This window comes from Pinus tabuliformis, chromosome J (assembly GCF_031772625.1).
Source record: "Pinus tabuliformis cultivar Carrire ecotype Pingquan chromosome J, CPIR1, whole genome shotgun sequence".
Classification (NCBI taxonomy): Eukaryota; Viridiplantae; Streptophyta; class Pinopsida; order Pinales; family Pinaceae; genus Pinus; species Pinus tabuliformis.
In genome coordinates this window covers 407,778,890-407,850,978 of record NC_142295.1, presented here as the reverse complement: position 1 = coordinate 407,850,978, position 72,089 = coordinate 407,778,890, and the positions used below count along the sequence as shown (strand labels likewise).

The 72,089-nt window shown below is 38.7% G+C and overlaps 2 protein-coding genes and 1 pseudogene across 2 annotated transcripts; all 3 read right to left on the bottom strand.

The window, feature by feature from the left end:
• Positions 1–22,238: 22,238 nt before the first annotated feature.
• LOC149227551 (RNA-binding protein 1-like) lies at positions 22,239–22,616 on the bottom strand. Its single transcript, XM_089380535.1, has one exon. It carries the CDS (start codon positions 22,614–22,616, stop codon positions 22,239–22,241), a length of 378 nt encoding a protein of 125 aa, XP_089236661.1.
• A 536-nt stretch (positions 22,617–23,152) lies between these two features.
• On the bottom strand, positions 23,153–47,134 carry LOC149227550 (arginyl-tRNA--protein transferase 1 pseudogene; annotated as a pseudogene).
• Positions 47,135–54,226: 7,092 nt separating this feature from the next.
• Positions 54,227–55,303, bottom strand: LOC149227549 (protein PHOSPHATE-INDUCED 1-like). Its single transcript, XM_089380534.1, has one exon. The coding sequence runs from the start codon at positions 55,301–55,303 to the stop codon at positions 54,227–54,229; it is 1,077 nt and encodes a 358-aa protein (XP_089236660.1).
• Between the last annotated feature and the right edge of the window lie 16,786 nt (positions 55,304–72,089).

The following is a 72,089-nucleotide window of genomic DNA, read 5'->3' as shown; positions in this document are numbered from 1 at the left end:
GAATTAATTGTTAATTCTGAGTCTGCCTCTATGATTGTGTTATGTAAATTGTAGTCCATCAGGATTTCTAAGCCTTGCTCAATGGCCATGAGTTCTACCATATTGTTGGTCGCCCTCCCCAAATTACTGTGAAAGATGACTTTTATATCGCCCTCTTCATCTCTTATGACTCCTCCGTAACAAGCATCCCCAAGGTTTCCTTTTGAAGCTCCATTAATGTTGAATTTAAAAAATCCATGGGGAGGGGGTTGCCAGAAAGCCTTTCCTTCTGATATGTGCCTTGCTTTCTTTTTTGTGCCCTGAGGGACATGTGACTGGAGTCCCAGCAGTTCGAGAATGTGAGCATCCCCTTGACTAGGGGGTTTCTCAGGAGGTTGCTTCAGAAGGGAATTAACTATTTCTTTGAGCTGTTTTAGGATCTGAGCCATGATGCTTTATGTTGAACTAGATTTGCTTTGAAGATCCTATTGTTGTGTTCTTTCCAAACATCCTATATCAAAAATCCTAGAATCAGAGTCCAGGCTAAATTAATTGTCTCATTATCTGAGAAGTATTTCCTCCAATTCTTTAAAGTTTTAGTAATGTCATTTTCATTCCTGAATGTTTGGTTGAAGATAGAGGCCACCCATTTCCATAATGTGGAGGTGAAAGAGCATAGGTTGAGAAGGTGATCCATGGTTTTTTCTTGCAGACCACATAACTGGCATCTTGATGGACTAGCAAAACCTCTTTTTTTTTTAGATTTCCCAAGTCAGAATCTTTTTATGTTGTACTAGCCACATGAACAGTTTGATCTTCATCCAGTGTTGGTTGTTCCAAAGGTTTTTCCAAGTCTTGTTAGGGCTTGGATGATTAAGTCCAGTGACTATTCTTTTGGCTTCCTTGAGGTTGAATATGCCCTCATTGTTTCTCCCCCATCTTAGTAGATCATTCAAGGTTGAAGTCGAAATTTGCCTCTTTTCTAGAATCGCTTCAAGAACTTTAGCTTGGGCTTTTAAAGGGGTCTCCCCACTGTAATCTAGTACCTTCCAAATTCTCCATTTACCTGCGTCTCTTGACTGATCCCAAAAGTCACTTACCCTTTTTAGTCCTTTGTTAACGGTGTCATTTTTGATGATGGCTAGACCTTCTCTACAGAGGTTATGTTCTTGCTGCCAGTTGTCCTCCTAGAACCAGGCTAGATTCCCATTTCTGATCTCCCAAAAACTATGCTTCTAAACTAAGGCTCTGTTCTCCCAAGCATTGTTCCAAATATGGGAACCCTTGATGTGTCCTGTCATTCGAATGTGGTCTTTTTCCTGCCAATCCATTGAATATTTTTGTTTCCAAAGCTTAGCCCAAGGGTTTCTCGTTTCCTTTAGCCATCTCCACCAAAGTTTTGCCCCTAAAAATTTTCTTAGAGTGTCCGGGTCATGGAGACCCAAACCACTGTGGGTTTTAGGTTTGCAGATCTTGTCCCACGCTACCAGGGCCCATTTATTTTTCTATTCCCCTTTACCCCAAAGAAATTTTTTTTGAATATTCTTGATTTGCTGTAAAATTCCTTTTAGGATAGGAAGGGCTGAAAACATGAAAATTGGAATGGTTAGTAGTATAGCCTTTGTAAGAATTAGCCATCCTGCTAAATTCAAAGATCTGCTAGTCCAGTTGTTGACTTTTTCCTTCAGTTTATTTGTAACTAACTCCCAAACTTCCTTACTCAGAGGATTATTAGTGAGAGGCATTCCCAGATATTTGGAGGGAAGATGGTCTCTTTGAAAGCCAAGAATTCTGGAGAGATTTCTTTGAATAGAAATATTCGTATTGAAAAAGAAAACTTTTGATTTTGTGAGGCTTACCTCCGTGCCAGCAGCCGTTGTGAAATCCTGCAGGGTTTGTTTGAAGGCTTTGGCTTCCTTGACTAAGGGTGTGCCCTGCAGCATAGTGTCGTCCACAAATTGTTGATGAGTCAATGTGTCCCCATTCTGAGTAAGTTTTAGTCCCTTGATTCTTCCTTCCTCCTTGGCTGAATTGATCTTTTTTCCCAATCCTTCCATCATGAGAATGAAGAGGAAAGGGGAGAGGGGATCTCCTTGCCTAAGGCCCCTTGATGGCCCGAATGTTCTAGATGGAGAGCCATTGAGAAGGATTGAGCAACTAGTTGTGGTAACCAGGGCCATGACCCACTTTATCCAATTGTGATCAAAGCTATAAGCTCTTAGAACTTTGTTATGCTCTTAACCTGCAAAAAGATACCCCAAATACAGAATATGCGAAGAAAGATACCCAGAACATAGAATAGTGATAGACAACAGCAAATATTTTATTATTCAGAAAGCAATGTTCACTGGCCTCTTCGAGGGGGCAACATCCAATAGAGAAGAGCTCGATTAAAAAATAAGACACTATGATCCTCGCAGGAAGTCTCTATCCTTTATATATGACTCATACTTGCAATACCATGGATCAATACCATGGTTTTTATTAATACCATCTATTTAATACTATGACCCATTTGCAACTAACTGTGGTCCCGTCATTAATTGCGAGTTAACCACTTACAATTATTAATATGGGCTTTATTGACTCTTGACTATGACTCGATCCCATTACATAAATAAGGGTGTTAGGGTGGGACCCTAACATGCCCTCCCCCTTAAGACTAGCCTTGTCCTCAAGGCTGAAGCTGCGGAAACTGCTGAAGAATAGTGGTTGGTTCCCAAGTTGCATCTTCTGGAGAGGTGTCTTTCCACTTGACGAGGACTTCCCTAATGATGCAGCCCCGCAGGTGCCTGTCTCGTGTGTCTAGGACCTGTTCAGGTTGGAGCAAGATTGACCCTTCTTCTTCCAATTCAGGTAGACTGGTTTGAATTCTACAATTGTTCCCAATCACTTTCTTGAGGCATGAGACATGGAAAACTGGATGGATTCTTGCAGTAGGTGGAAAAGCCAACTTGTAAGCCACTTCTCCAATGCGCTGAAGTACTTGATATGGTCCGTAGAATTTTGGAGATAGTTTCTGACAACCCTTGTCTTTGAGTGATGTTTGCTTATATGGTTGCAGCCTCAAAAAGACCTGATCCCCTTCTTGAAATTGGCGCTCTGTGCGATGCTGGTCTACCTATTGCTTCATGCGGTTTTGAGCTTGATGAAGATTCTCTCTAAGATGTGCGAGCATGGTTGCGCGGTGTTGTAGGAGTTGATCCACTGCTTGTACCTTTGAGCACCCCTTGATATAAGAAGTAGGGGAAGGAGGGAGTTGACCATATAATGCTTCATAAGGGAGTCATTTTGGTGGTGGCATGATAGTTGGTGTTATACCACCATTCAGCCAGAGGTAACCACTGTACCCAAAGATGTTGCTTTTCTGAAGTGAAACACCTAAGGTAGGTTTCTAGACATTTGTTGACGGCTTCAGTTTGACCATCCATTTGTGGATGATAGGAAGTACTGAGTTTTAGTTGAGTGCCTTGTAGCCTGAAGAGTTCCTGCCAAAAATTATTGGTGAAGATCGGGTCGCGATCGAACACAATAGAAGTGGGCATGCCATGCAATTTGAAGATCTGATCCATGAAATATTGAGCGACCAAAGTCGGTGTAAATGGGTGGGGTAGGGCGCAAAAATGAGCATACTTCGAAAGTCTGTCCACAACCACCATGATGACTGACTTGTTTCCTGACTTTGGAAGACTTGTAATGAAATCCATAGAAACCTCCGTCCATATTGATGCCGGGATGGGCAACGGTTGTAATATGCCTAGTGCGTTGACGGTCTCCCCTTTGTGGCGTTGACAGACATCGCATTCTGCTACGAAAGTAAGGATGTCCTTTTTCATGCCTGTCCAAAAAAATGATCTTCTGGTGTGAGCATACGTCTTCTGAAAGCCTGAATTTCCTGCAATGGGGGATGAGTGCAATTCTGCCAAAATGCGACTTTTGAGGGTGGATTTTGGTGATATTACGACTCTGCCCCTGTAGCGAAGAATCACATCCTGCCACGAGTAGCCCTTGGTGGAATTTGGATCCGCCTGCAATTGAGAAATGAGTTGGGAGAGCTCGGGATGTGAAAACCATTCCCTGTGAGCCTCTTCAATCCATTATGGAATGGGAAGGGAAATTGCTAGCAGGGTACTTTCCTCCTCAAATTGGCGAGATATTGCATCTGCTACACTATTATCTTGCTCGTTCTTGTAAATGATCTCATAATCATATCCCAGCATTTTGGCGAGCCATTTATTTTGTTGTGGGGAGGATAGGCTTTGCTCCAGAAAATATTTAAGACTGTGATGGTCTGTGTGGATTTGGAAACGTCGCCCCAATAAGTAAGGTCGCCAGGTCTCTACTGCATGTAAGATGGCCATCATTTCCTTCTCGTAGGTACATTGGCCCAGATTCTTCCCACTTAGTTGTTGGCTTGTGAAGGCCAAAGGTCGTCCTTCCTGCATTAAGACCACCCCAATACCCGTACTTGAAGCATCACATTCAATGACAAAAGATTTGGTGAAATCAGGTAGTGCTAAGACTGGAGTGGAACACATTGCATTTTTTAGAGCTGTAAAGGCCTGTTGTGCGTCCTCATTCCAGAAGAATGAATTTTTCTTCAGGAGTTGAGTGAGGGGCTTTGCTATGCGACCATAATTGTGGACAAATTTGCGATAATAGCCTGTGAGACCCAAAAATCCACTCAGGTTCTTCAAGGTCCTAGGTTGAGGCCAATCCTGCATTGCCTGGATGTTTTTGGGATCCACCTTGACACCTTCACGCCCCACAATGTGGCCCAAATACTCAACTTCTTCCATGCCAAATGAACACTTGGACATCTTAACAAATAATTTATGCTTGCGGAGCAGTTGCAAGAGTAGATCTACATTCTGAATATGTGCGGCCCAAGTGCAACTATAGATGAGGATGTCATCGAAGAAGACAAGGACAAATTTCCTAAGATATGGTTTGAGAAGGTGGTTCATAAGGCTCTGAAAAGTAGATGGGGCATTACAAAGACCGAATGGCATGACCAGGAACTCATAATGGCCTTCATGAGTTCGGAAAGCAGTCTTTGGAATGTCAACTTCCTTCATGCGAATTTGGTGGTAGCCTGAGCGCAGATCCAACTTAGTGAAGAATTGAGCCCCATTGAGTTCATCCAGCAAATCATCAACCACCGGGATGGGAAATTTATCTTTGACTGTCAACTTATTGAGGGCCCTGAATTCTGGACACATCCGCCACTCCCCATCTTTCTTGAGCACCATGCCCACCGGTGATGAATAAGGACTAATGCTGGGCCGAATGACACCTGCTTCCAAAAGGTCCTTGATTATTTTTTCTATTTCATTCTTTTGGGTGAATGGATATCTGTATGGGAACACATTTGGGGGTTGGGCCCCTGGAACCAAGGTGATGATATGATGATGTTCCCCTCTCGAGGATGGAAGCTCATGAGGCTTGTCAAAGACCGGCAGATGGTTATTTAAAATATGTTGCATCTCAGGATGAATCGGCAGAGACTTGGTTGCGACTGCCTGGATGGCATTAAATTGAGCTATAACTCCATGATGGCCCCTTTTTAGCAATTTTTCCATCCTATGCGAGCTGATGATAAACGAAGCTCCTGCCTGGAGTCCACGGAGGGTATGTGTGGAGTTGTTATGCTTAAAACTCATATATAACTCCTGGAAATCCATTGTAATAGGCCCAAGAGTGCGGAGCCATTCAGCGCCAAGGACAATGTCGCACCCTCCCATGTGTATGGCAAACATGTGGGTCTTCAACTGATAATCCCCCATTTGAAGTTTGACATTTTCACAGTGGCCTTCACATTTCATTATGCCCCCATCCGCAATTTGGACTTGGAAGTTAGAAACTGCTCGTACAAAACAATGCACTGCTTCCACAACTTTTTGATGGATGAAATTATGTGTACTTCCACTATCAATCAAGACTACTACTGGGCGATGTTTAATAAAACCTCTGATTTTGAGAGTTTAAGGTGAAGAAATCCCTGCCAAAGCATGTAGCGAAATAACTGGTTCGTCAGGGACATTGTCCTTTTGGTTGTCCTCTTCTACCACCTCATGTTCCTCAAGTGGTGGATCTTCCTCCGATGAGCTGTAGTCAATGGCATCAATTTGAAAAAATTTGGGCTCCTTGCATTTATGACCTGGGGAGTATTTTTCATCACAGTAGTAACATAATCCTTGCTTTCTTCTTTCGGCCATTTCTGCAGGTGACACCTTTTGGACCTTAAGTGTTTGAGTCATGTTGTGAGCCTGTGGGGGGCGACCCTTAGTGGAGAAATTTGGGCGACTGTATTGGGCTGCTAACGCACGTTCCATGTTACGAGCTACCTTGCAAGCCTCTGTCCATGTGGGAGGGTGGTGCAGTAGGACTTTGGCTTTTATGGCTTCTTTAAGACCGCTTATAAAACATTCCATGTAGAACACATCTGAGAGACCCCTAGTGCGGAAGGCTAAGGCTTCAAAGGCTGTAATATATTCATCCACTGTGCCAGTCTGTCGGAGCTTAGTAAGACGACCCAAAAAAGAAGATTCCTGGTCAAAGCGGTCTGTAAGAGATTTTTTGAAGTTGTTCCAAGCCACAAAAGGTCCATTGCAACGTTGATGCCATTCCCACCATTGCAACCTTTCATTGTCCAAGTACATGCTCCCCACCATAAGCTGAGTCTCATTATCTAAGATGTTATTCAGATTGAAATACTGCTCCATTTGTGCTATCCATGCTGTCGGGTGAGAACCGTCAAATTTATGCATATCCAACTTGGGAGGTCGCTGACGGGATTGTTGGTGGGTGCCCCAGACGTGAGGAGAGTGGCTAGACTCACCCTCACTATGTCCATTGCCATTATACGCCTCCTCATGGGCTTCCTCCTTGCCCTTCGAGATTAGGCTAGATAGTTTGTCAAGTTGACTTTGGACGGATTGCAAGGTTAGTTCAAGTTTGTCAATCCTCTCATTGGCCATAGCTTGAGCTCTAGTTTCTACCATGCACCGATCATATGTTCTTGAGATTTAGGACCGCCCAAAAAAAAAAATTCAGGAAGAATTGAATGGTACCATCGTGCTCAGCTCGTCGTCCTGATTCTGATGGGCTAGATCACCAATAAGCGCCCCGGGAGATCTCCTCCTAACGAAGTTTTACTCCTTCATTATGAATACTGCAGTCGCCAAATCCTCAAAATGTCAATGCTGCCAAAAGTCCTGCAAAAATTATGCCCCGGTATAGGAAGCCCACACAACTACTCAGATCTAGTGGATCTAAGAGATCTGAATGGCGGATCGGATAGCTCTGGGTGGCGGAACAGAGTGCTGTTGCAGATCTGATGGATCTAATAGATTGGAATGGCTAGTCTGCTAACTCGAAATTGCGGGACTGATGTCTGCTGCTGTTGCACCCCTTTGCACGAGAAGATCTAACAGAGATGATGCGTGATCCCAAGATAGAAAACGGAACTATGGTCTCGAGGAGTGTCAGGTGCTATAGATCGCAATATACATAAGGGTCTGACAGTAGTACTCGGCCCAATGTTTCAGGGCTCTAACTAAGGAGGATCAACCGTACCCTTAGCCATACCACCCGACTACCCTATCGTACGGGCGAGTAATCTCTCCGAGTGCTGTTCTCGGTGTACTGTAGCAGCAAGACGGCTGACAGTTTATCTATGGCGAGGTTGCAGAAGAGCTAAGGGGCTTCCGATATACCTAGAAGGTACTTGGAAGACAGTCCGTACGCGGTTCTTTCTAATGCGCTACTACTCGAATGGGTACCCACAGGGGTTACAAGGGAGTCCAACAAGCGTGACCACCTCTTGTATTTCCTGCGTGCATGCCTCCCCAAATCTGCAGGTTTATACGCTCAACGACATATCCCGTGGTTTAAAGACACCGGAACACGTCTCTAGCCAAAAAAAAAAATTGCTAAGAAATGGAGATCCCACCGGCCCTGGAAAGTGCTTTGATACCACTTGTTATGCTCTTAACCTACAAAAAGATACCCCAAATACAGAATATGCGAAGAAAGATACCCAGAACATAGAATAGTGAGAGACAACAGCAAATATTTTATTATTCAAAAAGCAATGTTCACTGGCCTCTTCGAGAGGGCAACCTCCAATAGAGCAGAGCTCGATTCGAAAATAAGACACGATGCTCCTCGCAGGGAGTCTCTATCCTTTATATATGACTCATACTTGCAATACCATGGACCAATACCATGGGTTTTATTAATACCATCTATCTAATACTACGACCCATTTGCAACTAACTATGGTCCCGTCATTAATTACGGGTTAACCACTTACAATTATTAATATGGGCTTTATTGACTCTTGACTATGACTCGATCCCATTACATAAATAAGGGGGTTAGGGTGGGACCCTAACAAACTTCCCTGATGTAGGACCAACTTAGCTTATCCTAAGCTTTCGCTATGTCCAGCTAAATTATCATGCCTTCTTGCTTATTGGTCTTGAGCGAATGAACCATTTCGTGAGCTTGGATCATATTATTGAGAATTTGTCTACCTTACACATATCCAGTCTTCTCCTCTGACATGAGAATTGGAAGTAGAGGTTTGAGTCTGCTAGCAATAACTTTGGAAATGATTATGTACACCACATTGCATAAAGCTATGGGTCTGAATCTGTCTGGTGTCATGGCTTTTTCCTGTTTAGGGATTAATGCTATGAAGGATTCATTAAGCACTCTTAGAACTGTTCTTGATTTTCTCGAGTCCTCCACCACCTCAAGAATGTCATGTTTGAATATTTCTCAACATGTTTTGAAGAAGTCTACATTGAAACCATCCCGGCTTGGGGCCTTCTTGTTGTGCATGTCTTTAATTACTTCATTGACCTCTTCTTCCGTTACTGGCATGTTGAGATTATAATTATCTTCCCTGGTTACAAGTTTTGGAATATGTTGAGTGAAGCTCTTAGTGAATTGAGATCTTTCTGCAATGGTCTCCTCTGTTATGTTCTGGAAATGTTGTACCAGAACAGATTCCATTTCCTTGTGAGTATTTAACTCTTTCCCTTGAGGATCTATGAGTTTTTTGATCCGATTATGTGCCCTGTGTTTCATGGTAGACTTGTGAAAGAACTTGGTATTTCTCTCCCCTTCTTTAATCCATTGTACTCTTGATTTCTGTCTCTAGAAGATTTCCTCCTGGTGACATATATTGTCCCATTCTTGTTGAAGAGAGTCCGCTTGCATTTTCCTTTCCTCTGTGAAACCTTCTTTGATAAGAATTTGATTAGTTTCCTGTAATTTTTTTTCCACTTCTCTTTTGGCTTCAAAAATATCACCAAACTCATTTTTGTTCCATTCTTTGAACCTTAGCTTGATGTGTTTGAGTCTCTTTTGTAGGAGGAACATTTTTGTGCCTTGGGTGGCTATGTCTTCTGCCCACCATTCTCCAATATTAGTAATGAAGTCAGGGTGAGTGAGCCAGGCATTTTCGAACCTAAAAGGTCTGTTTCTTAGGGTTCCAATAAAAGAAGCTTCCAACTGGATAGGCTAGTGGTCTGAGCCTCCAAAAGGAAGGATAAAAGTTGTCATAGTGTGACCGGAGAGAAGGAGATCCTCCGAGATTATGAATCTGTCTAATTTCGAGGCAACTTGGGAAGTTCCTCCTCTCTTGTTATTCCATGTGAAGGTACCATTTATTGTGTCCATATTCACCAGTATCATGTTGTTTAAGAAGTTCTTGAAGGAAATTAGGTCTCGTCCAAGCGTTTTGATCCCTCCTTTTTTCTTTGTGAGAGATCTGATCATGTTGAAGTCCCCTCCCAGAATCCAAGGGATTGTTGAGTGTCTCTCTCTCAGCTCCTCCAAAGAGGTGAGGAGCCTAAGTTTGTCTTCTAGAAGTTGAGGACCATAGACATTTGTGATCAAGTAACAATCCTTGTCCCCCAAAGGTTGAATAACCATTGAAAGGTGGCTTCTATATGCCTCAGCATCCAGGATCTCAAATTTCTGAGGATTCCATAGAGTGAGAATTCCCCCCACTGTGTTATCTGCTTTGACTTCTAAGTACTCATATTTGTTAAGCCATTTTCTATATATTTCTCTGATCTTGTCTACTGAGCATTTTATTTCCTGTATAAACACCATGTCTGGTTTTTCTTCTTCTATTATGTTACTGAAATTTCTTTGTTTTCTTTTACTTCCTAGTCCTCTAATGTTCTAGGTTGTAAGCTTCATAATGATGTGTTTGTGAAAGAGTAACTAGTGAGATCTTTCATCTTACCTTAATTAGTCATGAGTTTCCCACACTCTGACAGAAGATCATTCTGTCTCCTTCTTCCTCTTTTCTTGCCTGGGTTTTTGGTGGAGTGTCCGGATGTAATCTCCATTGTTTTAACCCCTTTATTCTCCTGGTCGTCGTAGTTCCTTTTGACTCCTGCAGCCTTTGTTTGAGACCTTCGTATGAATAGTTGTTGTACTCTGTCAAACCCCTCTTGACGTAGATAGTCAATCCCTTTGTTAGTTCCCTACTCTAGAAACTTTTCTAGTTCAAGGTTCTCCCTCTCAAGAATCTCCTGTAGGTCTTGGTCCTCTGTACCTCCTTCACTTGGGGTCATCTCCTGGTCCCTGCCAAGTCCCATATTGCTTGGTGGGTCCTCCTTTAGTTCATTGTGTACCTATATGATTTCCATGCTATCCTCTTTTTCTTTCTCTGTATGAATGTCCTCCAGTTACTTATTCATTCCATTTTTTCTCCCGTCTTCTTCTAAAATCTCGAAACTATTGTGACTTGGTAGCTTGTTCTCGCTAGTTTTCTTTTGGTGCTTTTTTCCCCCTCCTTTCCCTCTGCCTCCCACTTTGGTGAAACCTTCAGGGTCTCTTCCTGTGTTGTTTTTTAGGTTGTCCTCCCTTTTGTTGAGTGGGCAGTCTCTGAATAGGTGCCCATGTTCATGAAATTTATGGCATCTGAATGGGATGTGTTCATAGTCGACTGCCTGTACCCATTCCTCATCATATACTTCTAGGATGACTTCATCTGGGAGTGCTCTCGATAAGTCCATTTCTACACATATGCGGGCGAAGGAGGTATATTTACCTCACAGAGTCGCCTCTGATATCTTTATAGAATGCCCTAATTTATTACCTATAGCTTTTAAGGATTCTGGCAGCTAATAATCTAAAGGTAAGGAGTATAGTCTAATCCATACCGAGACCAATGTGAATGTTTCTCGCTCCAGAACAAAGTTCAGCATCCAAGGTCACATGTAAAGGCCATCAGCAGCATAGAAGTAGGATCCTCCTTTGAAAATTTTGTCCTTATCCTCTAGGTTAGTGAAAACCACTGTAAAAAAACCCTTGGACCCAAGATGTATATTTATTTCTCCCTTTGGTTTCCAGTTGTTTCTTATCCATGTGTACAGTGCTTTCTCCGTGGGCCATATACCCATAAACTTGCATATGACCGCATAAGTTGCCATGTGATCTATGTGCACCTGTAGTGCAGGATCATTTAAGACCACTCGAGGTTTGATATTAGACTTGGGCTTGCAGGGTCCCGTTGTAGATCTACTCTCCATTCTCTGACTACTATCTCCAGATTTCATTTCCCTTCTAGCCTCCTTGTGGGTCCCTTCCTTTTCATGGGATTTGCTGCTTTCCGGCTTTTGGGTACCAGTTGTCTTTGTCTCTACCTCCGTTGGTTTATGGAGATTGTTCAGACTCGTCTCTCTGCCTCTATTTGAAACCACGTTACTGTAGGAGGGAGTGGAGCTCCCTCCTCCATGTCCCTCCATAGTTACCAGCTCGCTTCTGTCGCCCCCTGTTCAAAACCCTTGTCGCTCAGTACTCCCTATGATGGTACAAAGAATATTTTATTAAAGGGATTAAATTTAATTTTTGAGGACAAAAAACAATTTTATTAAATTCCAAGGTTGATCCCTAAAGCGTTTGGGGTTTTTTCCTCCAAATTTTGAAATTTAACTTTAAGTTTTTCCCTCCAAGAACATACATGTTGGCACCCTCAAACAACATCCTAAAAAATCTATAAAATCATACACTCATCCCACTTCAAGGATATGTTTTCAATATATCTCTAAGGAAAGGATTGCATATTGATCGAATTTAAGGATAATCCTATGTGTCTTTGCACAATCAAGCTAATCTTGTGAAGGAGGTCGAAGTTCTAAAGTTTCTCTTAAGTTGAATGGTTGTCTCTTGGGCTATTTACTAGTTTTCTGGGTCTAACCAAAGCTTATCATGGAATAATTGTAAGGCATTTATATGTTGATCTGAAATGTTGGGCAAACTTGTTAACGCTATGGAAGCTCCCTCATCAGTATTAAAAACATGAGATTAGTATTGTCTCAAATTAACCGAAATGTGAAGGATTATGTATCAAGTTATGCGTTTTTTTATGAGCACTTCATGAGGTTAATTAGCTATTTAAAACACATGTACAACAAGTAAATAACAAAGAAGCAAAACACAACGGACTCATAACACAAGAAATTGATAAAGGAGTTCACCCCTCCTGGGCTACATCTCCTTGGACCTACTTCAATTGCTAGGCTCTCTTTCAATTAATGGTCAATTCTCTGATTACATGCACCTGCAGTGCTCCAATGGATTTCAACCTACTCCATTGGATTCAGAAGACCCAAAAACCACAAAAATGACTCTCCAAGCTCTGTAATTGGACTTCAATTGATCTAGGCTTGACCTCCTCTCTTGGTGGCCCTGGGCTTCCTTAAGCTTCAACGTAGAAAAATCATATACAGAAGAATTTTTGCCTTTGCAACCTATTCCATTATGTTCAGAGCATCCAAATCATCTAGGATAGCCTTTTTCTGCTCCCAATTTCATCAAATTTTGCAAAAGTTATGGCAAAATCCATTTCTCCTAAGGATTCTCCACTAAAATTGGAGGAACTCCAGTTAACTCCACTAAATCTGGAGTTAGCGCCGACTTTGGAGGGACCTCCAACTTTTACACCAACTTAACTGTAGTTTATTTAAATTTTATTCGAAGATTAATTAGGCGTAATCGTGGTTAGCACTAATTGCGCATTTAGTGGCAACTGTTAGTCTGGCGGTTTTTCCATGGTAGGTCACATGGTGGCATAAATGTCGCAGTTATGGTTAACCATTAACCATTAACCTTTGTGGTTTGCAGCTGCCAGTTATATGGTTGTGTTCACATTCAAGGGTGTTGGCCCATGGGTTGGCTCCCTCCTCCCCCCAACCACCAAGCAATAACACGTTAAATAGAAACTCAAACTGTTAGATTGTAAGAACCACGAAGACAGTATTACGGTAAGTCTTGGAGTTAGTGCAGGCAAGGCCACAGGTTCAACTCCACCAACCTTCCCAAAATTTTACCATTGTGCCATATTTTCGGTCCTTTGGGGAGGGACATGTGGCAGCCTCCAGTCTTGCCACTTGTCCCCTCCTCATTGGTCCACCTCAACAGTGCCTAGCCAATACCGCTCTGACACTTGGCAACCCATAATTCGCCAACCTATCGGAATATTTCAAGAATATTCCTTGGAATATTCTTTTTGGTTGACTGGGTTGTACCAATGCCTAATCAACATCCCAATCAACCCTGTACCAAAATTTACCTGTTTGACAAAGCGTCAGCGGGCTTTATCTTCCTCATACGAACTTCGTTTTGAACAAATCGAGTTGTGTTGGGATCGTGTCGCCGTGACGGATTTGGTCATTTAGATTTTGATCGATTCCAAGCATTTTTACTTTTTAGAAAAATTTTACCCCTAATCCAGATTCTGATCATCTGTGGTAACAACGAAGTTATTATGGCACCACTTATGTGGAAAATCAAGCCTATTACCACTTTGCATGCGAGATGGATATATTGAGGTATATCAACAGATTTGAAAGCGTTATTCTATACACTTACTAGAGTTTCAATGGCCCAATCAGAGACAAATTGTACAAAAATTGTAAATAGAACTCACTGAAGTTTGGTTCAAATATGGAGCATCCTTGCATCATGTACTATTGATCTCAAGGAAGCCAATTCGCACTTGTACCAAGACATAAATTTTGAGATTTTTCAATAGCACATTGTTCATTCAACCAGTGGCACATATTTGAGATCTACATATAGTTGTCACTTGAAGTTTATTTGCAATACATTTGAATAAGAAAGTATAGACTTGGAATCAATGATATATATATATATATATATCTGTTCTCATTCATTTATTGAGGTAACCCACATAGGTATGTATTATGAAGAGCTTGAATGTGCATCATTTTTAAATTTCACATAGTGCGTCTTTGATATGCATCATTGCCTTTATTTAGTGCTACTTATGTGGTTCTACTTCATATTTTATGTGATAGCTTATGTAGAGATCTAGGAAGTGAGTGTACAGGTTAGCATCATGACATTTCACAAAGGTTCTTTTGTGATATGCACACCATAGTGACAGGAGATACCTCTTATGAACTGAGAACAAAGCATGCCCATCATACTCTATAACGTTGTCACTGGAGTTTTTTGAGTGGTTACTGTACTTGAATGTGTTTGAAATTGAAAAAGATAGTCATAAAGGATCCTCTAGATTTAATGATTGATCTATTGCTTTACACTAACATGCTTGCAACAAGATTGCAGTTAGGTTGCATTGTTGTTGAGTACGCAAGACAAAATTAATCTCTAACAAAAGAATTTTAGAGTCTGTGCTTTAGGAAAAATATAGACTAATGTGGCATAAAATTGAGTATGCCTACTGTGAAAATCCCTTGAAATGCAACAACCATAATTAATTCTCCTAACTGATTAAGAATTTATTATTTTTTTGATTAATATCGAATTGATTACACTGTAATTTCTTCACCAAATAAAATATCGCGGAAGAGAAAATAGGAACCCAGAAATACTAGCACACACACATAAAAATTGACACAATTATTTTTGGACAAATGTCCTCGGAAAATCCCAATGTGGGAACATTGGTGCAACAACTAAGGGTTTTATTATTGTGCAACAGTGAACTTTAGAGTACAATAAAATGACGCCAAACTGGCGTTTATATCTAAGAGAAATACTGGCAAAATTTACTGAGGGATTTTACCCTCCTCTCCAAGCAGTCCTAGAAACTGACTCCCTCTGAAAGGCTAGCCATCCAACCCCTGTGCAGAACCTTTTGTGCTACTCCTATGCCAGAATCCACATGTGTGGATAACAAACCCTCTCACAACAAGTTTTCCTGCTAGTTGCTACTCTAGAATCAATCCTCCTGGCCTTCTGGAAGACTTCCTAGACACTAGCAATTGAGTCGAACTTCCCCACAGCTAAATCAAACTTCTCCTCTTGAGGCACTATGCAGCCCTTACACAACCTCTTGGAAAATAAACTCATCGTCCTCTTTTGACTCTCCAGAACTAGAGTCCTCCTCTGAAATCATTGTCTCTACCCCTCCGCGTCACTTCTGGTTCGAACTCTCTTCCCTTGCTTGACCTCTGAAGTTGGATAGCTCGACCTGCCAAGGAACTCACCATACTAGCTCTGAATCTGTGTGTCTCCATATACCCATTGATCTCTTCTTATATAATATCCAGTCGGGACTACAGTGACCAATATTAAAACTTAATCGATGGCTAAGATCATCTCCAAGCTGATCCGTGTGAGTTTCTAGAGAATTCTCACCTCTCTCAATTAATTACTATTAATTAACTGCTTTTCCTAAGTTAGACTTAGGAAAATTTTAAATGATGGTCAATTAATTTAATTGATATATCTTTAGGTGGAATTTCCAAAAATGATTTTTGGGTTTTGGAGAACTCCCGTGTTTTAGCCACTCCACAAAGTTTCGAGACTAGGACACCATCCGATGCTACAAAAACTAACGCCCCCTCTTAGTGAGGAAGGTATTCTCCAAATCTGTCTACACAACATTTTCCCATGCTGTTGATGTCTCGAAACTGTAGCTACCTGCTACTATCTACCTACCACTACACTAGCTCTTATTCAACTGCTACTAGCTGTAGCTGAACCATGTTGCATCTGTGTTGTTGGTGACACTACACTATACATATTGTATTGCTGCTAACTCTGCATCTGCACTGCAACCCAACTAACACTCCCTCTCACTATTTCTATTGCTACTACTACTACAATATTGCAACTAAGAAGCATCCAAAATACTTTGTCCCTGCTACTAAAATGGGTTCTCCAATATACCCATCTATTCTCTAAAATAGACAAACTTATCTCTCCCTAGAACTTTCGTGAGTATGTTTACAACCTGCTCTTATGTGGGAACATACTTTATCTAGACCACTCCACGCTACACACAATATCTGATGAAATGGAACCAAATATATATTTGTTTTGACCTTTCATGAAACACTGGATTTTTAGAGAGTTTGATGCAACTTTGATTATCACAATAAACACTAGCCACCTCCATCCTTTTCCTGAACAATCTCACCAGTAGCTTTCGAAGCCATATATATTTTCACATAGCTATGCTAGCTTCCAAATACTCTTCCTCTGCAAAGCTCAGTGCTACTGAATTTTTCTTCCTGCTGCACTAAAGAACCATCCCTGATCCAACAATAAAGAAATACCTAGAGGTACTTTTCCTGTCCACTGAACTGCCTTCCCAATCTACATCTGTGAATCCACATAGTCTAACATCATCCCCTTGGGTATATTTCAACCCATACTCTATTGTACTACATAAATACATAAAAAATGTGTCTCGCTTCTATTCAATGCACTCTCTTTGAATCCACCCTAAACTGACTGAGAGTGTTGACCGCAAATCAGATATTTGGTCTAATGTTGACCAAATACATGAGAGAACCGATGAGTTGTCTATACAAGGTGGGGTCAACATCCTTGTTATCTAGCGTGTCTATCTTCTTCTAGTTGGTGATCATGCACGTAGACATGGGTCTACAATCATGCATTATGAATCTCTTTATAATATCCGTAGCATATCCCCCTTAACCAAAAAACATCTCCCTGTGCTTGTGCCAGAATTTCAATCCTAGGAAATAATGCATCAAGCCTAAGCCCTTCATGTCAAAATCTACTTCCAAGTTCCTCTTGAAGTCTTATATGAGAGCTGATGACCTTGTCAAGAAGTGGTTATCCACATACAAAACTAGGATGAGTGGCTCATCCTCTACCATCAAGTAGTAAAGGTTGGGATTTGCATCACTCTTGATGAATCTCATCTGTTGCAAATAATTGTTGATCCAGCCATACCTGGGAGCCTACTTGAGCCCGTATAGAGATTTCTTCAACCTTCACACATGTGTGCACCTATCATGTCTCTCAAAGCCCTCTGGTTGTTCTATGTACACCTCCTCCTCTATCACCCTTTTCAAGAATGTTGTCTTGATGTCCATTTGGTGAATCTAGCACCCTATCTGTGTTGCTAAGGATATAACTAAACAAATAGAAGTGTATCTAGAAATTGGGCAAAGGTATGCTTATAATCTATCTCTTATTTCTATGCATACCTCTTTACCAAAAATCTAGCCTTTTACTTCTCCATTCCGCCATTTGGAGCGTACTTGATCTTGTAGATCCATCAAAAACTTACAACTGGCCTATCCTTAGGTCTTGGCACCACCTCCCAAACATCGTTTGTAATCATAGAATTGTATCCTCTACCATAGAATTTATCCACACTTGATGCTATGCAACCTTCTGATAGGTGGAAGGTTCTGCAACCTGTGCCACCAATGCTTGGTACATGTCAGGTTGTATATGCTCTCTCTTGTTCGTCCTAGGAGCTCCAATGAACTCCTCAGCATCTCTCAATGTTTGAAAAAATTCCATGTTGGTTCGACCACTAGCGGTGGGAGGTTCAACCAACTTTTCATCCTGCCTCTATTGCTCATTTTTCTATGAACTCATTAGATCCCCTACACCTAAGGAAATACTAGTACTTGTAATTTACTAGATCCCTGTGAATGTCCCTGTGGTTGCCCCTGTTGCTAGACCAATGGAGCTTTTTTTGGCTCACTCTAACCACTTGCTGGCATCTCGCAAGACTTCTTGAAGGCTCTATCCTCCATGAAATTTACGTCCCATCTCATTACAATCTTCCTGCTGCTAGGAAAATAGATCTTGTATGCCTTTGAGATTTCGCTATACCCAACGAGGAACCCATTCTCTATAGTATAATCCAATTTGGTGCGCTACTCATCTGGCACATGGTAGTAATCTACGTTGCTGAAGATACTGAAGTGACATACCTCGAGATTATTTCTTGAGAATACCTCTTCTAGTGTTATATTCCCTAATGCTTTATGACGAACCCTGTTTTGAATATACATTGTTGTGTTACATGTCTCTACCCATAGAAATCAATGCAAATCCTAGTCTTATAATATCCCTTTTGCAACCCCAACTACAGATATGTTCTTATGATACGCTATCCCACTATGCTATGAATTGTATGGAGATGTCCATTATTTTCTTATGCCTTCCTTCACACAAAAAATTGTGAAGTCTTTATCTGTGTACTCTCCACCATTATCTAAGCAAAGAAACTTGATCTTCTTCCCTGTCGCATTCTCCACCAGATCCTTAAACTCCTTGAAGCGATGGAAGACCTCATCCTTGGTCTTCAAGAAGTAGATCTAGGTTTTCCTAGAATGGCCATCAATAAAGGTCACAAAATACTCAATATTACTAAGATATTTAATGGACATAAGGACACAAATGTCTTAATGTATCAGTCCCAACACACCATCTTCTCTGTTGTCACATCTTGGGAATGTTTTCCTAACATATTTCCCAAGCACACACGCTCTGCACACATCATCATGTTCTGTGCCAAGTTCCATGTAATAGCCTCAGGTTAAAGTTTCAAGTAATAAAGGATAATAAAGGAAAAATAAGAACAAGGTCATAGGACACATATTCCAAGTTGAATTTTGGGAAAACATTATAGTGGACATCACTTGCAATTTATTAATGGCTATGGAAATTGGCCAAGGCATTGGAAAAGACAAAGAGGCAATAATTGGCATTTTATTATATCAAATAAAGGAAGATAGGAGAAAAGGAAGGTGAAGAGACACAAATTTTCATGTTAAGGAAATTAGAAGGAAAATGAATGAAAATGGATAAAAGTGAGACATCAATGATAAAAAGGCATCATAGAAACAATTCACAACTTTTGATCAGTTTTATCTTTTGCCAGTTCACTTTGGCTCTCTCCTTTCGTAGTCTCTCCCATATGCTCTTGCACACTTAGAGTATTCTTGGAGCATTTTGGCATTCACTTAGATTTGGAGAAAGGAAAGCAAAGGAAAGCAAAGGAAAGCGAAGGAAAACAAGGAGAAGGTTGGATCAACAACTTCAACAGGAGGATTTTGCAGGTAATAGGTTGCATGTGTGATTTCCTAGCTCAGGTGTGAATGCATGGTGCATGTATTTTCTTATTTGGTTCATTTACTCTCATTGGCATGGGTTTTTCTTAGTTTGACAGGGGTTTTAGCCTTTTCTTGCTATTTATTGGATAACCATGTGTGATGGGATTCATTTTGGTTGAGCTTTGAATTACCAGAAGGTTTTGGAAGTGGGTGAGGTGGTCTCAGGATCCCAAGGGTTGGGGGTGGAGATGTTTTTCTACGGGAATCCCTCGATAGGTGGGTGGAGACAGGAAAATTCCTCAATGTTTGGTGAAGAAATTCAAAGGAATCCAAGCTCAGTTTGGTTTTGTGATCTTGGGACAAGTTTAGGTGAGATCATGGCAGCTTGAGGTTGGAGGTGGTTTAACCTATAGAGTCCCTGGTTGACTATGTCTTGATTTATCCAATGATATCTCACATCCATGCTTGGAATATGGCATGGGGGTGATTGGATGAAAGAAATATTTGGTTCAACTCAATCTATGGTCGGGTGGTACGTGGAAGTCCTTAACTTGGTTGGCTTTTGCACAAGTTAACAAGATTTATTTTCCTATTGTGATTTATGAGCACTTGTACTTGTTATTATGTTTATTTGAACACTGATTTGTCATGTTAATATTCTGGTTATATGTTGGTTATAATCATGGTTCTATAATGTGCTCTAGCTATGGCTCTTGTTCATGATTTGATAAGTATTTAAATGGTTGATGAATGTGTCAACTAAAAAGTGTTGTTGTCATTATTTGAGAGGGAATTATACCTTATTAGTGATTCCCTAATGAATTTCAAAGATTTAAGATCAGATATGCATTCATGACATGTAACTAATATATTTACAATATGTTTGACGAAATGTATAATGTGTACTAGGAAATATAGGTCAATTTCTTGCTTCAAGTTTGAATGTTTGGCATTGTTATCACCTTAAACATGATTCTGGAAATTTACAAGCAGTTTTGGGCAATGGTATGCAGGATAGCCTAGAAAAGTGGCTCAAATCTTGAAACCACTAGCACAAAACTAGGGAATTTAGATCATAACTACATTAAAGAAGGCTTATTATAGCCTCATAACTGCATGGAGGGTGTGTCAAGGGTGCAGTTATGGAGTTAGGTTAGTGAAAAAGGGTCCCAACTCAGGGATTGACCACTTGGGGTGGTTTACAGCCTCTTGAGTGGTTTTTTGTCTCTCAGGGATGTTAGTTTGTGGTCAGATTGTAGACCTCACTTCCATAACTGGAACTTGGATTTCAAGTCATGTCATAGGATCACTTAGCCTCACATTTACCCTGGGAGCTTGTAAAATAGGGTAAATGTTGGGAGGGATGGTTAAATTTTGGAACACTTGTCACTGTCTACTTGAGAATTCTAAGTGCGCCATGGTTTAAGTGTCCCATTCTCCTATGCCATAGAGTTTAGGTATTCCCCCCTAGCACTATCACTTCCTATCAATTCCATTGGAGAATCGAGCTACAACTTGTACAACCTGTTGCTTCAAACTCAAATCTATTTCATCTTCTTCCATCTTGGGTGTTTAACAAACACCTTCTTCCCTATGAAGTTGACATGATATCCCTTATCCTATAGTTGGGATACTAAAATCACATTCATACCTAATCCTGACACATGCAATGTGTTAGCGCTCGAATTTACCTTAGGCTGAAATAAGGTAAGACTCAAGGCTACATCAAACCACGCTCAGCCTCGTAGCTAGCCCTACGAGGACAGGAGAGGGCTCTCTCCGGTCAATCTCGGCAAAAGGTAATCAAAGAGGCTCGAGATGACTAAAATTGTAACTAATCTTAGGCTAGTAATTTGATAGAAAGGGGTTTTTTGATAAATGATTGGGTTTTCTGGGCAGCGTGGTATCAAGAACAACGTGAGCAGAGAGTTAATAAAAGGCACAGATTCTTCCATAAGGTGAGGTAGGAGCGAAATTTAACAATTAAATTGAGATTAAATGGAATGGCAAGACTGCTGAGAAGTCGACAAGGGCATGTGTGATGAATCCTTATCAAACAGAAGAAAACATTAAATATGAATACTTCCTCAAGACAGAGCAAATAAATTGAATTCTGCCTTTCTCACTTAAAAGTATCCATTTAGAAACGATTATGAAATGAAATGGAAACATTACAAAGACATATGAAACAGAAGAAAAACATATGCTAAATTTCCACACCACAAGAATCTTACAGATCAGAGCTGAGCCATTTAATTAATCTCTGTCATTCAACTGTACAATGAAATGCTCTGTTTTCCTCCACGCACCTCTCAGAACTCTCTCCAACCTTTTCAAATGGTTTTTTCAATACATTAAATAAACTCTGCTAGGGGAAAACAAATCGACCCCAAGACAAGGAATTTGTTTTATCATTATTAAACAAACAAAACTAAGAGCCAATCAACGTTTCTGAAGATAGAAAAGCGCTCCATTTTCTACTCGAATCTGTTGATAACTGATGAAGAGGTGGCATTACAGGTGTCAATCCCATTACTAAAAATAAACATAGGTAATCGAATCTTGTTCTCTGCTGTGGCAAGTATCTACGTTTCATTTAAATTTAAACTTTCCGCCTTTGATTGCCACTTGTTTTTCCACGTATTTCAGAGGTATTACCCAGATAACACGTACAGGTTGCTTGCACGCAAGGCAACTAATACAGGAAAATGAATGGGAAGTTTTAGTGAAAGGTCCCGTGACTCAAAGATTTCAAGCAACGGGTCAATATTATCCTCTCCGTTATAGCAAATAAACCTGATTTTACACAAAGCTATGAAAAATTCGTCCTCACCATCTAGTTGTCATAATCAATTTTAAAACCTAGTGTGGTAGCCACGATCATTGTAGCCCTCCAAAGGAAGGAGGCTAGGCCGAGTACTGCTTATAACCAATAAAAGGGTGGAAAATGTGGGCAAATTCTCTGCGAGTACAGTCGAGAGGAAGCCCCTCAATAAATATTGTATTGGCAGTTGCATCTGGCTTAGGATGATCAGGTAGCTTGAAAGATGAACCAGACATTGCACTGTCAGGCAGTTTTAAAGCCACATCTGTCCTAGCACTGTAAAATTCTGAACTCCCAGACTTTCCAGCAAGAGCAGGATCTATGCCAACCCCTCCTTGCCTCTGTTCCATCAAAATTGGATCATCCAAAGGAGATGCTGGTTCTAGCAAACCTGCACTTGTAACTAAATTAATCCTAGAACCACCTCCCTCAGCTGCGTATCTCCAGTATGCGTCTCCCATCGTTTACCGATATGTCTATGCAAAAACTCAACTTCAAACACACTATAAACATTATCAAATTGATTGAATCGGTCATAGAACACCTGTTTGCAGACTTGGAGGCGATTAGACATGATCTGGTCACATGAATACAAACAAAATTTGTGCTGGACTGAGTGCGTAGCGCGCTATCCCAGTGCGTAGCGCACAGCCTCATGCGTAGTGCCTGTGTATTTTTACACTGGCCGCTGATGCCCAATGTGTAGCGCTCAGCTTGGTGCGTAGCGCACACCTCCAATGCGTAGCGCACACTTTCAACGCTGTCCACGGGTATGTAATGCAGCTTCGGCCTTCCAAATTGCTCAAACACGATTTTGCCTCCACAACCATGGCAACTGAGAGCAAGCTGCCATCATTGTCATCACTCAGGCCGATTGCTAATCCTTACTGACTGTGTTGTAAAAAAACTGGCCACATGCACATGTTGTTCTTTAGTTGCATCACTGCCACCGCTTGCATTTCCGCCTATAATAGAAAGAGACAAATAGTATATGCAACATAATATTACAATGAACACTGCTAGAGATACATTGTGCACTCAACCCAGACAGTAAGCAATACGTTCAGAAAGTTCTGTGCCAACTACTTTAATATACTTCTGCAAGTGTCCGGTTAACAAATCAAACCTCCGTCGACCCATAATACCAGAAGCCTTCAAGTCCTTAAATCGAAACCGCAGACCATTCCATTGAATTAAAACCCCACCAATATCTTCAGTATCAAAATCCACAGCGGGTGCTTCAACGCCATTCTCAACACCCATGGAATGGTCACTGCTACCTGAGCTTTGAAATTCATGTAACTCTCCATCACGGAATTCCAGATTATCCTCCATTTCATGATCATCTTGCCCATAGGAATCATGCATTTCATCAGTGGCAGGGCTTTAAAATTGGTTCTGCATGGTCACAAACATCACAGAGACAAAGGTATGCTGCTTTATCAAGCACCAGCTTTGCAAGCTGGAAAGGAGTCCACTGGTAATGCACAGCACATAGAAGTTCCGAAGGATTATATGCTGCCTTGTATCTCATTTTCGGACAAGAGTGAATGTAGTAACCAAGATAGTAGTACTGAAGAGTAGGGCAGTGCTTTTGTGCTGCTTGCACCCATTTTATTTCCTCTAGAGCTGAATACTTCCCAAGTGATAAGAACGCCAAATCAGGATCCCAAAACATGTACTTACTTGAAAGACATTTAGGTAATATATCAACCACACCGACAGCAACCAATCTACCATCAATCAAGTACTGCTGGTGAAATGAGCCAAAGCCACAAGGAGGAGCAGAGTTGTCATTCCCTGGTGGAACAAAAATAAGTGGAGTTTCCACAAGAAATCTTTTGTAAGAACTCTCCCGCACTTCCTTCGGTCTATCGTTATGCACCCTTATTTGATACTTCTTGTACAAGGCAAACTCTTCAGGATCAAATGTTGATCTTTTCATACGAATCTCCAGCTTGTGTTTTTCATGATGCTGAAAACTTTTATTATCATCAAAATCCTTGTCTCTTTTACAACAAAAAATCTGCATTGAAATCCTCTGATACACTGACAGACATGAAATTGAGATGGCCATTGCACGCTTGTACAAGGAAACCAGAAAGTCCAGATGTTTCTAGTTTGGAAGCCAATTTCTCTGCTATTACCATGGGAGAAAGTTGTTCTGACATTTCTTTGTGACCTTTGACATCCAATGAAACATCAAATGCACTCTTTATGTTTTCTGGCACCAGCTTACGCCTCAGGCTGGCTGCAATTTGAAATGAGATACTGCTGGTATATTCTACGTCTCTAGAAACTCCCTTCAATTTTTTCTTCATACCAGCTGTCAATCTTTTCACAGTTGTGAGGGGAAATTTAGTGTCAGCAGGTAATTCCCCACTTTCAACACAAGCCTTCAATGCAACAAGTCTTTAACTTTGGCATCTCAATCACGATACATGGTAAACCTTTCGATCTCTGAGAAGTACACTGGTAGCATGGCAGCGTATTTATAGAAAACAAACTTGAAAATTTCTTCTTCAAAACCGAGGTTTGAAGAAGAAATACCTTTGAGCACTTTGACGATGACAATCCTGAAATGAAAACTTATCGAAGCTCCCTTCTGGCCTGCAAGTGTTATTGAAACATTCTGAGAACAAGCTATGCAAACATCTAAGCTGTGGTTGGTGAAGGCTGGTTGACATTAGCCTGCATATTTGAAAAGAGACTTTGACAGCCACCTGTCTGAATTGGACTCTAACAGAGGATTTGAGAAGACGGAGTCTAACATTGGCTCCAATGGGGATGGCAGCTGCCACTCCGTGGAGGTGCCAAGAACCGCAGAGCTTTGGGAGAGCAGACATTGCCTCCGTCCATTGGGAAATGGAGTCATTATTTCAACAACCAACACAAAATTTCCGACTCATTTATGGACTAAAACTTGACTGAAATGATTGAAAAACTGACTCAGCAAACTTCACACTTAAAACTGTAATGAGACTCAGAACGAAATGCTGCCTTTTGGCTGCTTATTTATTTACAAAATCTACCCTACTCTGCTGTAAAAAAACAATAGATCAGGTAATACTGAAATGCCAGATCAACCATTCAAGTAAACCTGAGAATGATGCCGGTTGAGAATGCTTCCACTAGGACACAGATGTAATTGTTGGCAGCCCTTCATGCGCGTAATGAGCCTGATTATGTATAAGACAGCTTGGTCTATCAATCAAACTGAAAAACATTTCCATGTATGCTGCAATAGGATCGCGAAAGCCAGACTCTGTTGGCTGCCCCAACGCCGCAATACATACCTCCAGCTGCACACTGTCAATGCAAACATCTGTAGGCAAGTCTGTTATTTCTTGTTTCGATGGAGGAAGGATTTCCAAGAACTTTTTAGGGTCTTGGAAATCATATGACTGGATCTGCTCATCTAAACATTGAATCTCCTTCTCAACTCTTTCAACAACTAATTCACAAACACCAGTTTTGGCTTCAAGAGGGAACTTTGGAGATTTCAAACATTGAAGCAAGGCACTGAAAAATTCTTCACTAATTTCAGAATCTGCTAACTGATTTCTTACTTCTTTTGCAGCTTCACACAATGCAGGGTTTGCCACATATCCTACCATTGCATAAATGGATCAGCGAGCACTAGAATGTCTGGATCAAGTTGGAGTCGCCAGGTGAATGTCTCAGCCTTCATAAGTATCTGACTACTGTCCACCATCAGCATCAGATCTGCAATTTGATTTCATGTACTGGGACAAGACAATCTACAAGTCGAATGTCACATCAATAGCAAACCATCTCCCCAGTATGGTCGCCACTATGTTAGCGTTCGAATTTGCCTCAGGCTGAGGAAGGCAAAACTCGAGGCAACATCAAACCAAGCTCAGCCTCGTAGCTAGCCCTACGAGGACAGGAGAGGGCTCTCTTCGGTCAATCTCGGAAAAAGGTAATCAAAGGGACTCGAGATGACTGAATTGATGACTAATTTTAGGCTAGGTATGAAGTACAAGGACTATGGAATTTATTTTTTCAAGTTTTGTTGAATTCAAGGGAAAGGCAATTTTGGGTGCGGTGATGAGGCACAGCTTGTGCAGAGGTCTACTTGGGGCAAGATAGGCGATTGTTTTGATGCCTTTAAAGTGATTGAATGAATAGACCTGACAGGTGAGGAGCTAAGGAGAGCAAGGAAGTCTCAAGGATTCTCCTTAAACTGAAGAAAACATAGAAAATTAAACAAACTTAAAGGCAGAGCATAACAAATTTATGGATTCTACCTTAACACTTCATTTGTTTAATTGCAGAAGATTAAATAAGGAAAGTGGTACACATACACAACTTACAAGTACTGAGATAAACACACCATCAACACATAAGGCCACATGAATCCCAAATAGTGCTGTAAAACCCTGGTCTATCCTTTGCCAAAATTGCAGATAAAATATGTACAATAGTGTATCAAGCTATTCCCAAGAGTCCAACCCTGGAAATGACTAAGAAAATACATAATATAGGCAAGCTAACACATTCCCTTGCCTCTAGGGGTCGAGCTCATCATCCTAGGAGTTGTTTCAACCAATTCTAAACAAAGGACTACAATCTAGGCAGTCAAAACGACTTGCCTCTATAAGCTAGGAAACCAATTCATTCATTAAATTTTTGCTATTTTATGAATGAATCATCTAGAATAGGTAAATAAGTGTCAAGTCAACATAAAGTTACATTAATTACATCAAGGAGGGTGAAAAATCCCATCACAAGTCAAAACTGGTCAAACTGGTTTCGTTTCCTGAGCTGAAGATGAAAACTGTGCAAAAAACCCTGATGCGCCGCGCGCCTGAGCCCTATGCACCGCGCGCCTTTCCACCTGCATTTGGGGCACTTCCCGATGGAATAAGTGCCCCAAATGCAGGTGGAAAGGCACGCGGCACATAGGGCTCAGGCGCGCGGCGCATCAGGGTTTTTTGCACAGTTTTCATCTTCAGCTTAGGAAACGAAGCCAGTTTGACCAGTTTTGACTTTTGATTGGATTTTTCACCCTCCTTGATGTAATTAATGTAAATTTATGTTGAATTGACACTTATTTACCTATTCTAGATGATTCATTCATAAAATAGCAAAAATTTAATGAATGAATTGGTTTCCTAGCTTATAGAGGCAAGTTGTTTTGACTGCCTAGATTGTAGTGCTTTGTTTAGAATTGGTTGAAACGGCTCCTAGGATGATGAGCTCGACCCCTAGAGGCAAGGGAATGTGTTAGCTTGCCTATATTATGTATTTTCTTAGTCATTTTCAGGGTTGGACTCTTGGGAATAGCTTGATACACTATTGTACATATTTTATCTGCAATTTTGGCAAAGGATAGACCAGGGTTTTGCAGCACTATTTGGGATTCATGTGGCCTTATGTGTTGATGGTGTGTTTCTCTCAGTACTTGTAAGTTGTGTATGTGTACCACTTTCCTTATTTAATATTCTGCAATTAAACAAATGAAGTGTTAAGGTAGAATCCATAAATTTGCTATGCTCTGCCTTTAAGTTTGTTTAATTTTCTATGTTTTCTTCAGTTTAAGGAGAATCCTTGAGACTTACTTACTCTCCTTAGCTCCTCACCTGTCAGGTCTATTCATTCAATCACTTTAAAGGCATCAAAAAAATTTCCTATCTTGCCCCAAGTAGACCTCTGCAAAAGTTGTGCCTCATCACCGCACCCAAAATTGCCTTTCCCTTGAATTCAACAAAACTTGAAAAAATAAATTCCATAGTCCTTGTACTTCATACCTAGCCTAAAATTAGTCATCAATTCAGTCATCTCGAGTCTCTTTGATTACCTTTTGCCAAGATTGACCGGAGAGAGCCCTCTCCTATCCTCGTAGGGCTAGCTACGAGGCTGAGCTTGGTTTGATGTTGCCTCGAGTTTTGCCTTCCTCAGCCTAAGGCAAATTCCAACGCTAACACAATGCATTTGTAGCAATGGTACTTTCTCCTGACTCCCTTTGAAAATCAATGGTACCTCTCCCTACTGGAATGAACTTGCTCCTGTGTCCCATCATAATCTAGAAGTCCATATGCTCTTCTTTGTAGCTAGAGAAATATTCTCTAACCTCCATCTTGTGAGATGACGCTCCACTGGCAATGTACCAGACACCCTATGAAACTGAGATATTTAAGCAAGAAAATTCATCCTCCAACCTAGAAGGCAATTATGAAACCCCCTAAATATCAAATTAGTCCATGGCCATACTGGAGAATTCTTGAGAATTTACTGAAGACATCATGATTATAAATTTGTGTGTTATTTCTCTTCCACCCGACATTGATTCTTCTCTAGCAAATTGTTGCAAACCCCTTCTGTATCTAGACAAGAAATATGCTCTGTGAAAATACTGAGCTACTGCTCCTTCTACCTGTTGGAATCATTTCCCCATACAAATCAAAATTTCCTCCCTACTACCATTGCAAAATAAAACCCTGTCTATAAATTCACGCTGCCTGGCTAAGCATTGCGTAACCTCTAAAAATTTCAGCTTTCGGCTCCCTCTGAACAATGAATTTATTTTCTTCTGAGTCTGAGCCTCCTATCCGTCAAATATGCTCTGATACCATGTGAAAATTCCTTGAAATTTAGCAACTGGAATTAATTATCCTAATTGATTAACAATTTATTAATTTTTTTAATTAATATCGAATAAAATCACACTGCAATTTCTTCACCAAATAAAATATTGCAGAAGCAAAAATAGGAATTGAGAAATACTAGCACACACACATAAAAATTGATATGATTATTTTTAGACAAATAACCTTGAAAAAAACCAATGTGGGAAAATGAGTGCAGTAGCTGAGGGTTTTATTATTATGTAGCAGTGAAATTTTAAGTACAATAAAATGACACCAACTTGGAATTTTTATCTGAGAGAAATATTGGCAAAATTTACTAAGGGATTTTACCCTCCTCTCCAAGAAATCCCGACAAATGACTCTCTTTGAAAGGCTAGTCGTCCTTGCCCCACGCAGAACCTTCTACGTTGTTCATGCGCTCGCCTCCACACATGTGGCTTACAAACCCTCTCATAACAAGTTGTCATGCCTGCTATTGCTCTGGAATCGATCCTCCTAGCCTTCTGGAAGTCTTCTCGGCCTTTTGGAAGAATTCACAACCTCTAGAAACTGAATTGAACTTCCCCATAGATAAATCCAACTACTCCTCTTGAGGCACTGCGCAAACCTTGTACAACCTCTTGGAGAATAAACTCGCCCTCCTCTCCTAGATCTTTAGAACTAGAATCCTCCTTTGAAATCACTGTATCTACCCCTCTGTGCCCCTTCTGGATCGAAATCTCTTCCTCTACTTAACCCCTGAAGCTAGATAGTTGACCTTCTAAGGAACTCACAATGCTAGCTCTCACTCTGTGTTTTTGTTTGTGTTTCTCCATCTACCCATTGAGCTCTTATTATAATCTCTAGTTGGGACTCCAATGACCAATATTAAAGCTTAATCGATGGATAAGAACATCTAAAAGTTGATCTGTGTGAGTTTCTAGATAATTCTCACCTTTCTCAATTAATTACCATCAATTAACTAGTTTTCCTAAGTTAGACTTAGGAAAAAATAAAATGATGGTCATTTAATTTAATTAAGCTATCTCTAGGTGTAATTTCTAGGTTCTAGAGAACTCCTATGTTTTAGCCTCTCGACAAAGTTTCAATACTAGACAGCCATCCGATGCTACAAAAACTACCACATACACCTGTATGAATGTGTCAATGAATGAGGATGTTGTAGTAGAATGTACTAACACTTAGTGCTTATATGTGTTGGTTCTATGAAATTATTAGCCTTGCATATTACTGCCATAATACTGGACTACTTGGAAAATGTTTGAGTACACAGCTAGGGTTAGTGATTGAAATACCATTGATGTATGCATAATTCTGCTGCTAAGGATTTCCAGTTATTATTTATTAGAGTTGTTTCCAGGGTTTGGTATCTAACATGTGTCACTGAGGGCTTTTGGCAAAAAATTTATGTAGGAGAGAGAGAGAGAGATTGTACATGCTAAGCAGATTTGCACTATGTCCTAAAGTTATAGGATTGATCCTTTAGCAAGATTTTTTTTGTTCAGAGAAATAGAATTTAAGAAGGCATTACTGAGACGACATAATACTTGAATATGGTGAGCATTGATTGAGAAAAAACATATTTGAATGCGGCTAGGGTTTTGACAATTATTAATTGAAGCTTGCATTAGGAATGGTTGGTTTGTTGATATGAAAATAGAGCATGATGTATTAAGCAGTAAAGGGTAGTGGATATGTATTTCGGATTGACTGCTAAGAAATTTTTTGTACTTGATCGTTGAGTAGAATGTTTTTCGCAATATTGATATTGAGCACAGGTGGATCCAGTTTGAAAATTATGAAACATGGTCTTCCAGATGATTAGGGTGGTAGGGTTTTGTTAGGGCATGTTGGAGTCTGCATTGGACATTGGAGAATCCTTCTAGTTGTATCTGGTAAACAAAGTGTTGGAACATCCTTAAGGTTGGAGCTTATAAACTAGGGTGTCGGAGCGTTCTTCTGGTTGGAGCCTATAAACCAAGGGGTTGGAGCCTCCTTCGATTAGATATGAAAATATTAATGTAAATATTTTGAATACAAATATTAAGAAGTGTTCATTGGTTTTTTTTCTATGAAGGGTTTCCACCTAAAAATTTGTTGTCTCCTGTCTTGATGTTTGTGCATTGTTGAATGGTGTTGTTTATTGTTCATGTGATATTGATTTATGATGATGAAATTTTAATGATAATTAATTCTCCGTGAAGTTAAAAATACTAATTGATTCACCCGCCTCTTAGTATTTCTAACATTTGGTATGAGAGTAGGTTCCTTCAGTTGCATCTTAACAACTGGAAGGCATATATCAGAGTGCACAAATGGGAAATTCAAATAAGAAAGTCCCCAAACATACAAAGGAACCAAAGGAAGACTCCATTATTATAGTTAATGAAGTGAATCAAGTTAGTACACCAACTCTTGAGTTCGATGAAGTGAAATATTGGATATGGGAATCTAAAATGGTAGTCTATCTACAAGATCATGGCTATTATATATGGTAATCTATTCTTTCTAGAGACGCATCTACCAGAAAATCCAGAAGGTACAATACAATAGCCATGAATGTCATTCTTGATGCTTTTCAAGACACTGTAAAATCCAAAGTTGGTGTGCTCCACAGCAAAAATTCTTTGGAAGAGGCTCCATAATCTTTACTCAAATAAGCATGCATATCATGATGATGATGATCGAAAGAAGATTCTCCGGTCAAAGGTGATGAAGAAGAAAATTAAGATGTAGACATGAAAATAGTACTAAATAATGCCTTGATAGATTTTAAGAACATAGAGAAGGCAAATCACGCACTCATAGATTTGAAACTCCAAGTGCAAGAAGCATAAAAGAAAGAGAAAGACCTAGCAAGCCAATTAAAGGAATATGGCTAGAGGTATCTAACCAATTTTGATAAAAAAACAAAGGAACTAGATGCATCATAGCATAAATTAGTAGGAGTAGAAAAGAAAATGAAAGGCAAAAGGAACAATATCTTAACAAAGTAAGATAAAAGGTCACTCTTCTAAAGCTGCAAGTAGAGGAGGAAGAAGAAAGAAGAAAATTCTTTGAAAGCTGATTTCAAGAAGATATTACTGAAAAGAAAAAAGAACTTGATGTTTCCCTAGCTAAAATAGACAAGATCGGGAAGGAGAGATTGTTGGATGACGAAAAGAAGAATAATTACATGGCTAAATTAATGTTGAAGACAAAAGAAGAGAGCAAGATTGATGAGAAGCCTGATATCAGGAACCCTGAAAGGCCAAATCGAAATGAAGGAAAAAATAAAGTTAAAAATATTGTTTCTCTAAAAAGTAATCAACAAAAGGCTGCACCTCCTTCAAAGAAGAATAACTTCTGAATATATTCAGAATAAGACAGCACATCCAAGTATCCCATCATGTTTAATGGTTATTATTTTCATGTTCTAAATTTGGGCATATGGCTAGGGATTGAAGAATGTATGATATGGATGATTATCAAAGACATTATCATACATATCATACAGAAAGTATATCTTATCATTCAAACAATAAATTTAATGTTACAAATGCCATAACTATGGGCATATAGCTCTCAATTGTAGGTAAAATATGGAATCTTTCATGAAGGACAACCCTAATATCATGTGTAGGAAGGTCTGAAGAAGGAAACAAAACCAAGAAGATTAAGTGGATGGAAAAGCCTTGGAAGTCATACTTTCAAGTTTTGTAAGGTCAAAAGACAATGATGAATATACAATGGAAGATGCCAATATTCAGGATGATTTGGTCAAAGATTTGGTTCATACATTATTCAGAAGAATCTAGTTTGATGACTCCCTAACCTGTAAATGTTGAAGTGGGGAAATCTTTATAGCTGTGATTGTAATTTTGAATACCTATCCTTGACAGACTGACAAATGACATATGTGGAGAATTTTTTAACATTATAGGCATATAAGTCAATTTAAGGAGTAGCAAGTTTGCATAGAAAAATATCGGAATGTCTCAATTTTGGCAAGCCATGAAAGGCATAACATGTCAAGGGGAGTAAGTAGTTTATTGTAGGAGAAGAGAGGAAGGCATTTTGTCAGGGGGAGCAACGATATGTTATAGATAAAAAGAAGTAGGCATATTTTCAAGGGGAGTTATCCTTTTCCTTTGATGTCAAAGGGGGAGATAAAATAGGAAAACAAGATCAGAGGCATGGAGTTAAGAGGAAAAACGATAGCAAGGGAATATGTGTTGCCATCAATGACAAAGGGGGAGATTGTTTAACAATGTTGTCATTGATTCCAATGTCGATTCTTGAATGCTCTTAATATTGTTCTGGAATGTAATGATTGAAGCTCCAAATCTTCAGAAGCCCTGGAAATACCTAGAAGCCCCGCTCTTGCAGCATATTTTGAAGATGAATATCAGTGAATTTTCCTCGATGACCATCATCAATTGATGCTCCTCATCAAGCCAATTCTAACATATATAAAACATCATGAAAGTCATCACGGTTTGGGAGGTATTCCCTTTAGATGGTTAGTGACCCTTTTTTTGGTTAAAATCCCCAAAGGGAGATGATGTGGAACCATAGAATTGGAAAATGCATGAAAGTACACTACGTATTTTATTAAATGGATTAATTTTTTTTAGGACACAAGATATTTTATTAAAGGGATTATGTTAGGTCCATATAATATCGGTGTATTCCCATTATTGTTATTATTATTGTTAATGTAGTTTCATATTGTTATTGTTATGCCTGTGTATCCCCCATGTTGTTATTGTTGTTCCCCATAGAACCCCACTATTTTTATTGTTGTGCCCTTACATTATTATTGTTATGTAGGCTTTGATTATATTGTGACCCCTTAGACTCCTATATATACCAAGGAGGTCTTATATTTGTATAATCCAAGAATGGTTCATTTATGTAATGTAAAAGAGGTTTCCCCCTCAAAGAGGATAACTTTTAAGTCGTTGATCTATTTTTTTGTGAGCTGGTTGCATAACATTTGTTATCAAATCTTTGGATTCTAGGGTTTCGCTTCTTCAAACAAGACATCTTGAAATTTTTGCTATAAATTTTTTTATATGAGGCTTCAAAAGCTAAGATTGTGACCAGGTGGACAAGAAATATTGGTGAAATTTTTGTATGAATTTCAAATCTTGGTTCGCTATATTTTCAGAGATATGATTTGAGGAAGTTAGAGTTTTTGTAGGCTCTAGAATTTAGTCTCAAACAAATGACCAAGGGAAAATCGTCATAACTTTCTCTATGAGGATCAGATTGGAATTTTGTAAAAAGTGACTAAAATTAAAAAAAAAAAATTAGTTTTTCGTGTATCAATTTCAGATCCTAAGGCCGAAACAATGACACGTGGAACTTCATCCAGGTTCTCTCTACTGAACCAGTCTATAATTAGATCATCATGGAGATTGGGCATAACTCTTTCTTGAAGAATCCAATCTCAGTCTGACTTGTGGAATTGGAAGGAAGACTCAAACGAATACCACAGGATGGAAATCCAAACCTTGGGAGGCCAAAATTGCAGAGATAAAACAACTTTAATATCGTGCTCGTAAAACCAAGAAAAATGTGTATACTTTTTAAAAAAATGCATAACTTTTGTTTGAAAAATTAATTTGAAGTGATTCCTAGGGAATATTGAAGCATAGATATGAGTATAGGGTTCTAAAATTCTTCCTAGACAAAAACAATCTACCCCTATTAAGCCATCATAAAGCTCTACTATGACGCATGAAGAGGAGTAATTGCAACATTATATATCAAAATTATGGGACCAAGTGCAACCAATTTCGCTCTCACAAAGAGCAACCAAAGATGAACTAAATGGGGTCATGGATGGCTTAAAAGGGGACATGGATGGTTTAAAAGTAGAAATAAAAGGTGACATGGATGGTTTAAAAGGAGACATGGATGGTTTAAAAGGCGACATGAATAGTTTAAAAGCAGACATGGAAGGTTTGAAGGAATGTTTGACAAAGTTGCTACAAGAAATTCTTCCTAATGGTGAGAAGGCATTCCATGAAACTCATGATGAGAAAAAAAGGAATGTTAATAATGATTTTAGAGACTCCAATGTTGTATTTTAGACCCACCACATTCCAAATATCGATACGAGGAAGTTTGATGGCAAGGATCTGGTAACATGGACACTACAGATGGAGCAATATTTTGATCTCCATTATGTGAAACACACACAAAAAGTATGCATTGCATCTTTATATTTAGAAACCAATCAATTTGTATGGTATCGATGGATTTTTTTTCATAAACAACTTATCACTTGGTCAATTTTTACGAAGTAAATGATAGAACATTATGAGGATAGAAAGAGCAACACCTTCTTTAGCCAATTGATAAATATCAAACAAAAGGGTTCAATGGTGGAGCACATTGAGGACTTCCAAAAATTGAATATTAGGGTAATCGATATTCTATATGAGCATAGGATTGATGTATTCATAGGGACTTTAAAGGATAACATCCAACATGGGGTTTGCCTTTGGGAACCTGATTCATTGGAAAAGGCATTCACGGTGGCAAGAAAATTTGAAAGAAAAATTATGGAAACGAGGAAGTCTACCACTCACAACTATAAATATGGAAGTGTTGTTGCTCCCATCATTCCAACACCTGCAAGGTTGACACCACAAAAATTGGAGGAAAAAAGAGCAAAAGGGTTTTGTTATAGTTGACATGATAACAAATACACTAAAGGTCATAAGTGTGACGAGAAGAAATTATTCTACATAGATTATGAAGAGGAAGAAGAAAAGCAACAATAAACATCAAAAGAGGATTCAGGTAGGTATTACCACTCCTAAAACTCTCAAGATAGAATGATATATTAAGAAGAAAAAGGTAATAATGTTGATTGATTCAGGTAGTACCCATAATTTCATTCATTGTAAGATAGCAAAGGAATTGAATTTCTTCATATATCCTATACATAACTTTCAAGTGAAGGTTGCAAATGGAGGAACTATAAATTTCTCTGGAAAGCTCCATAATATCAAGCTAACAATGGGGGAATATGTATTGAATAGTCCAATGCTTTCCATTCCAATGGGTGTTGCTGATGTTGTACTAGGAGTCTAATCGTTACAATATTTAGGGAGAACATATTTTAATTTTCAAGATCTTTTCTTGATTTTTTTTTGGGAAGAAAAGGAAGTTGAATTAAGGGGCATCGAAGGGAAACCAGGAAATATAATAAGCTCTAATGGCATGACAAATATTTTGAAGAAATAAAAACGAGGCGTAATTGCACAATTATGTTCACTAGAGTTTCAAACATTGAAATCATCTATTTCACCAGATCTCCAAAAAATCTTGGACAATAATTCCAATGTGTTTTAGACTCCCAAAGGCCTCCCACCTATTCGTGATCATGATCATGCTATTATGAAATTCCAATCTGATGCTCGTAGAGAAATTTATGATGATTTTATTAAATTTAATTTTTGAGGACACAAGAAAATTTTATTAAATTCCAAGTTTGATCCCTAAAACATTTGGTGTTTTTGGCTTCAACTTTTGAAATTTAAATTTAAGTTTTTCCCTCAATGATCATACATGTTGGCACCCTCATATAGCATCCTAAAAAATCTATAAAAGGACACACTCATCTCACTTACTTCAAGGATAGGTTTGCAATATATCTCTGAGGCAAGGATTGAACGCTGACCCAAAGGGATAATTATTTGTGGCATAGCACAGTCAATCTAATCTTGTGAAGAAGGCCAAAGTTCTGAAGTTTATCTTAGGACTGAACGTTTGTCTCTTGGGCTATTCACTAGTTTTCTAGGTCTAACCAAAGCTTATCATGGTGTATTTCTGAGGCACTTATCAGTGGTAACAACGGAGTTCTTGTGGCACCACTTCTGTGGAAAACTAAGCCTATTACCATTGTGCATGCAAGTTAGAGATACTGAGGTATATACGCATATCTGAAAGCATTCTTTTGTACCCTAACCAAAGCTTCATTGACCGAATCAGGGACAAACTGTACAAAAGTTGCAAAGGGAACTTGTTGAAGTCGGATTCAAATCTGGAGAATCCTTGCATCATGTACTATTGACCTCAAGGAAACAAACTCCCACTTGTACCAAGACATAAATTTTGAGACTTTCAGTAGCACATTTTTCATTTAACCAGTGGCACATATTTGAGATCTACATATAGTTGTCACTTGAAGTTTATTTGCAATTAATCTGCATAACAAAGTATACATTTGGAATCAGTGATATATATATATATATATATATATATATATATATATATATATATATATATATATATATATATATATATATGTTTTCATTTATTTGTTGAGGTAACCCATGTAGGTATGTGTTGTGAAGAGCCTCAATGTCAATCATTTTTAAATTTCACATAGTGCGTCTTTGATTTGCCTCATATACTTTATTCAATGCTACTTCTGCGGTTCTACTTCATATTTTGATGTGATAACTTATGCCGAGATCCAGGAAGTGAATGTACAGGTCAAAATCATGACATATCACAAAGGTTCTTCTATTATATGTACACTATAGTCATAGGATGTTCCTCTTATGCATTGAGAATAAAGCCTGTCCATCATACTCTATGATGTTGTCACTGGAACTTGTTGAGTGGTTACTTTCCCTGACTTTTCTTGAAATTGACAAAGACAATCATAAGGGATCTTCCATATTTAATGAATTATTAACTGTTGTACACTTACATGCTTGCAACAATATTGAATCTAAACAGCATTGTTTTTAAGTACGCAAGACAAAATTCATCTCTAACAGAAGCATTTTAGAGACTGTGCTTTAGGCAGAATATAGACTAATGTGGCAGAACATTGAGTATGCATACACCTGTATGAATGTGTCAATGAGTTAAGGTGTTGTAACAGAGTGTAATGATGCTATGACTGCTGTTGAATTTATAAAATTGGTGCTTATATGTGTTGGTTGTATGAAATTATCATCCTTGCATACTGCTACCATAATACTAGATGTCTTGGAAAATGTTTGAGTATGTAGTAGGGTCAGTGATTGAAATACCATTTATGTATGCACAATTCTTCTACTGAGGATTGCCACTTATTGTTGATTAGAGTTGCTAGGTCTTGGTATATAGCATGTGTTACTAAGGGTTTTTGGCAGAGTATTTATGTAGGACAGCAAGAGTGTATGTGCTAAGCAGATTTGCACTATGTCCTAAAGTTCTAGGATTGGTCCTTGAGAAAGACTATTTTTTTTTTTAGAGAAAGAGAAGCTAAGAAAGCATTGTAGATAGGATAGAGTATTGGCATATGTTGAGCAGAATAAAATCTGGATCTAGCTAGGGTTTTTATATTTGAAGTTTGTATTAGGAATGGTTGGTATGTTGATATGTAAAGAGAGCATGTTGTATTAAGTTGTAAAAAGCAGCGGATATGTATTGCAGATTGGATGTTGAGCATATTTTGGTACTTAATCATTGAGCAGAAGTTGTGTCATAGTCTTAATATTGAAAGAAGGTGGATCTAATCTCAAAATTGTGAAACATGGTTTTCTGGTTGATTAGGGTGCAAGGTGGTGATAGGGTAGGTTGGAGCCCGAACAGGGCATTGGAGCTTCCTTCCAGTTCTAGTTGTTAAATAAGGTGTTGAGCATCCTTTAGGTCAGAGCCTGTAAACTAGGGCATTGGAGCGTCCTTCCAGTTGGAGTTGGTAAACCAGGGCATTGGAGAATCCTTCAAGTTGGAGATGAAAATATTGATGTAAATATTTTGAAGACAAATATTAAGAAGCGTTCAATTTTTTTTTATTTTTTTTTTTGGCTGGAAGGGTTTCCACCTAAAAATATGTTGTCTACTATCTTAATGTTTGTGCATTGTTGAATGATATTTTTTACTGCTCAAGTGATATTGATTTATGTTGACTTATGTTGAAAATAATTAATGCTCTATGAAGTTAAAAAATACTAATTGAAAGTAAATATTGATTCAGCCCCCTCTCATTATTGCCAAGATTTGCTACTAACAAAATTTAGATGTGTGTACTCAATTTAATTGTCTTATCATGTCAATAGTTTCAAAATTGACACATGTTATTTCTATGTCCATGTTTCACTATTGCATTATGTCGTTTCATCTAACATGTGGCCAACTTATGCCCATTAGTTACCACCACATTGCACCATATCTGCATGACAGGAACCTTTGCTACCCAACCACATCTGAATCTAAAAGAATATTAAAAGACCATTTCCAAAAATCCATATTTCCAGATTAACATATTTTGAATCGAAATTTCGTTAGAATATGGGAATACCTTGATTGAATGGTAGTTAACAAATTCTAGTCATGTACATCTTTAGTTAGTATGGAAGAGATGCTCAATCAAATTACACAAAAGTAAAATAAAATAAAAATAAATAAATGTAATAATTAATAAAATATTTTGGCTCAATCAAATTACACACACACACACACACACATATATATAAAATAATTTTTTTTTTCCAAGGAAAAAATCCTAAATTTATTTATGGAAATAAAATAAAAAAATTACATTTTATAAATACACAAACAGAGTGTGCATTTGAACAAGATCTACCCAAATCCAAGCACTGGCCAGAAAAAAATCCAAGTCTCCCAACGAAATACATATATCTTAACAACATAACCTCAAAGGCACGAAAAAAAAAACACCAAAAAAATAGAACTGAGATACATCTCACAGCCTCCTAAAAAAAAAAACCATTACAAAAATAAATTGGCCCAAACCTAAGAACATACAACAATATGTCCACAAATACAACCCAAAATTCAAGGTGAGTAGGAGAAGAGGGCGAAAAACAAATCAAGGATGCAACAAAATACTGCAACAATTGAAGCCTAGAATATATCCACGATAAACATCTGCAAACTTTGACCAGAGGAAACTTGCAACAATACACCAGGTAGCAATAGTGGCAACATAGCGAAACTTGCAGAGAAAAGAGAGATGACAACTGGAAACCCTGGAAAATGAAGCTCAGAGACTGCATTTCATATCTCAAAGCTTAAAAATTTCGACAAATCTAACACATTTTAGTGTTCTAAATAAAAAAATTTCAACAAGAAACAGGAACACAAATGAAATTTAGAAATGTTGAAACCTTTATTTATATTAATAGTACAACACAAAATGCATGCCAAATGAAGCCCTTGCCATGCGACATATATGGCTGCTCATCAAATAAGAAAACAAAATACTGAAGCACAATCATGGACCTTGGATGGACCCACCAGACAAAGTCTTCGCGGGATTTTCATCCCAGGATCGAACTAGAACTAGCCTCGCCAAGTTCTCAACAAGACAAACTAGATATGTAACTCAGAATGATCACACTGTTAGGCTCCTATCCCCTTTTATGTTGGGTGTGGAGCCTGATTATCTTCTTTATTCAAAGGTATCGCCGCATTGGACCCCAGTTCATAATGGGGTGGCAACGCTGCCAGGGGGGTCCGGAGGGGTGATGGCAATTTTTTGGAGCGCTCCCCTAGCGGGGGATTGGGGGCAGCGCCCCGAAGCTAAAAATAGATGTAAAATTGCCTTGTAAAATGTTGTAATTTCATAGTCAATATGGTCTGTTCATTAGGTGAAAATCTGACGGTAGAAGTTATGTTTAATTTAGGGTTTTTTCCTTAGAAGGCAAACCCTTGTTATATATGAGGGAATTGTATTGCAGCGATGTAGATGTGTAATCGGAGTGAGAAAGATAGAGGAGGTTGTGTGAGAGCGAAGAGGGAATTACAATGGATATGTTGTAGGTTGTATCTCTTCATTTTGTTGGATAATATATAAGGAAGGACTAGCTGTTTCTCCCTGGACGTAGCCCAAATTGGGTGAACCATGTATATCTATGTCTCTTTTGTTTTATGCATTTTCTGTGTTTACATTTATGCAATATTTTATGTGTTCCATTGCTTTGTAATATATAATTTTCTAACATTTTATAGGCTTGATGGACTCTCTAGAGACTTTTTTTTATTTTTATCCCTCGAAAAACAAAGGAAACTACCATGGGAAAATTTTGTCCACTTTGACATAAAAAAAAGGGAATATTACAAATCCTCCCACCCAAAGATTGCTTTCCCTCAAGAAATCCACTTCTATCCACAACATAACCATATGTATATTGATACTAGGATCCCACACAATCTGATGTGTTATTCCATGTCGCCACACTAAATGTTCTCGAATAGATCCTTCAATACCTAGATCCAAAACAATCCTCTGGTCAATCCTGCCCCCAATGAATTCTCCTGGATCTCAGTGCCACCTAAGTCCTGGTACCTGTGGGTTATGATACCATCTTAGCTATCCATCACTACCTGTGCTTAAGGGCCCAAGCTGCAATATTCCCTTGGCTAAGAGTATCCCATCAATAGAGTTCCAACTCATAACCTTTCACCAATCCATCTTGTGGGAAAGATATAATGCATGAATTCCTACACATAGAATAATTCTACTATGTTGATGTTGCTTAATGCTCAACTTATGCTGCTCCACTATTTCACCCCCCCTGATCCATTTGTAGAGCTCTGTTATGCTATCCTTAATGTATAAAGGCGGGTTGGTAGTGTTGCGAGCCCTATCTATGTACTCTTGTAGAGGGCTACTCTGAAACTCCCAAATGTACTCCTCTTACTGCCTTGTGAGAGACTTGAGTCGTTCCTCAACACTAGACATCTTTGTCGTTGACTCGACACATACTCATATGAGCTCCTCAATTTTCTCATTCTTCTGTAAGAAAGTGTCTCGTACTTCCCAGACTCTCTACTTCCACATCATAAGCTATGTAATGAAATGCATGATCTTTTCCCGAAAGTCCTCTATTGGCAATTTTGGTGCCTTGCTGAATGTCTCTGTACCTGTCTGCATCATATGCCCAATGACCATAGCTTCAACTTGAGCCTTTGATCGACTCTCTGGCAGTGGTTCATTTTACACATTATGTTTGTCATGTTTCTCCTCGTGATCAAGCTCATTATGTTGGTATACTATTGCTAGCTCCTTGCTCAAATTTCCCTGGCTTCCTCCATATGTGAAGACAATATGTTGTTCATCCTCTCTAATTATCAAACACAAATGCACTGGTAGACTAATATCTATACTTGACTATTCATATTCTTTATGGAAATACCCCTCGAGAACTATGGAATCATTTTTATAGGAATCTACCTCATCAATACCATTAGGTAAGATTTCCTCATGCACTTCCAAATGCTTGTCATCCTATAAGTCTCCCTGAATAATATCACGTTGCTTCTCACCATCTTGAAGATCAATAGACCCAACTACAGAAGACTCACTATGATCCAAAGGAATCTCCTCTTGCTCTATCTTTGTTGCCTCCTTCTTATCACCTGGACATAAAAGGTTAAGGGCCCAAGGTCCCTTGCATATAAAGCATAGTCCTCTCCTCCTTAGTTCATTCTTGCTACAATTGTTTTTCTTGCTTTCTCCATCAATCATTCTCAACTCCTTCCTAGTTAGCAACCTCCTGAGAAATCTTATGTTTTGCATGACCAACTTCTCGACTAGATCATAGGTGGCTGGTGATATCATTCGTTCCTTCCTCTAAATGGTCAACAATTTGGATGTTAGTATTTTGCAGATGTCGACATCTCCTTTTAAGAATAGGGAAACAATCTTTTGCACGCATGTCTTGACATTGTCTTAATGAGCTGATGTAATACTGGTGTAAAATTTTTGGAGCAACTGAAAGATCAACTCGTCACATTCCAGGTTCAGCTTGAATGTGCCAAGGATGAACTCTGCCATCAATTCTAGAATTTTGTGCTACTTTTAAAAGGTAGGAAACATGATGTTGTTCAATCCTTAAAGTATTTCTACTATCAGCTACAATATCTCCCTTATGATATCATTGTTGTAAGGTGGTAGTGGCGATGTTAAAGCTACGATCTTGCTAAGACAAGAGGAAACTATGAGTCTAACCATTTCACATGAATTATCCAAGAACATGGGTTGTATTAAAGCAATCATTGATGGCTTCAAGGCCTGACCTGACCTTTTCCAATCTGATTGCTTTATCGTGGACAAAGCCATATCTAATGTGTCCAACTGTAAGAGTACATATTTGGACTTTGTATATTGTAATTTGGATTCAAGTTCAAAGAGATTCTTGTCTTTTACATCTTCCTTTCGGATAACATTTGGCTGTTGAAGGATAACATTGACCTTCTGAGAGAAAGGCTTGTTGTTCTACTCTTGTTTCTCATATATAAGTTGTTGGAATTTTTGATCCACAGAAGTATTGCAACCTAGAGGATTACTATGTTGATTCTTGAGGCATTTCCAAAAGTAAAATGATGACATTATGGCTTAGCATCAATGCAATGATAATGTAATGGTATTGCCCTCATGCAACTAGTACTTTGAAAAGCTTTGTTTCTTGATAATCTCCTCAATCTCCTTGAAGATAATTAGCAATTAAAAACCTTTCAAAATTTCTCAAATGAAACCTATAGATAAAACTCAGTATTAAAAATCAGGATCTAGCCCTTTAGATGATGTGAATCGGCTTGCAAAGACTTAGCAAAATTCTACCTGAAATATGTAAACATAGTTACTGATAAAACGAGAAATATTGCTTCAAAACGGGTACACGAGCCCAAAAACCCAAAAAAAACACATGAAAAATCAACCCAAAAATGAAAATTGTTTATGCGAGAACGATGCTTTTTTTAGGGTAAACTTTCAACATTTTTTTAAAATGGAAGTAAAATCCATTTTTGTTTTGAAAAATGGATGAAAAAACACCCTTAAAAAAAGTGTTTATTCTGGAATAACAAAAAAAAAAAACGGGTTACAATTTTGACGTTTTTTAGCAATGGAGTTAAAGAGAAAATATTCAGACTTTGAAAAACCGTAAAATTCCAACAATTCCCAGACATGATGTTAAAGATAAAATACCATGTCTCAAATCTTGATAGTTCCAACTATTTCCATCCATGTTGTTAAAGATAAATTGACTCTAAAAAACCTTGAAATTGTAATTGTTTTTTACCATAGAATTAAAGATAAAATATCATAATTCAAAAACACCTTAACATTTTGACAAATTTTCACCTTGTAATAAAAAACCTTCAGTTTGTAACACATTTCAACCATGAAATTATGCACAAATTACATGACTAAAACAATTTTTAAAAATGAACAAGTAAATGAAAGATTCAATATTCCAAGAGTAATTTTTAGCAATGGAGTTAAAGATAAAATATCATGTCTCGAATCCTGATAATTCCAACTATTTCCATCCATGTTGTTAAAGATAAAATATCTTGACTATGAAAAAACCTTGAAATTTTAATTGTTTTCAACCATCGCATTAAAGATAAAATATCATAATTCAGAAACACCTTAACATTTTGACAAATTTTCAACCTTGTAATTAAAAACCTTCAGTTTGTAACACATTTCAACCATGAAATTATGGACAAATTATATGACTAAAACAATTTTTAAAAATGAACAAAATGAAAGATTCATTATTCCAAGAGTAATTTTTAGCAATGGAGTTAAAGATAAAATAGCCTGAAAACCTTGAAATTGTAATTGTTTTCAACCGTAGCATTAAAGACAAAATATCATAATTCAGAAACACCTTAACATTTTGACAAATTTTCAACCTTTTAATTAAAAACCTTCAGTTTGTAACACATTTCAACCATGAAATTATGGACAAATTATATGACCAAAACAATTGTTTAAAATGAACAAGTAAATGAAAGATTCATTATTCCAAGAGTAATTTTTATTTCAAAGGATAAAACTATAGCTCTTTTCAAATTTTAGTCTAAGAGAACTTATCCTATTTTAAGAAAAACCTAAAAATCAACCATCAAAATGAACTGTTCTTTTTAGTGAGGCATTAAAATTTCAACAATTTTAAAACTATTTTATACCAAATGATAACAATAAATAATATCATGACAATATCACTGTATAATTAAAAAAATCAACATTAATTTCTAATATTTATTTACTTTTAATCAAAATACCAACTTTTGTAGATTGAATATCACATACATTAAAGCATATAATCCAAAAAACATAGAAATGACCCATAACTTCATGTAAGATCATATAGAAGTCAAAAATATTTATTTCAAGTTACCATGCAAACATCTCTAAAGACATGAATTTATTTTAATTAAAACATTAAATCCAACAAACATAGAAATGACTCATAACTTCATGTAAGATCATATGAAAGTCAAAATATTTATTTCAAGTTACCATGCAAACTTCATTTACATAAAATGTCTTAGACATTTATTCAAAATCATCCATAGGCTCTGGCACACCCATAAGATCTGGTACACCATCAAAATCTACATCTTCATATGAATGACTGGATTCAGATGAAGATGACCCATATTCTTCTATTTAATTAACTAGAGCCCCATCTGAGTCAACATGCATGCCCACGATGTCAGGTTTCAAAGGACTTCTAGATCTATGACTAGGTTCAGCAGACTCACATCTCAACATTGTTCCTTCTAGTAGCAACTTCTTCAAAATATCTATGGTCTTGAAGCGAAGATTTCCTCTCTTTGTTAAATTTGAAGTCATAGACAAGTATGTCAACATCCTCTAGTTTCAATAGGTCTGTGGGGTGACGATTTATATGTGTACCCTTTCTTTTTCTCTTTCTACAAATTTGTTATCAACTACCATCTCTAGCTTGTGCACACCATTGAATGGGTGGGTATTTATAACATACCAATGTACCTCAACATCTGTAATATCTTCATTTTCTTTAATGAATTTTATAACCTTCGCAACCCAAAATGGATAGCCAAGTGGATCTTCGTCTACTAATACTGCTATCATGCAACCCTCCTTAACATCCTTCACAAAACCCCTGTAAAAGTCTTCCATGGCTTCACATTGTGAACGCGATCTTCTAGAACCAATATAGATTTCTCTTTCCTCTTACTGTTGAGAATTAACAATGCCTTGAGATTGTTGTTGTTCAACAATGTGTCTTTCCTCCTGTTCATTTGGCATATTTTGAGGCCAAATAAATGGAGTCTTCAAAAGTGTATATTCATTTCTTGATATTGAGATGATATCACTTTGATCATTGAAAAAAGACTCCCACCAAACTGAATCAACAACATCAAAGTAGTCATATGTATCTCTAATACATTTTTTTATTTCTTCCAGACATTCAGAATAATTTATCTCTCTCTTATGCCTTCATGCATGATTGAGTTCAAAAACTGATTGTAATAATATTATCTTTGATGCAAATATTAGATGATCTGGAATGAACTTCAAAAATGCTAAGCCTAATGAAGACCCCCATTCTGCAACACTTGAATACTTCTTGCCCCATATAAGTGTTTTGCCATCAAATTTTTTGATATGAAATGATGCTGGAAGCTAATGTCATTAAGTTGTTCAATGCATTTCTCCTCACCATGCGATCCCAAAATAAACCTTCGCATGTCAATAGTTTCTTCCAGCACATGAAAAACAGCCTCTGGACCAAGCGATCAACTACTACAAAATATTCTTCAAGTGACTTAATCTTTTGCCTCTTTACCTCATTGCATACTCAAGGTTTCAATCCTATAATGAAATTGAACACCTTATCCCTTTCTGCCATATCAGGTAACTCCAAAAATTGTAATTGAGAACTCTAGTTGATATGCTTGTAGACTCCTTGTTTTCTTTATGTATTTTATCTGCTTCCTTGCATCCCATGTTTTGTCTTGTGGACTAAAATGAGCTTGCAAAGATTTCTTCATGTCATCCCACGAAGTGATTTCCACAGCATCGCTAGCAATCTAGTCCATGTTTCTTCGCCACCACATCTTAGCATCCTTCGTCAAGAATTGAGCAACTGCTTTCACTTTGTCCTCATCGTCAGACATATGCAAATGATCCAAGTATTGCTCCATATCCCATAAAATATTGCCAAGAGTTTTTGTACTTCTTGTCCTGTCATAAGAATCGGGTTCTTTGACCTCACATGAGAAAATCCTCCACCAGAAGTTTACCAAATTGCTTTCTTCAGAACCACTATCTCATTTCGAGCATCTCCAAGATCTTTCTACAACTTCAAGATTTATGCCAAACCTTGGTCCCTTGTAGCTCCAATCTCTTTGACTTATTTATCTGTTTGTGTATACATCCATTTCGTATACACGTATCAGATTTTGAGGTCTTCAAAATCTTCCTTCAACTTTGTATAGCTATCCTGAAATTCAATATTTTCAACCTTCATCGAAGCTACTTCAAAATCTAATTCCTCCATTCGATCCAATACTTTATCCATGAAAACTGTCTCGACATCCCTGCTATATTCCCCCGTCATAACTTGAAGTTCCTCTACTTGACTTGCTATCATCTTCTTTTGTGATCTAGTAGCGACCATATATTGCTTATATCGTTCAACTTGGCCCTTTACTTGCCCCTGTCAAACTTCTGTAAATCAATCAAAGGACTATTGCTCTGATACCAACTGTCACGAAGTGTAGTTGTATCACTTCCTCCAAATACCTCTTATCCCACCTATCACGCTCCTATCCTAGCGGTAGTCTTTCAACCACACATAGATAGGTGCGGCAATGCTACTCAATTTATTTTTAACAATACTCTCAAGTACGGACTACGCCTAACATTCAACACTTGGAATATTTTTCAACTTCACTAAGCATTCATCATTCTTTTACACAACGGAAACATTCATCATCATCATAAAAGTATAACAGTACACTACTTCTTCAAAGGGAGGTGCAACTCCCTGATTAGAGCTTGCCCAACAATATACAAATATATAATTTTTACAAGTGTTTATACAATATCAACCTTTACAAGGCAACCCCAAAATTACCTTGGCAAAACTGCCAAACTTCACTTTCCAACTTGGCTTTCGTTCAGCCTCACCCAAGCTATCATTCAGCCTTGCCAAGTTATCATTCAGCCTCACCCAAGCTTATCGTGCAACCCTGCCCGACTCGTCGTGTCACCCTACCTGACTCGTCGTGCCCGGCTCTTCATGTCACCTCTCCCGGCTCGTCGTTCACACCTCACCCGGTGCCTTTGTGTTACACCGCCCAGCTCGTGGGCAAGGGTGCCCACACCTTCATACAGTACACCCGCACCTTGGGTCTAGCTCACTCGACCTTGCCCGCACCCAACTCTTGCCTGTCCACTGAAACTGCCCGCCCAACTTCTAACTCTCGTTCAGAACTCTGGGTAGGCGCGCCCGCGGCAGTCCGCCTGAATCGCCCAGGAAGCCTCGCCCAACCTAGTTCACTCGCCTCAGCTCTTCACCCGCCTGCAGCTCGGTTCAGTTAACTTCACCTAGTGCTTCGACCCTTCACGTCTACCTGCACCTTGGCTTGTGTCTATAATTGTCCCTCCTTTCTCGCCATGTTCGCTTGGTATGCTTAGAATGACTTGTTCATTGATGCCTTGTCCTCTTCCATGCGTCCACCCTTTTATATGGTTCATCCATGGATGTTGATGGCAGGCCGACCATATAACTCGATAACCAAACATGTCAGTTCACCCATCCACAAGTCAGTTCACCCCAACTATGGGTCAACTCACCAACCGCTTAGTTTTTTCCCTTCATATAAACTCATCGCAACTCGTCCCATACTTAGCCAAATTACCGTTTCTTGGTTTTTCGACCTTCGTGTTGGCTCGCCGCAACTCGTTCCTTTGTCGCATGTGACTCAGGCGCATTTAACCAACCGCCCGACTCATCGCCTTTAACTGAAATTCATATCACCCCACTCGTCACACATTGCAAATGCCAACTCGTGGGTGTGACAATATTGGTCTTAGTGGGCTGTCACCGCCACCGAAAAAGGAATATTTTAAGGAGAAGGGGTATAAGATTAGTGAATCTCACTCCATGATTATGGTGAAAAGCAGAAAGGTTGTATTTATACATAAATTACTACTATTTTTAATTAAAATATTTTATTATATATTAAATTTACGATAATAAGTTAATTTATGATAAATTAAATTTGATATTTGTAAAAGTTAAAACAGAAATATAAATATATAAATATCCTCACGTTTATATATATAGATATATATTTCATTGCCACAAAGTGAAGGACTTCCCTCAACTTCTTCCCATATTAAATTCGTAATACTTGAAGTTAAACTTAACCTTAATTTGTTAATCGATTTCATGTTAGAAGAATAAGGAATTTATTAAAGAGAAATGGTATAAGATTAGTGAATCTCTACTCTTTGTTTAAGGTCAAAAACAAAGAAGGTTGTATTTCTGAACAGATACTAATTTATTGAATTTATGTGGTTTATAACTTTCAAACCTTTGGCAGGGTCAAATGTTCCTCCCTTCCCAATCCTTAATCTACTCTTGAGTCTTGACTATGACTATGGTCAAAAGCACGAATTTAATTTATAGACTTTGAGGTAAAAAACAAAGTTGTATTTCTGAACATATACTAATTTATAGATTTTGTTTGGTTTTTAAATTAGTTTGGTTTTTAAATTAGTTTGGTTTTTAGCGTTGTAGTCTAATCTGATTATTTTTTTCCGAACATCATGAAAATTCTGGTTATATTTTCATAAAATTTGGCAGGAATTTTTCTAAATCTTAATTATAGTTATTAATTTTAAATATTTTTGGTGTCCTAAAGGTTTTTGATGGCGCCGAATCCATTTCCACTGTCAAAAACATGATTCAAACACTGCTACTGCAATTTTTTGAATTTTTTTTGCGCAGATTCCACCCAATTTTGACCGTCCAGACAATTCCTTGGGCAATTCCTCCACCTCCCTAGACGATTTCGTTTTTAACTTTCAAAACTTCGGCAAGGTCAACTTTGCAATCCTTAATCTACTCTAGACGATTTCGTTTTTAACTTCCAAAACTTTGACAAGGTCAACTTTGCAATCCTTAATCTACTCTTGAATCTTCACTATGACTATGGTCAAAAGCACGAAGGTTGTATTTCTGAACAGATGCTAATTTAATTTATAGAATTTGTGTGGTTTTTGACTTTCAAAACTTCGGCAAGGTCAAATGTTCCTCCCTTTGCAATTTTCAATCCTTAATCTACTTGTGAGTCTTGACTATTGTTAAAAATACAATGTTCTGTATTAAATAAAATGAAACCCATTGGTCAGCTCTATGAAAGAGAGTCTGAACCAGAAGAGTCTGGCTCTCCAGAATGCTCTACATTGTTCATGTACATCACACATCATATAGTATTCACAGATTTAGGGAAGTTAGAACCATATCCTAAAAAATAGAAACTAATTCCTATCCTAAGGTCTCCTGAACCGACTCACTATTCTAAGATATTTTCCATTATCTCTAACACTCCCCCTTAATGGAGAAGGGGTTCACAAATATTCCTAACATCTCCCTAAACATTTCAAACTTGATTTTTCCAAGAGGTTGAGTGAAAATGTCTGCAACATTATCACATATATTACAATATATCAAATGGATTTCTTTTGAATGCACTTTCTCTTTGACAAAGTGGAACTGCGTATCAATGTGTTTAGTGTTTTTGTGAAACACCATATTATTAACAAGTTTGATTGAACTCTGATTGTCACATTTGATTATTGTTGCCTCTCTATGTTCTTCCCCAACATCCTGGAGAAGTCTCTGCAGCCAAACTGCCTCACATGTTGCTGCACACATAGCTTGATACTATGCTTTCGCTAAAGACAAGGAAACTATGTTCTGTTTCTTATTGCTCCATGTAATCACCCCGGATCCAATGCTAAATGCATAGCCTGTTATGGATCTTCGATCGTCTACATTTCCAACTCAGTCTGAATCTGTAAATCTTGTCGATCTAACATCAGAGGAATCAATATAAATAATACCATAATCTACAGTACCTTATAGATACCTCAAAACACTTTTCGCTGCATTCTAATGACTTTCAAGTGGCTTGGACATGTATTGACTTAGTACACTGACTGCATAAGCCAAATCTGGTATAGTAGTGGTCAGGTAGATTAGGCTCCCAACCAGTGGTTTGTAAAGTGTCGCATCTGCCTCTTTAGAGCCATCTTCACTCTGCAGTTTGATGTTTTGCTATAATGGTACTGCTGTAGGCTTACACTGATCCATCCTAAATCTTTCTAGTAGTCCTTTGACATACTTTCCCTGGGACAGAAATGTTTTTCCTGAATCTCTCAGATTTCAAGACCCAAACAATATCTTAGTTCACCAAGGTGTTTCATTTCGAACACCTGTGACATCTGTTGCTTGATTTCTTTTATTAGATATGTAGCATCACCTGTAATAATCAAATCACCTACATACAAAGAAATCAACACTATGCGCCCTTGTTCATCTTGCATGGCATAAATATTAGGGTCGTTTTTACCTCTGTTGTAGCCAAATTGCAGAAAAAATGAATCAATCTTTTCATACCAAGACCTGGGTGCTTGCTTTAGTCCATAAAGATCTTTCTTTAATCTACAGACTAAATGTTCTTTCCCTTTCCAGAAAAACCTTTCAGGTTGCTCTAAATAAACCTCCTCTTTCAATTCTCCATTTAAAAATGCAAACTTTACATCTAGTTGGTGAATTATCCAATGTTTCTTAGTAGCTAAAGCAATCAACATTCTGATGGTATTAAGTTTAGCTACAGGGGCAAAGGTTTCTTCATAGTCAATGCCTTATTTTTGTGAATACCCCTTTGCTACCAATATAGCTTTCAATTTATCTATGGTTCCATCTGCATTAATCTTGGGTCTATACAACCATTTACAACCTATGGTTTGTTTCCCTCTAGGAAGTTCAACCAGTTTCCAATGTTGTTCCTAATTATAGATTCATATTCCTGTTCCATAGTTGTTTTCCATTCACTACATTCATTTGCTTCCTTATAACTAGAAGGTTCAACAACATTCATCATACTAGTTATAAAAGCATTTTCCCTATATCTTGCAAGCAATTGAACTTTCCTACCTGATCTCTTGAGTGGTGGGGTAGTGTCAAACCTTGTCTTACCATCATTTTCTTTTTCTTCCCACTGCTGCTGCTACTGCTATTGTTGTTGTTGTTGTATCTGCTGTTGTTGTTGCTGATGTTCATCTTCTACCTTTGTCTGCTGCTGATCCTGATTGTTTCCTATTTCTTCACTTTCTTCTTCCACCAAGTACGGAATATCCCATTCCTCATTGTTCTTATCAGATTCTTCATGATCTTGCTCATAGAATATGACATCTCTACTAACAAAATTCTTGTGAGTAGAGGGATTAAATAATCTATAAGCTTTATATTGTGAACAATACCCTATAAAGGTACATCTGATGGCTTTTGAATCTAGTTTTCTTCTGTCTTCCTTTGGAATATGGGCAAATGCTTTAGACCCAAATACTCTTAAATGTTTTACTGTAGGCTTAAATCCATATAATTCTTCATAAGGAGTTTTAAACTCAAGACTCTTTGTAGGACTCCTATTTTTTAAGTAAACTGCAGTATTCAATGCTTCAACCCAAAAACCATTCGATAGATTCTTACCTTTCAACATGCTTCTAGCGCATTCCACCATCTTTCTTTCTGTTACTCCATTATGCTGAGGAGTATGGGGTACTGTGAATTGTTGTAATATTCCATGGTCTTTACAATACTTGATAAGCTCATCCTTCATGTATTCTCCCCCTTGATCGGAGCAAAGAATTTTTATCTGCTTCCCTGTTTCCTTTTCAATCATGTTTATGGACTGCTTAAAGTATTCAAATGTGTGACTTTTCTTACTCAAGAAATATACCCAAGAAAACTTTGTGCAATCAACAATAAACAGTGAAAAATATAGTGCACCTCCCAATGACTTTGTTTGCATGGGTCCACAAAGATCTGTGTGCACTAATTCAAGTATATCTCTCTATTTCATCTCTACTCGAATAGGGAATTCTTCTCTATGCATCTTTCCTAGTGTATAGGCATCACAATCATTATGCACTTGTTTTAACATAGGAAGATCTCTTACTATTTCCTTTTTCTGAAGTAACAACAAATCATTGTAGTTGATATGACCAAATCTCTGATGCCATAGCTCTTATGTAGTCAAACCCGTTGTTGATAAAGCTCGAACTGGTGCTGATATTAGAAATGAAAGGTCTCGTACCTCGGCCTTAGCAGAACACTCCTAAAAAACAAAGCACCATGTCTGCTTGGAAAACGCCTCAATTATCGCAAGGGAAGAGCAGCATCATAGGCGAAAGATTAGAGAAGCTCTTATGCTCATTCAAGCATGCTTCAAATATTTGATTATTCATCTTGGCGATTTAAAAAAAGTTTGACAGGTAAAAAAAAATGTTAGATTTACCCCAAATTTGTGTCAAAGGCAGAGATCGCTGATCTCCAATATTATTTGATCTCGCAACACACAAGTAGATCACCGTGGCTTCCTTCTGTTATCAGCCTTTTGTTATCCCAGGCAGCCTTCTGTTATCACCCTATGCCAGGACGCAACCTTCTCTCAGCCTCCACGCAGCCCCTCACTTGTTTGCACAGTCGGCGCGAGTTAGCACCACGGACTCGCGAAGGTCTTTACGCATGTACACTTGATATCTGCGACGGTCGACAAAATGAAAACATGCAGAGGGTTTACAGTTGGATCATCGCGTTTGTGCACCTAAAACCTGTGATGATTTCGGCTCAGTCGCGCCCTCCACTTAGCGTACAGGGCCCTCAGCCCTGACGCTCTGATACCATGTTAACAATGCAATGTTCTGTATTAAATAAAATGAAACTCACTGGTCAGCGCTACAAAAGAGAGTTTGAACCAAGAGAGTCTGGCTCTGCATAACGCTCTACATTGTTCATGTACATCACACATTATATAGTAGTCACAGATTTAAGGAAGGTAAAACCATATTCTAAAAATAAAAACTAATTCTTATCTTGAGATCTGGTGAACTAACTCACTACCTTAGTTATCTCTAACAACTATTTCTATGATTGTGTGGAGTTCATTGAATTTATCTTTTAATAAATAACCAATTTCCAAAACTCACTTCCCAAAAATTGAGACCTAGTAACTTACTTGAATTTACTTAGCAGTTAATAACCAATTTCCTTCGGCCAAAACTGAATAGCTCACAACTAATTTCCTTCCGCCAAAACAGAATATCATGTGAGCTGGTCACCTCGACCATAAATCTTTTAAAACGAATTGAAACGCTTCCGCAAAAACTTCCATAAATTTGTAAAAAACATGTTAGCAAAATTTTGTTTCTCACAAAAAAAGGGAAGAAAAGATTAATTTGTTTTTATTAAGAATGAATAAAGAATGATGGGTAGATTTCAAGAAAAAGAATAAAAGAGAGACGACAACTCCAGCAGGACAGTTGCTCTGTTATCTTGTGGGGTGGCCCGAGAACAGTTGTTCTGTTATCATGTGGAGTGGGACGCGTGGCGTACTTATATGGTTTGATGCAGTTATGCCAGTAGCGTCTTACAAGAACTGGTAACAGGATCCCACATGGCGGGCAGCAGAAATTTGCGGCCATTGAGTCCATGGGCATTATAACTTGCCCCCGTCGTTTCATCCACCAGAAGCTCTCCGGGGAATCCAGCATATGCTCCTCTTCCATATATTCCCAGGCACGCGGAGACGGCCTCCAGAGGTGCCGCAGCGTCGCCCTGGAAGTAGCCGGTGTTGAAGGGATTAGTGGCTGCCCCTACCACAACGCTGGCGATGTTGATGATCATTCCATCGATGCCCATGTCGCCGTTTGGTGCCACCGGAGGAGGAGTCTGCGGTCCGTAGATTGGCTGATGGAAGGGCCACGCGCACTGTCCAGGGCACTGAGTTGCAGAGTTCCCAACCCATGCGTATGGAATAACCTGTTGATGCTTTATTTTGCGATTAGTTGATTTCTGGTTGGAGAATAGGTTGAGACTGTCATGGAATCCGCAGGAACTCATGCAGAACCCCTCCACAGTAACATGCTCGGATGTAAGAACCAAGTACACAGCATTCTTTTCCAGTCGAGGCAGAGATCCTGACTTGGTTGCAGCTTCAACCAGAGCGGCGATGTCGGCTCGCTTGAGTGACTTGCCGAGGGAATAGCCTTTATCCACCACTTGTTTCCCCAACATTGCAATGCTATTACTGGTGGTGGTGGTGATGGAGGTGGGGAGCTTGGCGTTGGCCTTGGTGTTGTAGTTGTGGGTGGTATTCCACCAAGCAGACACAGAGGGCTTCTTTGCTTCTGCTCCGAGAGAGAGAGACCGCAGAAAGTCCCCCACAATGGAACGCTGAGAAGGGCTGAATTTCCCATACCAAATCAAATGGACATTAAGGGAGGCTGGCTTATTCGTGAGTAGCGGACCATTGTGGTATGTCAATACCACCTCCGGCTCCTCCACCAAGCTGCCCAACTTCCTGGAATGCCCTGCTGGCCGAATAACATGAGCAGTTGCCGACAAGGACATTGATATGTTTGCAACAATCATAGACAGAATCACTATGTAGAAAATTTTGGTAGCCTTGTGAGGGCATAGACCAGCCATTTTCAGGTTAGCAGACAGAGAAAGAGATAGCAATTGAGAGAGATAGAGCAAAATAATCGATCCAGATACGGTAGAATGACGATGGATGAAGGAATTGCAGTAAGAAAGAAGATGTGGTGTGTAAAATTAGATGAGACGAGAGATTTAAATAGAGGATGAGGAAGCGGCCGCCCCGGAGTGATGAGATAGAGATGGAGACGGAACTGGGAACAATGGACAGCAAGGATTGAATAGGTTGCGTGATGCATAATAGTCGTGTCTCGCATGCTTCATGCATTGTCTTCAAATAGAGTGATATATATGATGCTTCATGTCATGCGCTGAAACAACAAACACAAAGCAATGGAGTGGCACTGCGTTTATCGATCATCCCTTTCCATCATGAAATCGCAACTATGTCTTTGATGAAGCGCAGAAAAGCAGGAGTAATGGGCCATATGAGGGGGTCAATGTCGGCACCTGAACGAGCCACCATAAATATCACACTCGATGCGCCTTCATAGAAGCGCCACTAGATACGGTGGGCGGCCGCGTGAAGGCACATGGGAAACCTCCCTTAAGGGTAACCAGAAGAATAAGGTAACTGACGGTGAGCAGGAATCTTCGTGCCACGTTCTGTCCATAACTAATCAAAGATTTCAAAGGCTTTAACCAAACGACCTGTCGAAGCGTAAGGATATATATCTGTCATTGGATAATGTTTCACGACAAGCCCTTTAATCACAGTGTGGGGTGGTAACTTTACAAACCATCAAAGTTTAACACTAGCAATTGTCCCAAAAGGTACAAAGAGAGGCCGATAGGATTAGTGAAAGGAAGAAAGTTCTATAGATAGTCATAGTCAAGCATATAATCATTAGTGAAGGAAGAAAGTTCTATAGATAGTCATAGTCAAGCATATAATCACGTTGACCATCCTGTACCAGTACATTTTGATATTAGAAGAACAAAACCAAAACCAAACCATTCATATTAATATAGTAAGTGTAGAACGCGTTCATACTTAAAAGCTCAATAGGTTCATTAGATTATTGGCAAGCTCAATAGGTTCAATAGCTCAATAGGTTCATTAGATTATTGGCAAGCTCAATAGGTTCAATAGCTCAATAGGTTCATTAGATTATTGGCAGCACGGTTTTTTTCTAAATGAAAAGTAAATTACAACGTTGTACATGGTAAATGAAAAGTGGAGAAATTTGTGATTTGCAAATGTTAAAACAAATCACTTACATTACTGGTTGACAGTAGAACTAAAACATTAACATTATTAAAATTTTGAAACCGATTTTAAATTCATGTATTGTATTTTTCAAAGTATTTTGTTTTACATACTTAAGTCCTCAAATATAGTGGTTTTAGATTCCATTTTGGCAAACCCACCATTGAAAACAATATGTATTTCTCTAGCCCTCAAAGCAAGCTTTTACCACTTATTAATCTATGCTCTGTCCAAGATACAATTCAAACTTTCATTTTCAAGCATTTTAATTTCATTTTCAATCATTTTAAGAGTCAAAACAGTGCAAATATTTTAAATGTTCTATTTACTTGTCTGAATTTCTACAAATAAAATATATATCTTACATCCCCACCCCACCTTTAAGGGGTTTAAAAAGAAGAAAGAGAGCTCTCAAAAAAATTAGAAACCTTTAATATAAGGTGAATTTTTAAAAATTTACATCAAGAATTTGATTCGAATTTTTAAAAATTTACATCAAGAATTTGATTCTGGAAATTTCTGCAATCCCTACACATCCTTCCTTTAAAGGGAATTTTACAATTTGGCTTTCGAAAAATGGAAATAGTCTCAACCAAAATTTTCAGTTATACTTTAATCTGTGTCTCCAGATAACAATTCCCCATCCAATTCTAACAATAGTTTTAGACCATCTTTGTGTTTTGCTTCCTCACATAATCTGTGTCTCCAGATATTTTTCCTTCTACACTCCCATACACTCGTTTTCCTTCTACTCAGACCAATCATCTTCAACTTTGATTTCAAACCAAGAAAGGGGTTCTTTCTTGGAATTTTCTCTGGAGCAATCTTTGCTACCCCAAAACTGTTTATACCCTTTTCCATAAGTAGGATACATACGCAGCGACATTTTTCACTCAAACCCTGAAAAAGAACAAGCCTTCAGGGAATTTCGTCTGGATATTTTATCATTAATGTAAACAAAGAAACACAATTTATAAATTCCCACTGTTTTCTTGAAAAAGGAATCAGAAGAATTTACATTTTAAATGGCAAATATGAATACTTTCGAAATTGTGATGAGTTTCTTCTTCCGTATCTATCACATAAGTAGTTTTAGTGCCACCCCATTGTTGGCCACTCTTCGCCGCTACATCTGTAACCTGGACACTTTGCCTACTTCAATCGCCCTGCACAGTTCAGATCTCTCTTGCTACAGGATCTACGCATCAATTCTGCACTCAATGGCTCCACAATTATAGCCCCAAGCATAATTTGTCAGGGATTACCCTAGATTTGTCACGGTAACAATCTAGAAAGCAAATACTCAAAACTAATTGATTGATATATATATATATATATATAACAATAGTGTGGAGATATTTTTTCAGCCCATCGAAATAACTCATGATGTGGAATACAGTTCTTGCTTTCAGACCTTTATGGACCAACTGAACATATCCATTCATTACCAATAATGGATTCAATGATACATTATGTAATCCATTTGTGGCCTTCTTATCCTAAGAATTGAACATTTAGGAATTATCATACAAGCCTCATTCATCATCCAGGGGCTAGGAAAAACTCTCGTTCAGGAAGTAGTAGTAGTTTACAATTAGGGTTTTCATTCAGGGAGTAGTAGATCTACATCTTGCAACAATTGCACAACTTCTTTCATAGAAGGCCGCAACGCTGGCAGTTTGTGTGTACAGGATATTGCAATTCTCAAAGTCTGAAGCATTTCTTCCTTAAATGAATTGGAAATCTTCGAGTCAAGAACCACAAGTGCATCTTCCTTCTCATATATTTTTTATGAAGTCCAATAAAGAATATCCTTGTTCTCCCAAACTCTTGTTCAATGGCTCATTTGCCAGTTATGAGCTCCAGCAAAACCACAACAAAACCGTAAACATCGTTTTTTTCTTGCGACCTTCAAGGAGTATGCATGTTCTACCAGAAAAATAGATAAACAAGGTGCAATTCAGGGTTCATCCATTTGCAGAACCTTGTGTGGGAAACATCAAGGAAAAAAATGGAACACATAGGCTAGGCAAAAGGGATGGTAAATTTACTAGGAGCAATGTAACCGTGAGTGCCTACAAAAATTGTTAAATTGTTGAATCCCCTTCTCTGTTACAAGCTTGAAGAACTTTTGCAACACCAAAATCAGTAATCTTGGCCTCATAAAATTGATCCACCAAGATATTGGTAGACTTGACATCTCTATGAATAATTGCAGGGGAGCAATTGTGGTGAAGATAAGATAATCCATGAGCCATCCTTAATGCAATCTTATGTCATGTTGGCCAATCCGAATTATTATTGCTATGCAAAGCTTGAAACAGGTTCCCATTAGGCATGTATTCATAGACCAACACATTAGACTGCCTGTTGGACATATAACAATAGAGCTTCACTATGTTTCTGTGGCGAATGGTTCCCAATGTTTCAACTTCTTCCTTGGACAATCGATGGTCATACTCTCACAGTAAATGCTTCCCACTTCGTTATTCTTCTTCTTATGTTTGTCCGTACTGAAATCATCTATATCCATTTTGGAGGTCGTCCAGAGGTGCTTCACTGCCACTGTTTCATTGTTGTGTATGTCAGCGCGATAAACCTTGCTGGATGCCCCACTTCCAATTACATTTGCTTTGTCTTTCAATAATAAAACCCTAGAAAGCTCTTCTGCATTGAAGCTCAAGTTATGAAAATTTGTGATTTTCAATGTTGAGTTTTCTGTTTTCTCCAGCCTATCTGCTTGGTGACGAACATACCTCCGGAAAAATACAAGTCCAATGACGAATATTAATGTTGTTGTTATCGCTCAGAAATTGTCCTGGTTGTGGAAGGAGATCTCTGAGATAACCATTTCAACCAATCTTTGGGTTGGAAACTGACCTTTCCAACCGAGGGGCTCCCTCTCTGAATCAACTACCCAATGTCACTTAGGCAACTGCTCATGTAATTAAGCAATGGCCAGATCTTTGGTAAGTGAGATATTCAAAAGAAATTTGGTTGGGCAGGAGAGGGTATCCATTGGGCGATGGAGTCACAGGCTCTGGAAGATAACCAAAGGTTTGCTGGATGTTTGGTCGAATGAGCAAAGGCTTGACAGAGGCAAGGTAGAAAAATGTTTTCTTAGACATAAAATTTAAGATCAGTTAACAGATGAAAAGAGAAACACAGTCCACTACAAAGGAGCACCTAACAGAGGGCGAATTCCAATGAAGTAGCTTTAGAAGGAAAAGCTTGCACGTATTGATTACTATATTTCAGAGCATCTAACTTGGACGAAATCTGAAATATTTTCCCTTAATAAGATACTGAAGAAAGATAATATGAATGGAAAACAATCACATGAAAGAACACAGACTAGAAAGCACTTTTCACATGAATCTCTATGGCCAAAGCTCTGGTACTTCTGATCCAGAGAATTTGATTAAAGTTCAGAAACACTGTTATAAAAATTGGCCCATGAAATTCCTCAGGACCCAACCCCTGACTATTACAAATCATCCCTTCAATAAACAAAATAATAACCATATGTTACTGGTTTACTGGAAATAAAATCAATTAAAATCATAACAAATAAGCTAAAAATAAAAGTTGTTGCAATGGATTCGAATTGTTGTAGCTGCTGATGGATTTATCCTATGCCTGAAGATTTGGAACTTTTATTGCCACTTGTGTTTTGACTGCCAACTATGTCCTGCAAATCTGGAATTGCTGATTTGGTGCCAATCAATCATCAGTCCACAAAATTTGGAGTAAATTTTGACCTGCTAATTTCTCCTGGAATGCTTTGTCTTCGATGGATTTGAATGCTCATTTTGTGGCCTAGAATCTGCAGCAAGTTCTTATTTTATGTTCCTCAAAATCTAGAAACAATTTAAGTCTGATTTTATGCCTAGAAATGCTCAAATAATCTCTTTTTAGATGTACTGCCACCTGAGCCTGCCATTTGTTGCTGACAGTCTTTATCCATTTTAATGTGCTCTCGATTGTGCATGCCAAAACGGTCCCTTTAAAGTTAAAAACGAAATATGACAAGAGAATAATCCTCTGCTTATTTCCAGCTAATTACCAAAGTCAATATTAGTTCGAAGGAATAAGAGTTAGCATAAAAATTTGGAGGAACTGATATCTTCAACAAAATTACTGTCACAATCTCCTCAATCATAGACATACATACTGCAAAGTGTGCAACAGAACAAACTGGTTGCATATAATGACCCCATTTTTGCTGTCCATATCCTCCCTGTTGGATTAACATTCGATTGCAAATTTTTGTACTCCACTGAGTCAATCTTGCAAAACTATGGTCATATATTGGTCTAATTCAGCGTGCACATGATTGGGCTTATCTTTTGGTCACAAAATCTATTGAAGCTAACACTAAAGAAATTGGTTCCTTTGCTAGGAACTTTATCTCACCCTATATCTGAGTGAAGTGAAGAATGAAAAGTTCACAAAACAAGTCTCAAAAGGACCGAGAAGCATTCAAAACCCTTCCTCTTGAAGCTACAATTCTCAAAGTCCTCATAGAAAGCCGGATTCAAAATAGCTTCCAATTGATACATTCCAATTCTTGAAATCCTTTAAGTAATGTCAACTTCACAGGGTTGCAAAAGCGAGTTTGAACTTCTCCATTCATTTATTATCACATTGTTTTTATAACAAGATAACAAGAAACTGGCATAATTGTCTCACTGCAACACTCGATTCTGCTACAAACTGGAGGAAGGATTGAACCATTGCCTCGAATGTTATAAATTTATGGCGATTATGACCCCATAGTTATTCAAACCAGACCTCTAGGAATTTGTAATACCACCATGAATTGTCTTCAAAACTTGTTAGTAAAAGTAAAAGTGCAATGCGCCCACCAATCAACTTTATTTGGCTATTATATCATCCTGTGAGCATGCTTGTATGATGTTTGCATTTAAACTCCTCAGAGAGCTCTACATTCCTGGTTTGGAACAAACAATCCTCAATAGCAAACACAACATATGTCAACAGGGGGTTTCACATGGGCTTTTCGCTTCAAAAGCATTATGAAGTTTGTGACCAAAGTAGGAAGAACACTTGCAAACTAGGCGTTTTCCTTCATCTCTTCATCTGTCATAAATGCCCCTTAACTCAAATGACATCGAGTGCGTTTCTGACACAATTTCTTCCTGATGTAGAACCATCTCATATGAGAGAACATTTGTGGGACGATCTCTGTAGATATCACTGCAAAGGTCACAATAATTGGGCATTTGATATTTGTTTACAAACCCTGGGCATTGCAGTAAAATCTAGACTCCTTTAGAAAGATGCATACATGTCATTTGGCATTCAAATGCACTAATGGCGTTCCATATTGCTTGTAAACTGGCACATAGGGTTTTGAAAATTATCCTTCGCGGTCCATATATTAACACGAACCTTGCAACGCTTACTATGAAATCTGGATAGAAACCCTGTCCAGCTATTGTGGATCATGAGGCATTACTTTAAGAGACAATTACGAGATCAGTTTCAAAGCAGAGCTGTAGGAGATGGATCACACAACAGAGCAGAACTTTATGCTTTTTGGTAGATTCTGAAAATAGAAATAGAGAAAGGTTTAAATTGTCTACAGGTGATAAGAGATTCCAAACACATTGCAGAGAGGTCAAATGGAAATTTCAATCAGGAAAATTTGTAGCTGGCCCATCATTGGACGGAATCAGAGAAGCAAGGAAAGATTCCATGTCATTATCTTTTCAGCATGTCTGCAAGGGATAAATATGAAGGCTGATATATTGTTCAAGTAAGCACTGAGGATGCAGAACAGATGGATGGAGATGATTGAATACAAAGGCATAATAAAATAAATAGCAGGCATTTGTGAAGGAAGCAAAATAGACTGTGAAGAGGAAACAAAATATACTTTGAAGCTTTAGTTGAGGCTAGCTAGTACCCAGAGGCGATATGTCGTTGCTTTAACGTATTCCGAAAAGAGAACAGTGGGGTGCTGCAACAGTTGTGTATTTGAAAGCCATGGAGGTCATCCATCCATGAAGCTGCAGCTGTCAAACGAAGCGCAAGAGCCACTTGGAAACTATAGCTTTCTTCGGCCTGTGAAGCCCAATTCTGAGCGGCTGGAGGCTTGATCTGCTGTCTGCGTGCGTCCAACCAGTCTCTCATAGACCGCATTGGAGACGGCAGAATGGCTGCCAGTGGAAAATGTCGGCGGAACCAACTATTATTTCTCTGTAATCCGCCCGTTGATTGCGAAAACCCTAATCCTGGCCCAACCCTTCTACGTTTGTAGCCATTGCTCCCATCGAATCCCCGCTGGCGAGCCCTGTTATCGGCAAATTCTTGTCTGTAAAATGACTTTGGCGTTGTATCTCTATGTAATTTTTGCCCAAATTTTGGTCTGAGGAGGGTTTCCATAAATGGGGCCGTCTGCGGGAAGGAAACCAGTCGGCATCGTTTCTACAGTGGGAGGAGGAAAAGAAAACCCTGTTGAGAGCTGTATATTTGAAGCTGCGTAATGGTATTCCATGGTATCTACTGTGCCCTACCATGATTGTAAATTTTAAACCAATCTAACCAAGAATTTGAAGAATAACGACCCTAACCGGCAACCCCGCCCGCATTATTATGCACAGATTAACTAATAGGCGTTGCTGCTGCAAGAGAAACACGGAATAGCCATGGCGTGCGCGCGAATAAACAGAAATCACGACAGATACGGACGGAAACCCGGAAGTTTCGGCCCTGAGAATAAACAGAAGCCCGCCGAATATGCATGCCAGGTGTCAACCTGAGATTGAAAAGGACGACGAAACTCTGTTTCAATAGGAAGGCCTATCGGCCTAATTACTTGTCAAATATGTTATGATATTTTTGAAAGCATGACATTAGTATAATTAGTGAAGTATAATAACATTTTTCAATTTGGTTGATATAAGTTTATTTTTTTTAATGTAATTGATATAAGTGAATAAGTTTATATCAATTACTAAATGTTATGTGTATTTTTTTTAAAACTAATTATAATTATTAATCCCTATAAAAATAATAACAGCGATATTCAAAAAAATACTATTAGTAGTATTAATTAATAATAGTAACAAAAGATAATAATATTATAATAAAAATATTATATTATAATAATAATATTATTATTATAATATAATAGTTATAATAATAATATTATTATTATTATAACAATATAATATAATTATTATTATATACTAGTTCGAAGAGCTCTGAGAGAATGGCAACGATGGAGGCTCTGCGACTTCGTGTTGTTGCACTTTGGGGGCTAGGATAATATCACGGGTGCCTTGCCATCACACTTTCCAGTCTCCTATCTGCAGGTTCCTGGGCGTTACGGTGTGCGGTCTGACCCCAAAATTTGCGCGTGATCGTTACTGTCCACCGAACTCCATCTTGACTGTCGGCAGCATGGAACAAGATGTCGTCGACTACTCAGTGGATCCAAATCCGTACAAGTAGATATAGTTTTGCCCTTGCACCGTCTTAGGTTCTGGCTCCTTTGGCTCGTTTATCCGCCCGCTGTGTGCTCAAAATCCTACCCCGAACTACCTTGGGCCATCTGTGCCCCACTTGCCTCCCACTGTTGCGCAAGACGCCGCATCTGGTTTGGACTCTCCTCCGCTCTCCCCGACAACCCTCAACCTCATTGGGGCTTGCCTTCATCCATCACCCTCATCTGACTCTCCGCTTCTTGACCTTCCTCATTCTGCAGCTCCATCCGGTACTCCCTTCTCCTCAGGCATCTCACAGCATGGGCCATCAACACCCCACTTCTCCTCACCGGCTGGAGGTGCTATTCCTAACCCTAACTGCCCTCCTCACAGTTTCCCTATTCTCTCGGGTTGTTTTAGCAAGCCCATCCCAAACACTAAGAGTACACCCCCATCTCTGCAGGTGGTTTACCAAGGTATTAGGGGACCCTTCCGGGACTACCCGACAACTCGCAGGTCTAACAAGGTTAAGAAAGGGAGGTGCTTAAAGGTGACAAACAAGGACATTAACCTCTCTCTGTGGGAAGACCTTACTATGGGCGAACTGATGGACACAGCCAATAGGGTCCTGGTGGGACGTGTTCGAGGGTGAAACTACTCAGTCTAACGACTGTGACTATGGAACATGGAAATTTGGGGTTCACTCCTCCAAGAATTACCTCGATCAGAGTCCTCACGAGGGGGTGGTTTGCACTCAGGTTCCACAGGGAGGAGTATATTGATTGGATCCTCTCGAGATTTTTGCACATCGAACTTGCACCTGTTTTGCTGAAAGGATGGAACCCCCTATTTGACCCAGAAAGGGAATAGCTAGGAGCCGGGACAATATGGGTTCACTTACTAGGGATTCCTATGCAATTTTGGTCTGAGGATGTTTTCAAACACATCGGTAATGCACTGGGAACTTATCTGGAACATGACAAGACCTATGAATCATCCGGCAATATGACCATGGCTCGTATACTGGTTCATCTAGATACAAGGGAAGGATTGGAGGAAAAGATAACCCTCCACTAGAGGCATTATTCATGCAAAAAAATCCTTGATTATGAAGGCATTCCCTTCTGGTGTAGAAGATGCCACAAGGTTGGGCAACTATTCAAAGAATGTCTGCTCATCTCACCATCATCTCCTCCCGCTTCTAAGGGCAAGAAGCATTTGCAGACTGAAGACCCAATAGTGGATGAGCAGCCCTCACGTCCAGATAGTCCATTAACAGCGGCTGGGGACATTGTTCGGCGATCGTGCACTGCCCATGTTCCACTTATCTCCTCGCCCATGACTAGATCTTAAACTACTATGTTGGATACTCCATCTATGGGTATTGATCCTCCCCTCTGTTCCTATGTTTTGAATTTTAGTAATTTTTTTTTATCTATGGCTACTTTTGCATCTATTCCATGCATGGACACCACTCCTATCAATTTTTCACTCAACCCCCCTCTGACCATCTTCTCCACTACACGCCCAATTGTACACACTCCCAAATTTTTTGACCCCCCTGTATCATCCTCTACATCAGGATCACATTCATGCAACCTTCGATATCGTATCTCGGTATTCCCTGAATCATTTGGATTGGGTATCTCATCCACTATTGCGGAGTCCAAAACCACCTGAGGGAGGCCCTCCAAGATTTCGAAAGCCATCAAGCTTGCGAGGGCTGATGTGGCATGGGTAGACATAACACTATTGAAAGGGTACTTAGAGCACAAAATACCCATGGAAGGGTTCCCCCATGGAGTGGGTATCTTTTAACTGTAGGGGTTTAGCTAGCCCTCCCAAAAACCTAGTTTTGAAGAGACTTTTGGACAGTGACCCCTTGTGATATCGTAATTCTACAAGAGACCCTAAGCATGGCTGATCAGATAACCTGTTCCATACAAGCTATGTTGCCTGGTTGGAGCTTTCATGCCTTGGATGTCGTAGGGCATTCGGGGGGTATTTCCCTGGGGGTAAATCCCCGGACCATCAAAACTATCTCTGCTTGGGGTGGACATAGATTCCTCGGTATGGACATTTTCTCTGTAGAGGTCAGTAGGAATCTCCGCATTATTAATATATATGCCCCAAAATCGTAGCAGAATGGACTTCTCGCACAAGTTATTAGGACACTCCCTGGTAAACAGCTCTACAATATTAGGCGGAGACCTAAATTTTACCATTGGTCATGAAGAATCCTGGGGACGTGATTCTTAGTTGGACCCCCTCTCGGACCAGCTGGGACTGCTATTGGAGCAACACCGCCTTATTGACATCCCCATGAACAAAAAGCTTCCAACTTGGCACAATAGAAGGACATGAGAAGCGACACTAGGTAGAAGATTGGACCGTTTTCTCATTCATGAAGACCTGTTAGCAACCTTCACAAATTATAGGCAGTCGGTGGGTTCAGGCGGGATCTCAGACCACACCCCCATCCATTTGGAGCTGGCAGGTCCTACAAGAAAGTCCAGGTTGCCCTTTCAATTCAACTCGACCTGGTTAAAGGACCCTGATTATCTTAGGTTAGTATCGGAGTATTGGAAAGACCATCCTCTAACCAATGAACCTTGGGTGGAAGAGTTTCTATCGTAATCTAGGGAATCTTAAAAGACTCTCTATATCATAGGAAAAGGGGAAAAAGGTCAGGGAGGAGTAGACTCTCCATGACATTGAAAGACAGTTGAATTTTCTAACGAATGACCATGGCAGAGGGTACACCTCTATAGAAGAAAAATTTCATTTAGCAGGCTTGGAAACCCAGAGTAAGTCTCACCATGGAAGAGACATAATGAACATTGCCTAAAATTTGAGAAGATGAGAATCTCAAGAGCTAAATACCTATCCAACCTCATTTTTTCTCATTAAACTATTAACTATTAATTGCTCCAAGCGTTCACGCTCTCTCCTCTCAAAATGCAGATTACAACCCTGATGATGGACTCACTTAGTTAGTCTGAAACGTTGGTTATAAAATGATAACATTTTGTTTCCACAAATATTTGAAATTCAACCAACCTGTATGGAGTCACTTTTTAACACCATTAAGTCTCACCATGGAAGAGACATAATGAACATTGCACTAAAATTTGAGTTGAAGATGAGAATCTCAAGAGCTAAATACCTATCCAACCTCCTTTTTTCTCATTAAACTATTAATTATTAACTATTAATTGCTCCAAGCATTCATGCTCTCTCCTCTCAAAATGTAGATTACAGCCTTGATGATGGACTCACTTAGCTAGTTTGAAACATTGGTTATAAAATGATAACATGTTTTTTCCACAAACCTTTGAAATTCAACCAACCTGTATGGAATCACTTTTTAACAGCATTAAGTCTCACCATGGAAGAGACATAATGAACATTGCACTAAAATTTGAGAAGATGAGAATCTCAAGAGCTAAATACCTATCCAACCTCATTTTTTCTCATTAAACTATTAATTGCTCCAAGCATTCATGCTCTCTCCTCTCAAAATGCAGATTACAACCCTGATGATGGACTCACTTAGTTAGTCTGAAACGTTGGTTATAAAATGATAACATGTTTTTTCCACAAATATTTGAAATTCAACCAACCTATATGGAGTAACTCTTTAACACCATTAAGTCTCACCATGGAAGAGACATAATGAACATTGCACTAAAATTTGAGAAGATGAGAATCTCAAGAGCTAAATACCTATCCAACCTCATTTTTTCTCATTAACTATTAACTATTAATTGCTCCAAACATTCATGCTCTCTCCTCTCAAAATGTAGATTACAGCCCTGATGATGGACTCACTTAGTGAGTCCGAAACGTTGGTTATAACATGATAATAGGTTTTTTCCACAAATATTTGAAATTCAACCAACCTGTATGGAGTCACTCTTTAACACCATTAAGTCTCACCATGGAAAAGACATAATGAACATTGCACTAAAATTTGAGAAGATGAGAATCTCAAGAGCTAAATACCTATCCAACCTCACTTTTTCTCATTAAACTATTAAATATTAACTATTAATTGCTCCAAGCATTCACTCTCTCTCCTCTCAAAATGCAGATTACAGCCTTGATGATGGACTCACTTAGTTAGTCCAAAACGTTGGTTATAAAATGATAACATGTTTTTTTCCACAAATATTTGAAATTCAACCAACCTGTATGGAGTCACTCTTTAACATCCAAGATATTGTTGGATCGGGAAGAGACATAGAGACTTAGAAGCAAGGCGATATGGCTACAAGCTGGGGATGGAAATACTAAGTTCTTTCATAAATTTGCCAATGGAAGGAGGGCATGCAATACCATTTGGTAGATGCCTACAAAACATGGGCAGATGGTCAATACCTATAATCAGCTAGCACAAATGGGAAATACACACTTCAAGCAGCTTTTCAAAGCCCCACCAGGTGTAACACTTGCAGAAATTATCCGCAGTGCAGGGAATTTCCCTAGATTTGTGGAGCCAGACACTGAGGAGGACCTTATCAAACCAGTTACCATGGGGGAACTCGAGAGCACATTGAAGTGGTTCAAGAAGGATAAAAGTCTGGGGCCAGACATATGGTCAGTGGAATTCCATCTCACCCTTTTTGACATTATTGGCCCAGACCTACTCAAGGTGATTGAGGAGTGCAGAACATCTAGGAGAATGTATGAAACCATAAATTCCACCTTCATTTCCCTAATTCCCAAGACGGACTCCCCTCTATCTTTCAACAACTTCCGGCCCATCTCTCTTTGCAACTGCCTCTACAAGATTATTTCCAAGATTATCGCCAACCGTATCAAGCCTATCTTATCTAACAATATATCCTCTGAACAATTTTCCTTTCTCCATAACGATCAGATCCATGACGCCATAGGCACGGTCCAAGAAGCCCTTCATTCCATAAAGAAGAAGAATCTGAAAGGAGCCATACTCAAAATAGATCTCTCTAAGGCTTTAGATCAAGTCATTTGGATTTACATAAGGATGATTCTTACTCAACTGGGTTTCCTTATCCCATTCATTAGATGGATCATGTGCAGCATCACATCTATCTCCTTCGGTACTCCCATAAACGGATCGACCTCCTATTTCTTCATGCAGAACAAGGAATCAGACAGGGATGCCCCTTATCTCCACTGCTCTTCCTGATTGTTATGGAAGGGTTAAGCAGGCTAATCACATCGGAAAGAAGATTAGGTAGGCTTATGGGACTCAAGATCACGAATTAGTGCACTCTCATGCACTTGCTTTTCGTGGATGATATTTTGATCTTCCTCAATGGTGTCATACAAGACAATAACACTCTCTCTGAGGTGTTGTGATTATTTAGCACAACAACGGGGATGAAAATAAACAAATCCAAATCCATCAGCACCCTTTTTGCTTTCTCCCCTCAAGAATCCCATCAAGCATACCAAAAATTTCCCTTCCAGAGATTACAGCCAGTGGATGGATTGAAATACTTGGGCTTATGGATTAAATCCCATGGATACAAAATAGTTGATTAGACCTGGTTAGTTTCCATGGTCGAAAGAAGATTGAACAACTGGAGTCATTGGTTACTGTATAGAGCAAGTCCTCTGTTGCTCATAAAATCTATTCTAGAATTCACCCCGGTCTATTGGATGTCTGTAGCCTGGATTCCTCAAGGTACCTTATCCCAGATACAAAGGATAAGCTACAATTTCTTATGGAAGGGGCACAAGCAAGGGAAACCCTTTGCATGGGTTAAATGGAGCAAAATTGCAGTCCCAAAAAAATGGGGCGGGGGGATGGGGCCTCAAGAATCTCTCTGCTTTCGCTCAGGCACTAGCGGAAAAATTAGGTTGGGTTCTCCTGAAGAAAAAAAGCCTATGGATAGAAGTTGTTACCTATAAATACATTTGGCCACACAATATTATGGAATGGGTTCGGCTACCAGCTTGGAACAAACAAGGAATATCAGTGATATGGAAAGCTGTCATTCATACTCTTCTTATTATCAGGAGTGAACTTACTTGGCTAATTCGCAATCGTTCAGTTGTCCGCATTGGGGCTGATCCATGGATCAGATGCGGCAACTTGAACAACCTACCTCCGAAACTGATAGCTTTCCTAAACAATAGAGGTGTGGCCACCATTGCCCATATAGGCGAACGATTTGAATATTTCCATTCATCAACAAGCTTGGAGTTCTGCTGACGATATGGGTATACCTGATCAGTGGATTATGGAGTGGAGGTAATACACAAATGCATTAATTGAATCTCATGTGAGGCTCAGGGCCGATGAGGATGAAATGATCTAGGCTCCAGCTGTGCGGGGGACATACACACCAAAAGATGGATACCCCATCATCCATGCAGCTCTTAAACCCATCACACTAGAATGCTAGTGGTATATGTTATGGAAACTAAAAGGCCTTCCAGACACTTGTCTTCTCATATGGAACATCATCATGGACAAGACTCCATTCGGTACTAATCTTAGGAAACGATCCTTCCAGGGTCCATCCTGGTGTGTACTATGTGAACAAGAGGAGGAATTGAACAATCACTTATTCCTATCTTGCACCATCACACAATAGCTTTGGGAGCAGGTGTTGCCCATGCTAAATATCAGTTAGTGATGGGAAGGGGATAATATAGAGGATGCTTGGAACAGCTGGTGGAATGTTGCCCCCGCCATGAAATCTTGAAATCTCCCATTAATTCTATGTTGGAACATTTGGCTATGCAGGAATAACATCATTTTTAATAGCAAACACATTATATGGCCTCTTATTGTCCTGAAAATCTCCTCTTATTGTCCCAAAAATCTACAACAATTACAATGAAATTCCGGATGATGAATAGTCTGCCACGATTTGAAAAATCATCCCAGAGGTTATTGATCAAGCACACCCCTGGGCCTACTTTGATGGCTCTGCTTAAGACCAAGAGTGTGGGAGGGGGGATTCTACTACACCTATTCGAGACACATACCTTCCACATCCATATGGGATTGGTGTTGGCATAAACAACTCTGCTGAGCTTCTTTTGCTTCGTCACCTACTATGCTATGCATTATACCAAAATTGACAACAATTACAAATCTTTGGGGACTCTAAGGTTGTCATAAATTAGTTCAATTGCATTATTGCATGCCATGTTCACACACCTAGGAACATTTTGGATGATGCATTACTATCAAAATCACATTTTGATCAGATTTCATGTACTCATATTTATAGGGAGCGCAAAAAAATTGTGGATCAACTTTCTAAAGAGGCAGCACACCATCCCAGAGGGGAATGGTTGATATAGGAGGAAAGACAGGGGAAAGCCTATCATTTCTACCACAAGCCATATATTGAACAGGATCAGTAAAGGGCTGATAGGCCGAAATTTATCAATTTGTTTTTAATTTTGAGACAACTGAATAGCTACTCACAAAGCTGGTGTAATGGTTATTTTTGAAATTTTGTAACATATATGAATATGCATACAGATACATGATGGTACACCCTTCCTGGGTTTTTTGTACAAACTACTATAAACTTTCTACTATTAGATGACTTTGGTCACTTGTACAGCATATGCCAATGGCATCTACAACATGTAATTTTCCACTATAATAGAAAATTATGATTTTTCCTTGGGGAAAAAATTAATAATACTCTATTATTATAATAATAATAATATTAGTAATATTAATTAACAATAATTATTTTAGTAAATATGGTTGATATATGTATAAGGCTTCATTTTTATCTATGACACAAACCATTAATAAATATATAATAAAAATAAAAATAAAAATATTTTATTATTATTTTTTATGAAATGTAAATAAATAATTACTTATTTTATTAAAAAAATAATAATATTGTTTTTAGTAAAAATATAAATTTATTTTGTTTTATTTTGTTTTATAAGAATAATAAATAATAGTTAAATAGTTAATTATTGTTAAACAATAATTCACCCCTGTGAGGATCACCTGATGCAATGAGTGGTAAGTGGTCTATTCAAAAATCATGAGAAATTAGTCAGTTATGACTACCTCTCATGGAAATGGTCATAGATGAATGACTTACTTAACACAGTTGAATCCCAAAAATGATATCTA

Coding starts and splice junctions, on each gene's coding strand:
- LOC149227551 (XM_089380535.1), bottom strand. CDS start 22,616: ATGGGAGACGCATACTGGAGATACGCAGCTGAGGGAGGTGGTTCTAGG.
- LOC149227549 (XM_089380534.1), bottom strand. CDS start 55,303: ATGGCTGGTCTATGCCCTCACAAGGCTACCAAAATTTTCTACATAGTG.